We start from the raw sequence: 72,089 nt of genomic DNA on the forward strand, positions 1-72,089 counted from the left end.
CCATTAGCCATTTATGCACCTGTTCCAGGAGTGTATCAGTTTCCTCAGCCAGAGTTTATGGATGAGATCGTGGTAGATGGACCATTACCTTCTCGAGGTTCCAGCACTGATCTTCATGAGCATCATACCGTGACTTACCAGCGCTTTCAGGCAGAGAGGGAGGAGAGGATTAGATGGCAGAACCAGTGTAGAGAGATCCTTGGATTGTATGAGACACAGACGGATGGTCCTGTCAGAGCATTACGACCGGATTATATACTGAGAGAGAGACTACATCATATTCACCGGGTTAGTTCGCAGCAGCTTACTGATTTGAGACAGCAGGATCTTAGTGCGGAGACAGCATATCGCAGAGCATTGGGACTTACCGAGGCAGTGCTAGAGGCAGTGCAGGAGGAGTTGAGCCACGTATCACCAGGATTTTGAGACCAGCAGATCGATGAGTGTTGTATTATGTATATTTTGTAGATAGAGGCAGCATAGTATTGTATATTAGTTTGTATGAGTGTAGCTACTGACTCTGACTGATAGTAGTAGCAGTACGACTGTTATATCATAGGGTTTTGTATCAAGCATTGACACCTGTAGCTGGTGTTCTACCTATATATATATATGAGATAATCTTTTGCATGTTTTCTTTATTTTATTTCCAGTCATTTAAGCATTTACATTTATTTCAGTACCATTGCATACTGTTTTATCTATTCAGTTATTTAATAAGTTATTTTATTTTTTTGAATTAACTGTTTTAATATATGTTTAATATACTGTTATTAAATAAGGTCCACTATTTATTTACCAGAAAAATGGCACCTAAGAGAAAAGCGCAGCCCGACTCATCGAATGAAAACACCGATGGCCAAAACAATAATAGACAGATGGATCAGATGTTTAATCTCATGCAACAGCAGATGTTGATGATGCAACAACAAATGCAGCAGCAGCAACAGCAGTTCCAGCAACAGATGTTACAGCAAGCCGCTCATCCAGGACATCAAATACCACCAGCAGCACCTACGCCTACTTTCAAGCAATTTCAGTCGGTGAAGCCACCGGAATTTATGGGTTCCACAGATCCTACAAAAGCGAGAGCTTGGCTGAAAGAGATGGAAAAGGCTTTTTCGTTGGTAAAGGTTGAGGAGGAGCAGAAGACAGATTTCGCTAGCTATTTTCTAAAAGGCGAAGCTAATTACTGGTGGGAATCAAAGAAAGCTTTGGAAGAGGGTGTGGTGACCTGGAACAGATTCACTGATCTTTTCTTGGAAAAATATTTTCCTCGTTTTATGAAGAACCAGATGGAGATCAAGTTTCTGGAGCTGAAACAAGACAACTTATCGGTTGCGGATTATGAGACTAAGTTTACTGAATTGGCAAGGTTTGTTCCAGAGCAAGTGGATACGGACGAGAAGCGGGCCAAAAGATTTCAGCAAGGACTGAAACCATGGATTCGTAGCAGGGTAGCTGTGTTTGAACTGACAACTTATACGGCTGTTGTTCAGAAGGCTATGATTATTGAAGGAGAAAGCGAAGCAGCTCAGAAAGAGAAAGGACCAGGGAATTTTCAGAATCGTTTCAACAAAAGGCCGGGATTTCAAGCTCGGGGAAAAGTAAATTTCAAAAGGCCAGAGCAGAACAATCAGAGGATGGGAAATCGACTTCCAGCCCCAATTCAGCAGAGACTTATCCGACCACTTATACCTGATTGCAGAACGTGTGGTAAAAAGCATACAGGAGTTTGCAACAAGCTAAATGTTACGTGTTTCAAGTGCAAGCAAAGGGGACACTATTCTGGAGAATGTCCAATGGGAAAGGCAGAAGTTACTTGTTTCCAATGTGGGAGAAAAGGACATATCGCCAAAGACTGCAGAGGAATTGCAATGGCTGCCAGTATTCCAAGAATTTTAGCATTACCTCCACCTCCACTACCACAGCAAAATCAGCCCAGAGCAAGAACTTTCAACATGTCAATGAAGGAAGCGGTACAAAGTCCGAATGTGGTTGCAGGTACACTCCCTGTAAATTTCGTAAATGCTTTGGTATTGATTGATTCAGGAGCTACTAGATCTTTTATTTCTGAAGCTTTTATCTCTAAGATAGATTGTGAGACTCAGTGGTTGGATGAAGTGTTAGTCATAAAATTAGCGAATAATGATCAAGTTGCAGTAGATCGAGTATGTCCGAACTGTGATATTGAGATAGGGAGATGTCATTTTTCAGTTGATTTGATACCTTTTAGGTTAGGGGAGTTTGATATTATTTTAGGAATGGATTGGCTGTCTAGTAATAATGCTCAAATTGACTGTGCGAATAAGAGAGTGATATTGCAAACTGAAGAAAATGAAACGGTAATATTTAAAGGTGAGAAGCAAAAGCAGAAATTCCTATCAATAATGCAGACGAGAAGATTGCTACGTCAAGGATTTCAAGCTTATTTAGCCTATGTACGGGATGTTGATAAGGGAAATTTGAAGATTGAAGATATTCCTGTAGTTTGTGAATTTCTTGATGTTTTTCCGGACGAATTACCAGGACTTCCACCAGATCGAGAAATTGAGTTCACTATTGACTTGACGCCAGGGACTGAACCAATTTCGAAAACTCCATATCGAATGGCACCTGTTGAAATGAGGGAATTAGCAAAGCAGTTGCAAGAACTTCTTGACAAAGGAATTATAAGGCCAAGTGTATCCCCATGGGGTGCGCCAGTATTGTTCGTGAAAAAGAAGGATGGTAGTATGCGACTGTGTATCGATTATCGTGAGCTGAACAAGTTAACTATCAAGAATAAATATCCTTTACCTCGCATTGATGATTTATTTGATCAACTAAAAGGAGCAGCATGGTTTTCGAAAATCGACTTACGATCAGGCTATCATCAGTTAAAGATCAAGGCTGAAGATATTCCAAAGACAGCGTTTAGAACAAGGTACGGACACTATGAATTTCTTGTGATGGCTTTTGGATTGACGAATGCACCTGCAGCGTTTATGGATTTGATGAATCGAATATTCAAGAAGTATTTGGATAAGTTTATCATTATATTTATTGATGACATCTTGATCTATTCAAAGACGGAAGAAGAGCATGGAGAGCATTTAATAACAACATTGGAGATATTACGGAAGGAGCAGCTTTATGCAAAATTTTCCAAATGCGAATTTTGGTTGAAAGAAGTGCAGTTTCTAGGGCACATCATCAGCAGAGAAGGCATTCAAGTTGATCCAGCAAAGATTGAAGCCGTGTTGAATTGGGAAAGACCAAAGACGCCGACAGAGGTTCGAAGTTTCTTAGGTTTGGCAGGATATTATCGAAGATTTGTCAAAGATTTTGCGAAGATAGCTACACCGCTGACCAAGTTAACTCGACAAAGTGAAAAGTTCGAATGGAATAGTAAGTGTGAAGAAAGTTTTCAAGAGTTGAAGAATCGGTTGGTGACGGCACCAGTATTAGTACTGCCAGACGAGCAAGGAAATTTTGTTATTTACAGTGATGCTTCATATCGTGGTTTGGGATGTGTGTTGATGCAACATGGTAATGTCATTGCATATGCGTCGAGACAACTTAAACCTCATGAGCAGAAATATCCTACGCATGATCTCGAATTAGCAGCAATTGTATTTGCATTGAAGCTTTGGAGACATTATTTGTACGGTGAAAAATGTGAAATCTACACGGATCATAAAAGTCTGAAGTATATCTTCACGCAAAAGGAACTGAACATGCGACAACGTCGATGGCTGGAATTGATTAAAGATTACGATGTTACAATCAGTTATCATCCAGGAAAAGCAAATGTTGTAGCGGATGCGTTAAGTAGAAAAGAAAGATTGAATCGGTTAACTTCGTGCGAAGAATTGGCCAAGGAATTCGACAAATTGGAAATCGAAATTCGTATTCCCGATGAATCTGCAGGAACTATCTACGCTATGACTTTCCAACCAGAATTGCTGGAAAAAATTCGCCGTTGTCAAGAAGAAGTGATGAGTCAAGACGACAGCTTAACAGGAGAAGAGATTACAACTCAGAAAGATAATGAAGGAATTTTACGTTTTGCGTCAAGAATCTGGATCCCTAACGTGGCAGAATTAAAAGAAGAAATTATGCGAGATGCGCACAATTCGAAGTATTCCATTCATCCAGGAAGCACGAAAATGTATCGCGATTTAAAGGAAAATTTTTGGTGGCCGAATATGAAGAAGGAGATAGCAGAATGGGTGAGTAAATGCTACACATGCCAGCGAGTTAAAGCAGAACACCAACGTCCGAGTGGGTTATTGCAACCATTAGACATTCCAGAATGGAAATGGGAACATCTAGCGATGGATTTTGTGGTAGGACTACCGAGGACTAGGGCAAATCATGATGCGATATGGGTAATCATTGACAGACTTACGAAGTCGGCACATTTTCTACCAATTAATGAAAGATTTTCGCTCGACAAATTAGTGCACATGTATCTCAAAGAAATTGTGATGAGTCATGGAGTACCAGTATCAATTGTATCGGATCGAGATCCTCGTTTCAATTCAAGATTTTGGAGACAATTCCAAGAATGTCTAGGAACGAAGTTGAATATGAGTACAGCTTATCATCCGCAAACTGACGGCCAAAGTGAAAGGACAATTCAAACGATTGAAGACATGCTACGAGTTTGTGCGATCGATTTTGAAGGCAGTTGGGATGAACATTTACCCCTAGTGGAATTTTCTTATAATAATAGCTATCACGCCAGTATTGGAATGCCACCGTATGAAGCATTATATGGGAGGAAATGCAGATCACCCGTGCACTGGGATGAAGTTGGAGAACGCAAGATTTTGGGTCCAGAATTAATTCAGCAGACAAAAGAAAAGATTGATCTTATTCGAAAACGAATCGAGGCAGCACAAAACAGACAAAGCAGATATGCCAACCAAGCCAGGAAGGATATGGACTATCAGGAAGGAGAACACGTATTGCTCAAAATATCGCCATGGAAAGGATTGACCAGATTTGGCAATAAAGGGAAATTGAAGCCACGATATGTTGGACCATTTGAGATTTTGAAGAAAATTGGGAAGGTTGCGTACGAGTTAGCTCTACCACCCCATATGCAGCACATTCACAACGTGTTTCATGTATCTATGCTTAAGAGATATAATCCTGATACAAGGCATGTAATAGAGTATGAACCAGTAGAACTTCAGGCAGATTTATCATATGTAGAACAGCCAATAAGAATTCTAGATAGGCAAGAGAGGGTATTAAGAAATAAGTCTGTGTCATTAGTGAGAGTTTTATGGAGAAACCCAGTAGTTGAAGAATCAACCTGGGAGCTTGAGAGTGAAATGTTAGAAAAGTATCCTCAATTATTTGTATAATTAGATTCTGAGGACAGAATCTTGTTAAGGGGGGGAGAATGTAACGATCGAGGAATTACGTATGTATTATATTATACTAATGATAAATTATGTGTATTATTATGTGATTAAATGTGTTAAGTCATTAAACCCTAACTGCTATGTGTTACGTGTTGTTTGTTCTGATACAAACGTGTTGTGGATATTTATTGAGTGTTCTATCGTCAGTTATATATATTATATCAAAACCTGTACAGCTCAAAACTATGTTTTAAAAGCCCGTATTTCAAACAAAATCATTGGCCCTATTTTACCAAAAATGCCCTATACCGTATCGCTATTTTGAACCCCTAGACGTTTTACAAATTGACGTTTTTCGCGAAAAACGACTTTTCCGGACCCCTTCGGGTACCAAAAGCCCCACAAAAATCACATTTTTATTTTTATATGATCATGAAATTATCATATATCATTTTTCTTTGTATTTTTGTATTTTTCATAATTTTTGGGAATTTTTAGTATTTATTTTGTATTTATTGGATATTTAAAAATTCAATATTAATACCCAAAAATTATAAAAATTGGGGCCAAATATTTTTATTAGGAGTGTAATTAGCCCCTTAATTTTATTTAGGGGTATTATTTTCAGTACTATAAATAGCTGTTTTATTATTAATTAATTAGTTAATTATTATTAAAAATCCAGAAAAAAATCAAGAAATTAGTTTGTGGGTGAAGAACAACTGCAGAATTAATCTCTAGATTTGAAGGTGATTCTGTTGTCCAATTCAATCATGTGAGTAACCAAAACAAAGCTCTTGATCTGTACTTTCTATTCCTACCATCAATTTCATGTTTTGTTGTTTAGATTATCAATTTGTATTTTAGGGTTCTTGGACTGAAATTGGGGATTTTTGATTATGGGGTTCTGGGTTGAATTTGATGCTTGGTATAGTTTCATATACTTGTTTACAGTTGATTTGTGCTATTTAATTGAACAAACGATTGCTCTAGGTGTTAGTTATTATTCTAGGGTTTATGTAAGTTTTAATTAGTTCGTTTTTGTATTTGTATGAATCTGAGGTTATTGTGGTTATAGGGGTTTGATTGTTTATACCTTAAGCTTTATTTTGAGCTATGGATTGTAAATTTCTGTGTACGAATGAAGCAAAACGGAGTTTGGCCGGAATAGTTCTTGGTTTGGTCGGAGAATTCGTTACGAGGGTTATTAGATCATGATATTGATATGGTTGGATTGCTGATGAAATTTTGAATGAATTAGAGGCTTGAATCGAACCAAACGACGTTGTATCGACCCTGTTTCGTGCTCGCCGGAGAATTAACGCCGCCACTGTGTTCTTGAGCTTTCCGGCTAAGTTCTCGATGGAACGACGATGAAGAAGGAAAGGAAGTTGGCCTGTGAGTGTTAGCGAAGGAAACCCCAGAAGAATTGACCTGGAATCGCCGTGTTTTGGCCGGATTTATTCGTCAGAAAACTCACCGGCGTCGTTGCCGGTGGGCTGTTCTTGAAAACCCGATAACCCGAATTTCGACCCGTGAACCCGGTTTCCAACCCGAAAAATTACCCGGGTTTGATCCAATAAAACCCAATCTAATTTCCTGATTTATGTTTCTGAAATTTTAATTATTTATTTTATTTATATAAAAACATAAATCAGTTTTATTAATTCCATAAATCTAAGAAAAATTAGATTTAAATTCTGAAAATTATTATTAATAATTTCTAAATTATTTTATTAATTTAGAAATTCAAAATTAGTTATTTATTTAATTAGTTATTTAATTATTTATCTAATTATTTATTAGTTATCTAATTAATTAATAATTGGGTAATTAATAAATTAGGTAATTAATTAACAAATAAGAATTAGAAATAATGAAGTGATATGATTAATAATCTAATAATTAGTTAATAATGCGAATAGTAATTCGATAATTAGAATTAGTATTCGAGCGATAGTTATTCGAATAATATTGTAGTGATTATTTGTATCGTATAATTAAATACCGATAGTTAATTAATTAACGAATCGTATAAGTTTCAGTAATAATGTAATAGTTCGATAATTATGTGAGGATTACGAGTAGCTCGTATTTATACGAGTAATTAATCGTTGAGTTAGATTATAATTCGAGCACATAGTAGATATTCGATAAATAGCGTATCCGTTAATAGATCGATTGATTATTTGTAAATAATCGATCTGATCGAGTAAGTATTAATAATTAGTAAATTAGTGTAATAAATTGTAATTAATCCTAATAATTAGGGATTAATTATTTTAAAATGCAATAATTATTAAATAATTATCTAAAAATATAATTAAGGATTATTTAATTATAATTCATTATTTATAATTAGTTATTAATTAATTAAATCTTGTTTAATTCATAATAATTAAACCGTTAGTCCGATTTGAGCAAAACGAAGACCTCTAGACTCAGAAAAATGAGACGAATCCAATAAAAATGGTTGTAAGTTATAATTTCTTCCGGAAGAGAGTGATCTTGTGATAATTAATAGTTCATAGGCCTAATAGGGGTATAACTGAGTTGAATAAATCCCGAAAAATTATAATAAAATCAGATACGACTAGTAATGCAAGTATAAGCCCAGAATTGATTCTAAAAATAATTATAAATCTAGAAATTAATTATGTGCTTTACGTGCTACGTGCTTTATGTGATTATGTGAATAGATGTGCTGTATAAATGTATGTATATATATATATGCGAATCAGATAGAAACGCATGGGTAGACTGATAAGGTTGCGTGATATCAATTCAAGATACACGTATGTAGTAAATTATCTAAACACCTATCTTTCCATGATTTGTTCAGTGTTAGCAAGGCAGAACAAGCTAGGGTCAAAAGGCAGTGAGATAAACCAGGTTAAGTACGCGCAAGGCAAGTTTCTCCCCTATTCTAAATTCAGAATAGTGATTTATATTTCCTTTCTATCGTATCGAATCTCTTTGATAATCATTGTTCATATACACTGTTACCTACTTATTATCACTTGTTCCATTTCATTTCAATTCTTGATTTACCCAATTTATTGAATTCCCTGTTCATATTTCAATTCCTTTACCCTTGTTACATATAGTCTGGTATATCCTGGTGTTGGGATATATCAATAGCATTTCGATTATTCCGGATGCTAAGCCTTGGACTGGATGGTTACTTTACGGGCTGGGTTTTACCCAGACCATTATTTAATAGGCCATAGTTGCCTGAGTACTCCTAATGTTGGTTGGGTCTATGCAGTTGGGTATAGATCCGCACTATATTCTGACTGATCAGCAGGTTATAGTGCATATGTTGGTTCTTGTTCCAGTCTTGTTCATTTGGCACTCGCCAGTGTTGGCAAATTATTATCATATACAGATACAGATGGTTGTTCAAACCAACAGCTTATTGGTTCATTTATTTCTCTCTTTTTATAATATATATATATATATTGTTGCAGGCTTGTTGAGCAATTTTGGCTCATTTCTTTTATTGTCATTCATATTGTTTTACAGTTAAGGTAGAGAATGAAACCCATCAGGACCCGCATTGTCAAGAAGCGAGTCAAGCAGCGGGACCCTCTTATACCAAGAGTGTTCCTTCCTATTTCCGAAGAGAGTTTTGAATTGCCAGATCAGGTGTAGCAGGATAAGTAGTAATGTTGGGTTGAATAAAAGTTTTGTGTAGTCTGAATAAAAGATTGTGTAGTGAAATTGTAGATAGAATAAAGTTTTATAATAAAGAGAGTTCTTAAGACAGGTTTTATTTAGTTGGGTTTGTAATAAGTATAGTGCATGATTCTTGTTTTTCAAACTCAAACCTTAAAAGATCCTGAGTAGTGATAGTTCGGGGTAATTATTATATTTATATTCCGCTTGTGCAGGTATAGTTGGTAGTTGTTGTTAATAATGCCCCAAATCTATACCCCGGATTTGGAGGGTGTTATAATTCTGGTATTAGTAATGGTATCTGGATATGCCATGTACCTAGGGTGTACATGATGAAGGATTTAAGGATAACCTTAGAGGTTTTACAAGGAGAAAGGTAATATTCAAAATTCTCAAGAATAGAAACTTTGATAAAGGAAATATGACATAATTATAATAATACCAGGTGGGGCACATGTTAAACCATAAGAAGCTATAGATCGACCCAATGAAGGTCGAGATTGGCGAAAACGAGAAGGACCCAAGGTAAGAGACGTCCTAAGTATGATCGAGAGTCAGTCGTGACAATGTTCACTTCTAAAGACTAAGGCAATGACTTATGAAAAAAAAATGGTGATTTTTTTTCTCACCAGAGCTTAAGGAAGAGCATTTTCACACAAGCAGTATTTTGAAATGAGGTAGAAAATTTAGTTGAAGGTGGTTAAAATGACATTGATTATAAGGAACTGTTACTATTAGGAAAGGCCAATGAGGTGGCCGACACTTTGAGTGTAAGAAAGGAATTATAGGCGCTCGTGCCAGAGGAATACATTGATGATGGTTGAAGCCGTGAAGGTTGTATTATGGTTTGGAAGATTGACATTCCTTCTGATGACTGTGCAATACCCAACCGTAATAGTAGTTTGGTAAAGGTTTAATTCGTGTAATCGCCATGAGCGGGTTATCTATCTTAGAAGGTACTATCCTGAGAATAAGCCAGGACCATGTTTCAAAAGGAATAAACAAACCTTTGAGTTAAGTCTTCTATTGAAGGCATATGATTAAGAATGGTATTAACCTGCTATCGTTGCTTTCATTGAAACTCTTCTGCAATTTTATCTGCTTCATGTCATATGTACGTCATGTTCAGGAGTGTTCTTCATGTATCATGAACGGTGATCATGTTACCTCCTTAGAAGAATTCGATACGATATGTATGGACTCCATATGGTTAGCTATTAAGACTTCATGGAAAATGAATGACTACAGTAGGTCAACGGTGGACCATAGTAATGCAGGAATGATTCTACGAGTAATGAGCCGATTACTTACAACCGTGAGAGTTGTATTGGAATGGATGTTGAGATTGAGTACCACTAATCGAGTCATGGTAGTGTATAAGTTATCATTGATAGACTAATTAAGTCAATTATTTACCTATTGAATACTTATTCCTTCTTATCAATAGAGAGTCGTATTACTATACGAGGAAGGTTGCGGTGCAAGCATAGAATTCTAGTAACGATGATGTCTAGAATGAGATCCCAGATTCGATTTTCGATGTTGAGGAAGTTTCAAAGGTGATTGTGTATAAGCTCGTGCAAGAGCATGGGTCCATAGAATGATGGACGGAATAGCAAAAATATTTAGGCATACGAAATACGATGCGATAATGCTTAATATTGAGATATATACATATATATGTTTTGTTCTCCTATGATAAACCTCTATAGTTCAGGGGTAGACTCCAAGCCAAATGTTTTCAAGCAATTTTTTTTATATATAATTCTCTTAAATTCTTTCTTTTTCTCTTCTTTTCATTTTCGTGTAAACTGAGAAGAATAACCCTTCAGAAGGGGAGGTATTGCCGAATGACTATCTATCTGTGTGATAGAAGCCTAGTAGGATACCACATGTTGTTTAATTGCTTGTCAAGTACTAAAGGCTGGCCACCTTCTGTACTAACTATGCAATAGAACGAGTGTTCATGATCATAGTGATCTCTCAATAAATTCTTTTACTTATACACGAAGGACCAAGCTTTTGAAGATGGAGGTAGCTAGAAATGAAGTGGTACCTAGTATGGTGGTATTCCGATTCTAATGCGTTCGTGATACTAAAGTTGACGTGGTTATTAAAAGGTTATAGAACGCTAACGAGCAAAAGTGTAACCAGTATAGTATTATGTACAGAAGATAGTAATGACTACGAACAAGAAAAGAAGGAGTACTGAGAAGCAAAAGCTATAGTGCTAGAAGCTATTATGAGAGTCTGTGTAATAGACTTGAAAGAATTTGGAATGATCATTTATCGCGGATTGAGTTTTCTTACGATAATAGATCATATGTCATTATCGAGATGTCGCCTTATGAGATCCTTGAGGGAAGACAATGTTGATCTCCCTTATGTTAGGATGAAGTTATAGAGCGCAAGATGCTCGGACCAGCAGTAGTCCAAAGAACCAAGGATATAATAGATCTAATCAGGGGACGGCTGCTAGCAGCCCAAGACAGACAGAAGAAATATGCAGACCTAGCCCAAAAGGACAAGGAGTATGAAGTAGGGGACTTAGTACTGCTAAAAGTATCCCCTTGGAAGGGATTAATGAGGTTCGGAAAGAAAGGGAAACTAAGCCCAAGATACATTGGACCTTTTGAGATACTAATACGGGTTGGGAAGTTAGCTTACGAGCTAGCCTTACCCCCGAACCTACAACAAGTTTATAATGTGTTCCATGTGTCAATGCTAAGGAAGTATCATCGGGATGCCAGACACATAGTGGAGTACGAGCAGGTGGATATGCAACCAGATCTGACTAACGTGGAGAAACCAGTAAAGATTATAGATAAGAAGGAACAGGTGCTTCGGAACAAAGTGATCAAGCTAGTCAGAGTGCTATGGTAGAATCATAATGTGGGGGAATCAACTTGGGAACTAGAGAGCGCAATGCTAGAAAAGTACCCCCAATTGTTTTCTATCTGATTCCGGGACGGAATCCTTTTAAGGAGGAGAGATTGTAATAACCTCAAAAATTTTGAACTTTTTGTAACCCTTATGAATAGTGATTTTGCTGATTATGCTGAATAAGAAAACTTTTCATGCCACACTTTGTAGAGGTTCTTTTATTGTTATTCTGAGATCTTATTAGTACTCTATATGGTATATAAGTGTATGTAAAGATCGTCAGAATCCAAATTCGAACACTTTGATTTTTCCCGAAAATCCACCAGATACCGAAAGAATTGAGTATAAGGTAACATGATTAAAAGGATTTAAATTCAAGGATTATAAGAGAGGGTCATAAAAGGAATATAAAATATTGAGAAAGGTTTAGGGGAACCCAAGTAATAAGATCCCGGGTGTGATCCCTCAAACGATAAACGAGAACGAAAGTTAAGCGAACCGTATAACAGATCAGCGATCATTAGCCAAGTAATTAGGAGTTAATCAAAGGGGTTAGTGGAGGATGATATCATCACACCAACAAGAGGAGGACAAGTGTAACAAGATGACATAAGTAGATGACATAAGCATGACCAAATGGGAAGGGTTGGTTGGTTGATTGTGAGACACACAATTTTTACCATGGTAAAAGGTTAATTAACAAACAAAAAGGAAGCAACCAAGCAAACACATTCATTTCTCTTCCCCCCATCTCCTTGCTCACAGTTTTTTGAAGAAAAACAAGAAGAAAAATTTCCAAACCCAAGCTCCACTCAATCATAATTCAAGAGGTTTGTTTCTTTGGATCCTACATTTCATAACTAAGAAGAGCAAGTAGTTTGAGTGCTTGAATCAAAGGTTTTCTATCTCAAACAAATCATTTTAGTTTAGGGTGAATAGTAACTTTCAAGAACAAATTTTTGATTCTTGATTTTATTTGTAAGGTCAAGGTAGCTTAAGCATAGACAAAGGCTTCCATGGGCATTCCAAGGATCTTTCATGGATTAAAAGCTTCAAGGAAGGTATAAAACTTCAAACCCTAGTTTTACTTTGAATATTGAGGAGTGGTTTTGATTAATATAGTTCATGAGAAGCATGATGCTTGTGTGTTTAAAGTTTGGTTGGGTTTGTAGTGATTTGGATGATTGAATCTTGTTTATAGTCAATGAAACTTAAGTATAGTTAGTAATTCATGTTTGTGGTTGAATAAATTGGAAAATCTTGAGGATATGGACTGATATATTAAGGTTTGGATGAAGTTTTTTTGTATTGGTGGTTATGGGTTGAATTGTGGTTGATTTGTGGATGATTGGAGTAGTTAAACTTTGGTAATCACGTAAACATAGTCGTCGTAATGCCCGATTTACCTTAGACTACTTTTGTTCTTAACATCAGGACCTGTGAACTCACTATTATGTTTTGACCATTGCCATGTTTAGATAGTTCATGTTACGAGCTTCGTTTTGATGTGTGATTTGCTTGAATCTGATGTACGGTTTAGGAGAAACGACCGTTTTAAGTAACGTCATTTCGCGAACGAATCATTACCCCTCGCCTTACTTTGAAACCTTGGTTAAGGCCCTTAAATGACTAATTGGAGTATGAAACAATTATGTAAAGTGGATTAGGTAGTTGGTAGAATTCTCGCGAAAGAATCGCCTTAAAATTCTTAATTTTTAATTTATTAAAAATGGTGGAGCCGAGGGTACTCGAACGACTTATGTGATTCGCGAAGCGTAGGAGTGACCATAAGCGAACGTTAGGGTTCAATTGGTTAAAGTCTAGTTTCTTAAGCGACCTGGGTTTAATTCTGACTTATGTTATTGTTCATAGGTTATCGGACCCACTCTAAGCTTAAGTCTATCCGGGAACACTCAGGCAAGTTTTCTACCCGTTATACTGTTGTTGTGATGTAAATATATGTATATGCGTTATCTTGTGATAAGTGCATGATTGTTATTAGCAAATTTTGCGATATATTGGAGCATGCTGATATGGTATATATGCATGTCTGTTTTGTAATCTTGATATCTAATTGTTGATTCGATTGTTTATAAGTTGCATAATACCTATGCTAGAGATAAGCACTAGTTGCGTATACTCTTAGTATAGGGGACCCAAAGGTGAACATATTGCTAAACCGGGAGTCGATATTCCCGAGTTTAATATATATATATATATATATATATATAGTTTTCAAAACTATTAATCGAATAAGGTTTATTCGATAACTTTATTTTATTTAATGAATATTATTTTGAATATTCATTCGAGGACTCATGACTCCGTTTATTTTATTTAATGAATATTATTTTGAATATTCATTCGAGGACTTATGACTCCGTTTATTTTATTTAATGAATATTATTTTGAATATTGATTCGAGGACTTATAATTCCGTTTATTTTATTTAATGAATATTATTTTGAATATTCATTCGAGGACTTATGACTCCGTTTATTTTAGTTAATGAATATTATTTTGAATATTCATTCGAGGACTTATGACTCCGCTTATTCATTAAGTAATATTCTTTATTTTATTAAAGAATAATGTTCGATAATCAAACTTATTTTCGATTATTCAAATAAAGATCGTACTTTCGTATAAGTATATCTTTGGTTATTTATTATTCATTTCAAGTATGAGTTTTAAAACTTCTACTTCAATTATTTATATAGAGATTATCCTTTATGGGAATATTATATAAATAATAATATTCAGATATTTTCTAATATATCGGGACTGATTTATTTCATTAAATCAGCATTACTCCAAACATTCTTAAAAATGTTTTCGAGTCTTCAAAATGATTTTTAAAAGTTAGAGCGGATCCCAAAACTCATTTTTATATTTAAGATCTTCCTTTCAAGGGGATTTAAATACTCGCTCAAAACCTGAGGGATCCGGCTCTGTGGTGTATTATATATTCGCAACAAGGCTGTTGTTTTGAGAAAACATCTTGATTACTTGCCCAACATTCGGGAAGTAAGTCCATCTATTTGAGTCGGCATAAGCAACATGGGCTCAGTGGGCGTCCATGAAAGTGTAAGCGGCTCAGTGGGAGTCCATCAATGCGTAAGTGGCTGAGTGGCAGTCCAGCATAGGTCTTAATGCCGCCAGGGTAATGACCAGTGAGGAATTCGTCCATCTACTAGTAGAAAAGGTTACTTATTGGTATATTTGCCTGATCAGCAAGATATCAGGTTTATGCCAAGGTTTTCTCCTTTCCAAATTCATTGGATATTACAACTCTGTTTATAATTTTCATAACAGAGGTTTTCAAGGAGTGTATGAAATGTATATATATATAGGTGTATATATATATTGGGACTTAATGAAGTATCGCGTAAATTCATTATTTATAATGATATTTCAAATATTGAATCTATCCAAGTCTTTTCTTGTAGTCTCATCTATGTGATGAACTTTTGAAACTGATTGTACCTTAAACGGTGGTAGTTCAATTAGTATCGGAAAAGATATAGGTATATTGGAGTATCTTGTAACTTCATCTTTTCAACTTATAACTGGTTAATGATTATCTTATGCATGACAAAGATTTTCACAAAAATGTTGAGACAAGGTTAGATATATGAGATCACCTTGCAACGATATTTTTATACAGTTATAAACTGGAACTCTGTGTATATTATGCATGGAAGAGGACTTCCAAGATTTTGAAAAGTATATATACATATATACTGAATATTTTGCGACTTGGTCGCGATAAGATATCAAACTTGGTTCATTTTTACATGACCAAGACTTTCATGAGTACTATGAGGATGCTCAGATATTATAAATCATTATACATATTCTTTTGGTGGGCTTGTTGCTCACCCTTGCTTTCTTCTTTCATCACACAACAACAGATAGACAAGATGAACATGACCAAGCTCCCAATTCGTGACCGGATAGGAAACGTTCTGCAGTTTCCTGTAGGCGTTGATGCCATTGTAGCTGAGGTAGGAACTACCAATAGGCTAGGCTTTCAACTTTTGATTTACCAGACTTATGCATACTTATGAATTGTAATAATGGCAAAGAATATGTAAATTTATTCAGAAACCCTTTTAAGGTGTAATGGTTTATAATTGTGGAATAAAATGACTTGTGTTATTTTTTGTATTCATCTCTGAGACTATAACTTGTGGTGTGTGTGTATATTGTGGGGTCACAGTACGCAGTAGTTGGTCGTTTATAAAGATTGAGTGTTATTAAGAGAAATGAAACTCGTGATAACCCGGATCCCCGACCCCGGATTTGGGGGTGTTACAGATGTAATGAAGGTGGAGGAGATGGAGAGAATTAGGGTTTTGTAAATCTTTTTGGTTGGGGCAAAAATAGGGTCTATAATAGTATATTTATAGGCAAAATTTTCAGCTGAAATTGTTTCCATAAAATATTATTATTATTAACCCTTTATTATTCTCACTAATAATTAAAACACCTTTTAATTATTAATCCTTTTTCTAAACACTTTAGAAATGATTCTCTCACTTGATTTAATTTCCAAAAATTAAATTCTTAATTAATAATATTAAGAACTTTTTCTTAATTAATTTATAATCTATTAAATCTCATTTAATCAATTATTAAATTTGCCAATTAATTATTTATTTCATAAATGAATAATTATCAGCCATTATTAATTAATTTCTCCACCATTAAATCATTCTCTTTTATGGTGTGACCCTGTAGGTTCAATATAAAGCCGGTAGTAGAAATAAATAATAATAAAACTATTTTATCATTATTTATATAAATTCTCTAATTCATTCAATATGATTAATTAATTAATCATATTTATTCTACATCGTGAGGGATACTTCTCAGCATATCGCGACTATCCGAAAAATACGAATTCACTGCTTAGAATACCAAGAACCTATTCAGTGAGTAGTTACCGTACAATTAATTCCTTCTACCCTGCAATGTCACGATTAAATACAAGGCATGGAACTTGTGTCAAGCCTATCTTATTTAATCACTTGCTTTCCCATTCACTATGCTTAGTTCTATTTAATGTAAATTAGAAACTCCTTTCTAATTTCATTCACTCTGGCCAGAGATTCCTAAACTAACATAAGTGGATCAGCATTGAACATTCTCTTCCTACACTGGAAGGGGTAGATCCTTTATTGATCATACACTATCTTCGTGTACAAATTCCTATACCCAGTAGAGCCCTTATAATTGTCCCTTGAGACTAAGAACTAAACTAAAGCATAGTTCAGTGTACACAAGATGACTATGATGACCTCAAGTCTAAGGATACTTGTACAACTATCACTATGTGAACAACTGCTGACACGTGAGTGAACTCCATCAGTTGTTCAGCTGTGTGAGTCATGTTCAGTGAACTTATTCTATAATAAGCACCTACATACTAGCTATAGTGTCACCACACAAATGTCTATGAGAACAGACATCCTTCATAATGAAGCAAGCATAGAATGTACCGATCTTTGCGGATTATTAATTACCAGTTAGTAATCCTACAACCAGGAACTATTTAAGTTTAGAGTTATCATCTTTTAGGTCTCATTATTATGATCTCATCACAATCCATAAAAAGCTTTACTCTAAACTGTGGTATATCTTATTTAAACATTTAAATAGATAGAGCCCGCATTAAAAACAAAACAAGTCTTTTATTAATATCAATGAAATCAAAACAGATTACATAAAAGTTATTCCTAAATCCTCATACATGATTGGACTTAGGACATATCTCTTTCAAGTTGCACTAATCAAGCTTTAGTGGTTTCTGTTGGTAAGTAGTCTTGGCATGTTCAGAATCTTCCAAATTTTGCATCTTCAAAAGATCCTTAACTTACTTGTATTGCCATCATCCTTTTGGTTTACTTGTGCTCCTAAAAGAATTGTTCTTTTGGATTGCTTGAGCTCCTAAAAGAATTATCCTAATGGCTTGCTTGAAGTAATTCCAAAAAGAATTGTAACCTTTCCAACATGCTCCTCCATACCTACTCTGTAATTACTTAGCAAATAATATTGCACAAGTCTTTGTTAGTAGACCAACATATAACATTATCATTATATCACTGCACATATAAAACAATATGTTTGTGCCTAGTGATAAGAGAGTTGTTAATATGACGACTCTACTAGTTCACATTAAATTGTAACTTCAGTTAGAGTGTCATACCATGTCCTTAACGATTTCTTGAGTAGTATACTAGTTCATACCAACCTGAAGTGAGCTTGTGAAGAAGAGATATACAGAGTCCAATAGATCTGCAACTACAAAGTCCATAAAGTGTTGTGCATTGACTACTTCCTTTGACTCACCAACCAGTAGTGTACTTGTACACATCTACTAGAGTCTAATTCCAAGTGTAATGTGCATCAGGTGCCTGATATGTCGTAATATCCTCAAGTCTCATCATTGATGCTATCTGTTAGATACTGCTTCCTGATAATAACCTAGAATCCAGTTTGGCCTTGTCCCTCGTAATAATGCCATTGTCATCCAGTTTTGACTTTTGGTTATCCTTGTACCAGTTATAATATTGTCATTTGGTTTGGATACCAGCTTCCCTACAATCTGCTTGCTGACTGATTGAGTTTATCTTGCTTTGCAATCACCCAATCAATCTGGATCTACCAGAGCTTCTGTAACTTTCTTAGTTTCTTCTACAGATAGAAAAGTAGAGAAATAATTATTCATACTCAGTAGCCCTTCTAATCATTACTCCACCATCTGGATCACTTAAGAACTAGACTCTAGGAATAGACTTGACATCAAACCCTTTGTCTCCACAGATATGTTCTTGTTGTGTCCTCTGAATTTTCAATGTGGTGTTGTGTCTGACTAATTGATCCTTCTTTTGCTCCCCCTAAGCTATTACTGGGATTTCCTGAAAATCCTTACCCTTGCTGACTGGCTTCATTAAAATAATGAGTTGTGTTATACACTGCCATTCCATTTCTTGGACATGAATCATCAATACCATTAATTTCTCCTTTAACAGCTTGGAGCATGGAGTTGTTGAACTGTGCACTTAGACTTTCAATCATCTTCTGTTGATCAACCATAAATGCCATGTAGGTTATAGACTCCACTGAGTAGCCATGGAAAATATTCTAGCTGTAGAACATTCTCTCCAAACACTTTGAGGTTATCCAGTGTTTGCTTCTGTTGGCCATTAACTCATCAGTGGTCTTCATGTATACATCATGATCATGGCTTGATCTAACTTGTTGTAAACTATATTGACTACTTTAGCCCTTTTGGGGTTTCTTTGATGTTCACCCCGTCCCTCACTTATCTCACTACCCTTCACACTCCCCTCTTTAGTTTTAATAGATTTTGCAACTGGTTTCTTTTGAGAGAAACCAGAGGGGGTTTTCTTTATTTTGGATTTTGAAGTTTTTGTTTTGGTAGCTTGGGTAGGCATCTGTTGGGTCATTAACCCAGATGCCATAGCAACACTCAAAGGCAAAAAAATTTGTGAGGTTGGAATTGTAGAGACAGTGATGCTTACCTCACTAACCTGAGGGTCCTCCATTATTGAAAAATAAACCAAGGGCACCTCCTTGTGGTGATCAACTCTATTCAAGTCTGCAATTACCCTTCTTTCTTAAACCCAACAATCTAATTTGTTGGTTGGGTTCTCAATTACAAGATCTTCACAGATATGGTTAGCAATAATCATAAGGAATCTAGCATAATAGATATGTTTAGATCTCTTATTAACCTCTCCTAACTTGTATCTTAACTCAAATATAACAACATCACTGAAATTGAAGTACTTATCAGTAATAAGCATATAAAGCATGTTGATTATAGTAGTATTGACATAATCAAAGTTACTTATCTTACCAGAGAACACTTTGGTAACTACATCACACAAGAAACTCCACTCTTTCCTAAGACCTAGCCTCCTAATTTCACTTAATCTAGTAGTAGGAAGTGCATAGCCCATGGAGTTAAGAAAATTAACTATATCAGCATATGTGTGTGTATTAGTAGTGGTGTTATCTGGAATCTTAAAGCATGCTTTGATAATGTCACAGTTAATGCAGTGTTCCTTACCTTTGATGGAGAGAGTGATGGTTTTGTCATTGGCCTGATAGACAGCAGTTGTCCACATCTCCTCCACAACTTCGCAGTAGATTGTGGGTGATTCCATCATAGCATAATTAAGCTTGCATCCCTTCACAAAATCCATCATTTTGTGATAATCTCCAGATGTTGGAATCCCTTTGTTCACAAGTGCCACAAAATTGTTCTTCTCATAGATAAATCCTGACTGAGACATGATTTTGACTACTGGTGCCATTGTTAGAGTAAGATAACTTGCAGAAAGAGAGAGGATTTTGCTTTGAAGAAGAAGAGATTAGTTAATTGCAGTAGAGAAAGATAAAAGAAAAGAATGAAAGTGAATTTAGCTTTTATACTATCTCCGAAATAAAATGTCAAAAGTAATAAAGTGAAATAAAGTACCCAATCAAAATTGCCTAAAATAGCCGTTTAAAATAAAATAAACTGTCAAAATTATGTCAATTATCCGTCGTGATATACTTACAAAATGCAACTATATCCGATGGATAATGTTCAGTACTTTTAACGGCTAAGATGTAGACAATACGACGGATGAGGATAGAACAGTTATCCGCTAGGTATAAAATAATCCAGAAAAGTAATTGATTTTTATTAAGATATTCTATTCTGACAAATGATTAAACTCGATGGATAATAGCATCCGTCGAGATGTAAATTTTGACTTAGCCAAAATTTCATCTAAAATAGAAAAATCAATTAAGTTTCTGGCTGCATTTCAACTTGCAAAAATATCTGAAAAAGATTTAAGAATAATTAAGCATACCTAACTCACTTACCAACCTAGAGAAGGTGGGTTCATCAAGTGGCTTGGTAAAGATATCTGCAAGCTGCTTTTCACTTGGAACAAAATGAAGTTCCACAGTACCATTCATCACATGTTCCCTAATGAAGTTGTACTTGATGTCTATGTGCTTTGTTCTTGAATATTGTACTGGATTTTCAGTGATGGCAACTACACTTGTGTTATCACAGAAAATGGGAATTATGTCCACTTGTAGACCATAGTCCAACAATTGGTTTTTCATCCATAAAATTTGTGCACAGCAACTGCCAGCAGTAATATATTTAGCTTCAGCTGTAAAAGCAGAAACTGAATTTTGCTTTTTACTGAACCAAGATACAAGCTTATTTCCTAGAAATTGACGGGTTCATATTGTACTTTTTCTATCAATTTTACACCCTGCATAACCTGCATCTGAATAACCAGTTAGATCAAAACCAGAATCTCTAGGGTACCAAATGCCAAGTTTTGGTGTTCCCTTGAGATATCTGAAAATTCTCTTAATAGCTACTAAATGAGATTCTCTAGGATCAGCCTGAAATCTAGCACAAAGACAAGTAGTAAACATTATATCTGGCCTACTAGCTGTTAAGTACAGAAGTGAGCCAACCATGCCTCTATAGCTTGAAATATCCACAAACTTTTCAGTAGTGTTTAATTCAAGCTTAGTTGCACTAGCCATGGGAGTTTTTGCAGATGTGTAATCCATTAGATCAAACTTCTTTAAAATATCATAAATGTATTTGGTTTGACTAATAAATATTCCATCACTAACTTGCTTAACTTGTAAACCAAGAAAGTATGTTAGTTCTCCCATCATGCTCATTTCATACTTACTTAACATCAATTTGGCAAACTTTTTGCAAAGTTTTTCATCTGTAGAGCCAAATATAATATCATCTACATAAATTTGAACAAGTATACTAAAGCCATTAACATTTCTAAAGAATATAGTTTTGTCAACAGTACCTCTTGTGAAGTAATTTTCTAAGAGAAACTTTGACAAAGTATCAAACCGGGATCTAGGTGTTTGCTTCAATCCATAAAGTGCTTTCAAAAGATAGTGGACATATTCTGAAAAATTTGGATCTTCAAAACGAGGAGGCTGACTGGAATAGACTTCCTCCTCCAAATCTCCATTCAGAAAGGCACTTTTGACATCCATTTGATAGACTTTGAAATTGGCATGGGCTGCATAGGCTAAGAAAATTCTGATGGCTTCAAGTCTTGCAACAGGAGCAAAAGTTTCATCCAAATCTATTCCTTTTTGCTGAAACTAGCCCTTAGCAACCAATCTAGCTTTTTACTGACAACTATGCCATTTTCATCCATCTTGTTTCTGAATACCCACTTGGTGTCAATAGGATTATTTCCCTTAGGCTTGGGTACCAGCTTACATACCTTGTTCCTTTTAAATTGGTTTAGCTCTTCCTACATAGCCAATACCCAATTAGGATCCAACAGAGCTTCTTCTACCTTCTTTGGTTCTTCCTTAGAAAGAAAGCTGCTATACAGACATTCTTCTTGAGTTGCTTTCCTTGTTTGAACTCTAGAAGATGCATCACCAATAATGAGTTCAAAAGGGTGATCTCTAGTCCATTTTCTCTGTTATGGTAGATTAGCTCTGGATGAAGAGGCCTCATTGTTGTCTTGATGTGTGACTGAGTTTTGATTATAAGAAACTCCCCCTGAGTTTGTTGATCTCTGACTTAAAGATGGGGATCTTTCTGTAAGTGATCTGTTTTGACTCTCAGCTTCTTTTATTGTTCCGACGGATGATGCACTTTATATCTCGACGGATGAAGCTGATTGTCTACCGACGGATGAAGCTGATTGTAACTCGATGGATGTTGAGTTATGTGCTTCATTAGTGGTAGATTTTTCTGTATTGTCCTTAGCCACTATTTCTTGATCACTTTCATCATCACTGTCATCACTAACCATCTCAATATTATCGAATTTGAGGCTCTCATGGAAATCTCCATCTTGCAGTCCTTCAATCTATTTATCATCAAACACAACATGTACTGATTTCATAACAATATTGGTTCTTAGATTGTAGACTCTTTATGCTTTTCCAATAGCATATCCAACAAAGATTCCTTCATCTGCTTTGGCATCAAAATTTCCATGTTGATCAGTTTAATTTCTTAGAATGTAGCATTTACAGCCAAAGACATGTAGGAAATTTAGAGTTGGCTTCTTATTCTTGAACAATTGGTAGGGTGTCATGCATTTTTCTTGATTAACCAAAGAAATATTACGAGTGTAGCATGCAGTATTCACAGCTTCAGCCCAAAAGTATGTTGGTAACTTTGATTCTTCAAGCATTGTCCTTGTAGCTTCAATAAGAGATCTATTTTTCCTTTTCACCACTTTATTTTATTGTGGAGTTCTAGTTCTCTTCACAAAATGATCTCATCACAGAATTCTTGAACTCAGTTCCATTGCCACTCCTGATTCTTCTTACTTTAAAGTCAGGATGATTATTGACTTGCCTTATGTGATTGATGATGATTTCACTAGCTTCATCTTTGGACTTTAGAAAATATGTCCAAGAGAACTTTGAGAAATCATCTACAATTACTAGGTAATATCTTTTCCTTGAGATGGACAACACATTGACTGGTCCAAACAAATCCATGTGCAACAGTTGCAAAGGTTCTTCAATTGTTGACTCAAGTTTCTTTTTGAATGATGCTTTAAACTGCTTTCCATTCTGACAAGCATCACACAATGCATCCTTAGTAAACTCCACTTGAGGGATACCTCTGACCAACTCTTTCTTGACTAGCTCATTCATGGTCTTGAAGTTTAGATGGGACAGCTTCTTGTACCATAGACAACTTTCATCTTGACTTGCTTTACTGAGAAGACAAGTTACTGATTCTGCATTTGATGAGTTGAAATCAGCTAGGTACACATTCCCTTTTCTCACTCCAGTGAGAACCACTTTGTTGCTCTTTTTATTGGTCACAGCACAGGCTTCTGAATTCAAAGTGACTGAGTTACCCCTATCACAAAGTTGGCTGATACTCAACAAATTATGCTTGAGTCCATCGACTAGGGCAACCTCTTCAATGATGACATTATCCATTAATATCAAGCCATATCCCACAGTATATCCCTTGTTGTCATCTCCAAAAGTGATACTTGAGCCACCTCTTTCCTTGAACTCAATGAGCAGGGTAGAATCTCCAGTCATGTGCCTTGAGCAACCACTATCTAGATACCAAAGATTCTTTATGTTTCCCTATACACATCAAAATCAAATCAAGTTGATTTTGGTTTCTTAGGTTTGATCTCATTTGACTTGGGGATCTCAGATTCATCCTTAGTCATTTGAGTTGGACCTTTGAAACCAGTTATTGAAACAGAATTATCATGCACATTTTGGTTTACATGAAAAGGCATGTTATTTGCAAACATGTTATTCCAGTAAGAAATGCTAAATGGCATTTGTGGCATACTAAATACAGCATAATAGGGATTAGGTGCAAATGGCATATTAGCAAAATGTGCATTCATATTCTGAGCGGGCATGGCATTTATAGACATCACATACATAGCAATCATGTTGGAAAAAGAAGAAGGTGCAGTTATAGGAGTAGGCATAGAAATCTTGCAATTAACAGACAAGTGATTAACACCACCACACTTAACACAGATTTTTCTTGGTTCATATTTATCAGGTGTGTAGTTGTTATGTTTATTAATCCCTACCTTCCTAATTCTATTGTTTTTCTTTTTAGCTTCTGTTTTAACCTCAATCTTGTCCAGCCTGTCATTCAATTGCTTGATAGACATATGATCAACATTAATTCTCTTTTCTTTTCTAACTTGACTTGATTCTCCTGGAACAAAGTTTTTAGAAACTGATCCATATTTCTCATTCAATTTAACTAACTTAGCTTTGCTAACTGGTTTACTCACAGCCGACAGATGTGGCTCCTTGTCTCTCGACGGATAATCTTTTGATTATCCGACGGATGATTTTCATCATCAGTAGAGTCCACATCTGTAAAGAGTCCTTCAACCAGATTGGAGTCAAGCTTCTCTTTGCTCTTTTTATAGGCTGCATCACAAAAGGATTCTATACCTTGAATTTTAGTAATTTGAGAATGAACATATCTAGATGATTTCCATACTTTAATTACTTCTTGTTCTCTCTCAAGCTGTTTCCTTAAAATCTCTTCTTTCTTCAAGGACTTAGTTAATTCATCCTTAACAATTTTACACTCAATTCTCAATTTTTCAAATTCAATAAATTGAGAATCTAGCACATTATTCCTCACACTTAAAAATAAATTATTTTCTTTAATTTTAGCATTTTCCTTATTGAGGTACTTAAGTGTAACACGCAGGTGATATAATTCTGTAGATATGTCATTTATTGCATCATTACACTCGGCTTTATATAAATGTGCTAGGTTAGTGATGATTACCTGATTGCTTGGATAACTGGTCTCTGTTTCATCTGATTTATCCATTAGGGCTAGATTGACATAGCTTGTTTCTTCATCTTCATCCAATCCATCTACAGCCCAGTCATTCTCCTGTGTGATGAAAGCCCTTTCCTTTTGTTTGAGCAACTCAAAATATTTCTATTTATAATCAATAGGCTCAAACTTCTTTTCACTGAAATTAGACTTTCTACACTCACTAGTAAAATGACCTGCCAAACCATATTTGAAACATTTGAATTTTGACTTATCAACCATGTTTTTATTTGTCTTGGTTGCTCCAAAATTCTTCTTGAATTTAAGCTAGGCAAATCTCCTGGATAAAAATGCTAGATGCTCATCCATGTCATCTTGGCTCAACTGATCTTCATTCTCAGCTACCAGCCCTTTACCCTTGCTTTCACAGACCTTTGAAGTAGATTCAACAGCTTCTACCTTTACCTCTTTCTCCTTCTCTAACTCAGCAACAAGTGCTATGAATCCTCCTTTCTTCATTCCTTTCTCCATCCTTTCATCTTGCTCTATTTCAAGCTAATAGCTTTTCAGGATGCCATAAAGTCTCTCCAAGGTGAACTCCTTGTAATCTTGTGAGTTTCTCAATGAGATTGTCATTGGCTTCCACTCCTTTGGGAGAGATCTAAGGAACTTGAGGTTAGAGTCTTTTGTTTGATAGACTCTTCCATGCATCTTCAGAGCATTTAGTAGTTTTTAAAATCTATTAAATATATCAATGAGTGACTCACTTTCTTCACATAGAAATGCTCATATTGCTGAATCAGGAGTTGTATCTTGTTCTCTCTCACTTGCTCAGTACCATCATAAATAATCTGTATTGTGTCCCAAACCTCTTAGGCTATTTTACAGTTAATGATGTCATCAAACATATCACCATCAACACCATTGAACAATATGTTCATGGCCTTCTTATCCTTCTTGACTTGCTCAATGTCAGGATCTGACCATTCATGCCTAGGTTTTGGAACAGATGGTTCATTACCAGTTGCGTCTCTCATAGGTACATGAGGACCTCTCTCTATGCAGTTCATATAGGCCTCATCTTGGGAAAGAAGATGTAGGTGCATCTTTACCTTCCAGTGGTGATAGTTGTCTTTTTCCAGAATTAGAATTTTAACTCCAACATCCTTCTTGTTCATCTTGTTATTTGTTATGATCTTTATACTTTTTGTTCTTCAAGAGCTTGCTCTGATACCAATTGTTATTCCCTAACAATACAACAAGAATTACAGAAGGGGGGTTAAATGTAATTCTGGCTTCTTTTTGAGATTTTAAAAACCGTTCTAACTTAATATATATAATAGTGTTCGATTTGCAAAAATGCGGAATAGAAGAATAGTAGAAATAAAACCACTAAGCAATAAAACACAAGCTTTAAAACTTTCTGGTGGATTTGAAAGTATCCACCAGATATGTATATATATATATATATCAGATTGAGAACTCCGTGAAGCTTTGAATTGCTCACAGCTGCTTTACAAGTTGAACAAACAAAACTACAGAGAAATCTTACAGAATACAGCTTGATATGTTTCTATGAAAAATAAGCTTGCTTGGTTATTTGTTCTACTTGCTACACAGTTTATATATCACCAAGTTTACATAACAGTAAGACAAGATAATAAAACAAAACCATATCTAGTCTAACTCCATGCTTCTTCATTACTTTATTCCAGCATCTTTGAACATCTTCTTAGTTGCATGAAAATGGTAATGCCTCTTTATTCTCCAAATCCTGCTTAACAGACTGCCACATTCCTTTTGCAAACACCGGACGCATGTGACTTTGTTGTCACTATCAACAGCTATTTTCAATAAGATCATTCATCGAGATTATGTTGATCATCCGTCGGGAATATGCTGATCATCCGTCGGGAGCCTTGTAGATCATCCATTGGGAGTCTATCTGTCACTTGACTCTATGTCATTTATACAGAATTACAAGACATCTCATATTTACAATTAGCCAACCTATTATGCATATCAATCTAGTAGTCAACATGACTTACAGAACCCTACACAATCTACTAGACTAAAATATGTTGTTTGCAGAAATGTGCTACAGTTCTTATTTGTTATATAAGCTACACTCTCGATGGATGTCAAATTATCATCCATTGGGACTATGTTAGATCATCCGTCGAGAGCTACAATTTTCAATAAGTCAAATCTACTAAGGTATTTTGTTTAACTTATCATCAAGTTCACAACATATTTCTAACAATCTCCCCCAATTTATGTCTACTGGAATTGTAGCCATAAATTAAGAGAAACTTGATGATAACAAAACACCCTAAATATACAGATAAAAAGATAGTAGATAAAACTGACAAGTGCTACAATTTATTGAAAATTGAAAAAAGCAAAGTGTACAAAGAGTTCTCACAATCATTATCAAGGTGCTCCTCTAGTCTGAGCAGATGATTTCTATTTTCTTGATTGGCTGGATTTTGAAAGAGATATGTCCTAAGTCCAATCATGTATGAGGATTTAGGAATAACTTTTACGTAATATGTTTTGATTTCATTGATATTAATAAAAGACTTGTTTTGTTTTTATTGCGGGCTCTATCTATTTAAATGTTTAAATAAGATATACCACAGTTTAGAGTAAAGCTTTTTATGGATTGTGATGAGATCATAATAATGAGACTTAAAAGATGATAACTCTAAACTTAAATAGTTCCTGGTCGTAGGATTACTAGCTGGTAATTAATAATCCGCAAAGATCGGTACATACTATGCTTGCTTCATTATGAAGGATGTCTGTTCTCATAGACATTTGTGTGGTGACACTATAGCTAGTATGTAGGTGCTTATTATAGAATAAGTTCACTGAACATGACTCACACAGCTGAACAACTGATGGAGTTCAGTCACGTGTCAGCAGTTGTTCACATAGCGATAGTTGTACAAGTATCCTTAGACTTGAGGTCATCATAGTCATCTCGTGTACACTGAACTATGCTTTGGTTTAGTTCTTAGTCTCAAGGGACAATTATAAGGGCTCTACTGGGTATAGGAATTTGTACACGAAGATAGTGTATGATCAATAAAGGATCTACACCTTCTAGTGAAGGAAGAGAATGTTCAATGCTGATCCACTTATGCTAGTTCAGGAATCTCTGGCTAGAGTGAATGAAATTAGAAATGAGTTTCTAATTTATATTAAATAGAACTAAGCATAGTGAATGGGAAAGCAAGTGATTAAATAAGATAGGCTTGACACAAGTTCCATGCCTTGTATTTAATCATGACATTGCAGGGTAGAAGGAATTGATTGTACGGTAACTACTCACTGAATAGGTTCTTGGTATTCTAAGCAGTGAATTCGTATTATCCGGATAGTCGCGATATGCTGAGAAGTATCCCTCACGATGTAGAATAAATATGATTAATTAATTAATCATATTTAATGAATTAGAGAATTTATATAAATAACGATAAAATAGTTTTATTATTATTTATTTCTACTACCGGCTTAATATTGAACCTACAAGGTCACACCATAAAAGAGAATGATTTAATGGTGGAGGAATTAATTAATAATAGATGATAATTATTTATTTATGAAATAAATAATAAATTGGCAAATTTAATAATTGATTAAATGAGATTTAATTGATTATAAATTAATTAAGAAAAGGTTCTTAATATTATTAATTAAGAATTTAATTTTTGGAAATTAAATCAAGTGAGAGAATTATTTCTAAAGAGTATAGAAAAAAGGATTAATAATTAAAAAGTGTTTTAATTATTAGTGAGAATAATAAAGGGTTAATAATAATAATATTATATGGGAAAATTTTCAGCTGAAAATTTTGCCTATAAATATACTATTATAGACCCTATTTTTGCCTCAACCAAAAAGATTTACAAAACCCTAATTCTCTCCTTCTCCTCCTCCTTCATTACATCGTTTTCTTGGTGGATACGGGTGGAGTGCTTCACACTTGAGGAGCAGCTGCTAAGGATCTCCGTTCATCGTTTTTGGATCGCCATTAAAGACCTCCATCTTTCCATTAACGTAAAGCTTCTTAAGGTAAACATACTGAACTACGAATTAAATATTATTTTTCGCATGGATCTTGTAGAGGGTTTCGGTTTTTTTTAAGATTTAAATTTACGTTTTCGCTGCGTTTATGTGCTAAAAACCCTTCAGATTTCTTCAGAGCTACTTGCGAAAAGTTTTTAATTCGTTAATGTGTTTAACTGTTTTCGATATATGAGCATGTACGTGATTCGCCATGATTTGATGTTGATATAATATGCTTATATATGTATGGTTTTGAATATATGATATTCATGTGAGTTGTATAATCATAAGATGATTATGTAATCTGTATATATACTGATATATACATAATTTATGTTTGTTCTAATTATGAGAATCATATTAGATACGGATTCTGAATTGGCTGCTGCAGATTTGCTGAAATCTGGGTCTGGTGTCCGATTTACGCAAATGAATACCCTATTCCATAGGTAAACGAGCGTCTGAACAAAACTGATAGCTAAATCTATTAATGACTCGTCTGTAAGGCGTTTGACGTCGTTTACTGCCCGTAAACAGTGATTCTTGTTTTTCTGATTTGATTCTGATTTTTCTGATTTTTGTCATATTTTCTTTTTATGATTAGATCATGGATAATATGATATGTTAAGATCAGATTATGTGTTTTAACATGATTTTATGTGTTGTATGAGCATGGTGGATGGTTATGGCCTTTCGACCTTAGTGTAATGGTTTTGGTTTTGGTTTTAAATACGACTTGCATGTCGTCAATCTTTGTAATCATAAATCTCGAATGTAACTCGAGTTATTCTTGTAAGTTCATTAGATTAGTTTTACTTTCAATCATGTAATGTAATTGAAGACTCAAGAAGGCTATCCAATGGAGGTGATACAAAGAAGAAGACGAGGCATACAAGAAGTCTAAACAAAGAAGAAGACTTATGTAATAAGTAGTTGTATTTATTTCCATCACCATATTAGATTGACCTTGATCTTTATCATGAGCTTGATAAAGATCACATAGGATGGGGCCATAACCAAACACATTTACTTTATTGCACTTTATATTTACTTGTTTATTTAATTTTATATATGAGATATATGCCTATGTTTACCATGCGATGATAGATTTCGGTGAACTTAAATCAATATAAGGCGTGCTCTAGAAAATCTAGAATAAGAATCATTTCTTGCCTTAACAATAAATATTATGAATACGATCATGAGATTCTTGTGTTTATGAAACACGTAATTGAATATGAATTTTCAATATTGAGAGAAAGGATGATTCTGTCAACAACAGATTTCTATCTGTAAGAAAGGGTTATTAAGTGACGCCTCTTGACAATGCTCCACCCGATCTGGGAATCATCTGATTATCGATTATTGATTTGAAATATTTAATTTAAAAGGAAGAATCTCTTTATAATATGATTATGATTGTAACGTAATATAATCCCTCTAAAATTAAATAATATCAACTAGTAATTAGCCAATGACACAACGGGCTTGTGTCGGTCATAGCCTTCCAACATGGTAGAAAGTGGTTCTTATTTTTAAATCATTGTCGTTTCGTGCTACAGCCGAGGGCTTTGATTTTGAAATAAAAAATACTTGTCTATTACATAGAGATGTGTACATTGAATTAGAATCTAAAGGTCGGTACGTGCTACAGCCGTGGGCCGTTGGAGACTGATTCAATTGTACAAAATGTCGGGTTAGACTTGACTTAAAATATTGAGTTTGTCGTGCCACAGCCGTTACTCAATTATTCAAGAGGCTAAACTTATATTAGGGAATTACATAAGATGTAATTGACAAGAGTTGTCTGCCTATTGAACATCACATGACGTTTCGTGCCACAGCCGAGGTTGTGTGATGGAATGTAGGATCCCTATTCCCACTAGCATTATGAATGCTTAATTTTCACTTAGGGGTTGAAAAAATTAGATAAACTAGTGGGAGATACTTATGAATAAAGACCCGATTCATATAGTGTTTTGAAATGAAATTGAATATTTACTAAATGTTGTTATGTATTTATCATTTACAGATTTACTATATTCGTCATGTCTTCTGCACTATCACTCCGGAGCATACTAGATGCTCATAAGTTGACTGGTCCTAATTTAGCTGTTTGTTTTCACTGTAACAAGTTGGGGCACTGGAAGAGGAACTGCAAGGTTTACTTTGCAGAATTGAAGAAGAAGGGTAGTGAGACTACCGCTTCTGATTCAGGCATGTTCATGATCGAAGTTAATATGTCACTAGGTCAAATTTCTACTTGGGTATTAGATACCGCCTGTGGTTCTCATATTTGCAATTCGTTGCAAGGACTAAAGGGAAGTAGGACTCTTGAAAAAGATGAGGTGATTCTACGTATGGGCAATGGAGCAAGGGTTGCGGCCATATCTGTAGGATCATTTAGTTTACATATGCCTACGGGTAAGACTATTATTTTGAATAATTGTTATTACATTCCCTCTATTGTGAGGAATATTGTTTCTATTCCTATGTTGGATGTGGATGGTTTTTCATTTATTATTGAGAATAATGAATGTTCTATCCTTAGAGATAATGTTCTTTTTTGGACGTGGCATTTTAAATAATGGTCTGTATGTATGTGACGTAGAGCATGATTTACTTCAGATTGAACAAACTAATAAAAGAAAACGAGATGATGAAAATCTGACCTATTTATGGCACTGTAGGCTAGGTCATATTAGTGAAAATAGACTGCGGACATTGCATAAGGAAGGGTTACTTGACCCCTTTGATTTTGAATCATATCCTACATGCGAGTCTTGTCTATTGGGTAAAATGACCAAATCTCCATTTAGTGGACATGGAGAGAGGGCTGCAGATTTGCTAGGATTGGTACACACAGATGTATGTGGACCAATGTCTACGCAAGCCATGGGTGGATTTTCGTACTTCATTACTTTCATAGATGATAGATCTAGATTCGGATATGTGTATTTGATGAAACACAAGTCTGAAGCCTTTGAAAAGTTCAAAGAATATAAACATGAAGTGGAGAAACAAACCAAACATATTATTATAACTCTTCGATCAGATCGAGGTGGTGAATACTTGAATGGAGAGTTTCTAGATTATCTCAAAGAAAATGGTATAGTCTCCCAGTGGACTCCTCCATATACTCCACAGTTAAATGGGGTATCTGAAAGGAGAAATCGAACTTTGTTAGACATGGTTCGGTCCATGATGAGCTATACCAATCTTCCAGTATTCCTATGGGGTTATGCATTGGAAACCTCAGCATATTTACTGAATAAGGTGCCTTCCAAATCTGTTCCTCAAACACCATATGAGATATGGAAAGAAAGGAAACCGAGTCTTAAACACGTTAAGATTTGGGGATGTCCAGCTTATGTCAAGAAAGTTGACCCGGATAAGCTGGAATCTCGATCCGTAAAATGTAATTTTGTGGGATATCCTAAAGAGACTTTGGGGTATTACTTTTACACCGATCATCGGGTGTTTGTCTCCAGACATGCTACCTTCTTGGAAAAGGAGTTTATCCTTGAAGGAAACAGTGGGAGCAAAATTGAACTTGATGAAGTTCAAGAAGCACAAACTACTATGGATCAAGTGGAAACACCTGTTCAGACTGAACAACCTTCTGTGGAACAGCTCTTTCGTAGGACAGGGAGAGTGTCTCGCCAACCTGAGAGGTATTATGGCCTTGTCATTAAGAATGACAATGAGTTGTCAATCATTGATGATGACGACCCTGTGACCTATAATGAGGCTATGAGTAGTGTTGACTCAAAGAAATGGCATAGTGCCATGAAATCCAAAATGGAATCTATGTATACCAACCAAGTATGGACTCTAGTTGAGGCGCCTGAAGGTGTTAAGCCTATTGGGTGCAAGTGGGTATACAAAAGAAAGATTGGAGCAGATGGCCAGGTGGAGACCTATAAGGCCAGGCTCATGGCAAAAGGATTTAAACAAAGGCAAGGGATTGACTTTGATGAAACTTTTTCGCCTGTAGCCCTGTTAAAATCTATTCGGATTTTGCTTGCGATTGCTGCTTACTACGACTATGAGATCTGGCAAATGGACGTGAAAACGGCCTTCCTCAATGGGGAACTTGAGGAGGAAGTGTATATGACACAGCCAGAGGGTTTTCTTTCCAAGGGAAATGAACACCTAGTGTGTAAGCTGCTGCGAACCATATATGGTTTAAGGCAAGCTTCTCGTAGATGGAACATCCGTTTTGATGAGACAATCAAAGAGTTTGGTTTTATCATAAACATAGATGAACCATGTATCTACAAGAAGGTTAGTGGGAGCGCGGTAACATTTCTTGTATTGTATGTGGATGACATACTTCTTATAGGAAATGATATACCGATGCTACAATCAGTCAAAGTATGGCTATCAAAGAACTTCACCATGAAGGACTTGGGAGAAGCATCCTACATTCTCGGTATGAAGATCTATAGAGATAGATCTAGAAGAATGATAAGTCTTATCCAGGGTACATACATCCAGAAAGTGCTTAAAAGGTTTAGCATGGAAAACTCCAAAAGAGGTCTCATACCGATGAGCCATGGAGTGTCCCTTTCCGAAAAAAAATGTCTCCTAAGACACCTGAGGAAAGAGAGCGTATGAGTAAGATTCCTTATGCTTCAGCAATAGGATCTATCATGTACGCGATGTTGTGTACAAGGCCTGATGTTGCTTATTCAATTAGTGTAACGAGCAGATATCAGTCCAATCCAGGTGAAGACCACTAGAAAGCAGTGAAAAACATCCTTAAGTACTTGCGAAGGACTCAAGACATTTTTCTTGTTTTTGGTGGTGAATCTGAGTTGAAAATAGAGGAGATGTCAACGTCGAGAGAGTTGACACACATAACAACGTAGCAGACCCACTCACAAAGCCACTTTCTCAGAGTCACTTTGATCGTCATAAAGACAAGATGGGTATTAGATACCAGAGTGATTGGTTTTGGTACAAGTGGGAGATTGAAAGAGATATGTCCTAAGTCCAATCATGTATGAGGATTTAGGTATAACTTTTATGTAATCTGTTTTGATTTCATTGATATTAATAAAAGACTTGTTTTGTTTTTATTGCGGGCTCTATCTATTTAAATGTTTAAATAAGATATACCACAGTTTAGAGTAAAGCTTTTTATGGATTGTGATGAGATCATAATAATGAGACCTAAAAGATGATAACTCTAAACTTAAATAGTTCCTGGTCATAGGATTACTAACTGGTAATTAATAATCCGCAAAGATCGGTACGTACTATGATTGCTTCATTATGAAGGATGTCTGTTCTCATAGACATTTGTGTGGTGACACTATAGCTAGTATGTAGGTGCCAATTATAGAATAAGTTCACTGAACATGACTCACAGAGCTGAACAACTGATGGAGTTAACTCACGTGTCAGCAGTTATTCACATAGTGATAGTTGTACAAGTATCCTTAGACTTGAGGTCATCATAGTCATCTTGTGTACACTGAACTATGCTTTGGTTTAGTTCTTAGTCTCAAGGGACAATTATAAGGGCTCTACTGGGTATAGGAATTTGTACACGAAGATAGTGTATGATCAATAAAGGATCTACCCCTTCCAGTGAAGGAAGAGAATGTTAAATGTTGATCCACTTATGCTAGTTCAGGAATCTCTGGCCAGAGTGAATGAAATTAGAAAGGTGTTTCTAATTTACATTAAATAGAACTAAGTATAGTGAATGTGAAAGCAAGTGATTAAATAAGATAGGCTTGACACAAGTTCCATGCCTTGTATTTAATCATGACATTGCAGGGTAGAAGGAATTGATTATACGGTAACTACTCACTGAATAGGTTCTTGGTATTCTAAGCAGTGAATTCGTATTATCCGGATAGTGGCGATATGCTGAGAAGTATCCCTCACGATGTAGAATAAATATGATTAATTAATTAATCATATTTAATGAATTAGAGAATTTATATAAATAACGATAAAATAGTTTTATTATTATTTATTTCTACTATTGGCTTAATATTGAACCTACAGGGTCACACCATAAAAGAGAATGATTTAATGGTGGAGGAATTAATTAATAATGGCTGATAATTATTTATTTATGAAATAAATAATTAATTGGCAAATTTAATAATTGATTAAATGAGATTTAATTGATTATAAATTAATTAAGAAAAGGTTCTTAATATTATTAATTAAGAATTTAATTTTTGGAAATTAAATCAAGTGAGAGAATTATATCTAAAGAGTTTAGAAAAAAGGATTAATAATTAAAAGGTGTTTTAATTATTAGTGAGAATAATAAAGGGTTAATAATAATAATATTTTATGGGAAAATTTTCAGCTGAAAATTTTGCCTATAAATATACTATTATAGACCCTATTTTTGCCTCAACCAAAAAGATTTACAAAACCCTAATTCTCTCCATCTCCTCCCCCTTCATTACATCGTTTTCTTGGTGGATACCGGTGGAGTGCTTCACAGTTGAGGAGCAGCTGCTAAGGATCTCCGTTCATCGTTTTTGGATCGTCATTAAAGACCTCCATCTTTCCATTAATGTAAAGCTTCTTAAGGTAAACATACTAAACTACGAATTAAATATTATTTTTCGCATGGATCCTGCGGAGGGTTTCGGTTTTTTTTAAGATTTAAATTTACGTTTTCGCTGCGTTTATGTGCTAAAAACCCTTCAGATTTCTTCCCAAGCATTCTGTTATTCTCTTCTATTTGATTTTGGAGTTGTCTGTGAAATTCTAGTTCATCAGCTTCAGATAGATCCAGCATTTCTTGCATTTCTAATAGAGTCTCATTGCTTGAGATACGCAATTGGTTATCCAGTCTGAAGAATCTTCTAACACCCTTGTTGTCCATGAATTCCATCAGCCAATAAGGCCTTAAATGCACTCTATTTCCTGTGAAGGGAATTGATAGAGTTTTTGAGAGTGCATCTTTGGCTTTATTACTCATTAGATCTTCTATCTTTTTTAGGACCAATTTCTTTGCAGTTACATTAAAACCAAAGTTTTTCTTGAAAGATGAGAAGATCTTTATCAGTACAGATTGGCTTTCTTGAAGAATCCTATGAAGAGGCCATGTGATCTCTTTCCCTCCCTTGTACTTAAACACTAGTCTTTCAGGAAGATGTCTGTGAGCATCAATCCCTCTTACTTCCTCCAATTCATCCAAATAGAGGTTTAAATCTGAAAACTCCTTGATGTCACAGATATATAAAAGATCTCCCTTGTTGACTGTAGGTTGAGATTTGGTTAGGTTCTTTGTTATGAGAGTCACAGGCTTGACCTTCTTAGTTGCTCTTATCTTTATTTTCTTTGGCTTGTTGAAGATAGGTAAATTGAACTCAGGATTTGGAAAACTTTCCCAATCTATTGGCTCATCCTTGGGAATTATAGATTCATCATGAAAATTTTTTGTTGGATCTACCTTGAATTCCTTATGTGCCACTGAGGGCTTGGATGTTTGAGTTGAAGTTGCAGACTGTTTGGGAATGTAGTCTTCCATTTCCTCATCACTGAAGTCCAATTTCTTTTTGGAGTGAAGTTTGTATCTGAATTTTTTTTTCTGTGGAGGTTCATTTTGTATTTGCTGATCCTGAGCTTCAGTAATCACAGGTTGTTTTTCAGAGATTATAGTTGTAGCTTTCATAGCTTGAAACTTGACTACTATAGCAGCTTGCTCTTTCTTCTGTTTGAGCTTCTTAGCATCTAAAGCAGCTTACCTTTTTTCTTGCTTAATTCTTTCTTTTTCTTCCCTTTTTGCTGCTGCAAACTGAGGGTGTCCAGCCACCATACAGATCTATTTTCCATTCCTATAAATTTTGGCAATTCTCTTCTTTTGTGCTGAATCAGATGGATCTTTGTAAAATGCTATGGACCTTGCCAACAGCTTCTTTTCTTCTGGCTTTGGAGTCTCAAAAATGAGATCCAAGGGATTCTTGTCTGATGATTTTGGATAGTTCCTTTTAGGATTCAGAATTAGATTTGCTTTTGGAGATTTGATGCATGAGCTTTGGCCTTTTTCCAAGTTAAACTCATTTCATTCACTGAGATTTGCTTGACTTGAGAATGGTGATGAAAGATCTTGTCTAGTTTCTGTATCTGGCCAAATTTCTTTTGAATATCTGCATCAATCTTCTTCCATTTATCATCTATTTCTTTCTCAGCTGTTGCTACATCAATCTTTGTCAGTTTATCATTTGATTCCATTTTTGCTGCTGCTAGATTGATAAGATCAATGTTATCCATAGCTGGTGGCTTAGTGAAAGCAATTGTTGGCACAATTACTTTGCTGACTTGGATGTTGAGCACTTTCTCCCCTTCACTTGATGAGTCCCCTTGACTAACTGGAATGAGTGAATATTTCTCCCCCTTTTGTTAGCATCAAGTTGATGAGAAGGAGGGAGTTGTGCACCCACTAACTGTTGGAGCAAAGCAGTCTGAGCTTCCTGATTGGAAAGTATTTTGATCACGGACTTTTCCACATTTTTCAGTCTAGAGTCCATGGCCTCAACTTTCCTGTTCAAATCAGCTTCTTTTTTTAATTTCTGAGCTATCTCAGTCATGGTGGTTCCAGGAAGTCTAGCATCCAACATGGCTACTAAATCCTGTTTAAAATCTAAAATTTCTTGCTTAAGTTCATCCACATTCTGACTGTGTTGGACAGCCTGAATTTTGTGCAGTTGTAGAGCTTCAAGATGTATTGTGAGTAACCTTCTTGTGTTGACACTTGTAGATGCTTGAATGGTTGTTTGGGTGTCATGAATAAGCTTGAATAAAGTGGATTGAAGATGTAAATATGAACATTCTTTGGTTAGCATCCAGGAAGGAAGCTCTGCATCCTCCCTATGTTTATGCTATCTTCCCCATTATCCTCACCATCATCCCTAAAAGAGTCTTCAGCCAATTCAAACTCACTACCAGTTGTAGATGGCATAGTAGTGATGGCATCCTTTGCTCTTTGCATTGAGGCAGTTGTATGTACCAGATTCAGCATTCTCTCAGCATCCTCATTGCCCTGTCCAGCTAGAGTTTGATAAGCTGGAACAGGATGAGTAAATGTCTCAGCATCCAAAGAGATAGAATCTATAATAGCTTGATATTCTTGTTGAAATAGTCTCTCTTTTTCTGCTTCACTAACATTCATTGACTCACTAGCAATGGTTTCCACCCTTATAACTCATGTACCTGCATTTCTCTCAATTTCTCTCTTGTGTTGCATCAAGGGCTCCCCTTGGCCCACCATCCTCATACCCTCGCTTTCACCTTCTAAGGTGGAACTCTTCTCACTCTATTTTGCCAAGCCGGAAGAAATAGCCTGCATGAGTTCACTCCTTTCCTCTCCTTTTTCCTGGGAGCAACCCAGCCTCTCACTCATTTCACTCCCTTCCCCCAGTCCTAAGAGTGATTGTACAACTACTAACTCATCTACACTTGTAATAATTATTGAAATTTTAGAGTGTGTACTCAGTACCAACGGATGAGGAACATCCATCGGGATAGTAGTTAGGTTAGCCGACGGATGATTGCTGTTAGGCACATCCGTCGGGACACAATCACTGACCGACGGATGAATAATATCCACCGGAATAGAAGAAATGAATGAATTTGGAGTGGAGACTATTGTAGACTCTGTGCAGATTGATGAAAATTTGGGCACAGATGTCTCAATAGATCCTGAAAGAATTGGCAAGTGAGCCAACAAATCATCCAAAAGATGATGCTCACTTGCACTAGATTTTGGCTTCCCCAACAGAGTTAAAGAAGGGGAATCGGGAATTGATGTGTTGATCATATCCACATCCAGAGAATTTGTAAGAGAGTTTGGTGTTTGTGGTGCTTCTATTACTAAAGATTTTGGTTGTGACTCCACATTTATTGGAGCCACATCAAATTGACTTTGAGATGGTGCAGTGACTGAGTCTTTAGCTTCAGTTTGTACTGTGTGTGTTCCCTGTACATCCCCAATGGTTTTAGATCTCTTCTTTCTGGCATAAGTTTGGGGTGAGCTTGTGTCCCTTCCCCTCTTGGCCTGTGCTCCTGGTTGGGAGCTTGTTTCAATAGTGACATCCGTTTGGGAGGATAAAACTAGAAGTGAGATGATTTCCTTATTAATCACCACAGTTTGTTGAGAAACTGTGGTGTGGCTAGGTTTAGGTACACTTACCTCTCCATCCTTATCCTTAGGGTTTCTTTGATATTCACCCCGTCCTTCACCTATATCACTGCCCTTCACACTCCCCTCTTTAGTTTTGGTAGATTTTGCAACTGATTTCTTTTGAGAGAAACCAGAGGGGGTTTTCTTTGTTTTGGATTTTGAAGCTTTTCTTTTGGTAGCTTGGATAGGCATCTGTTGGGTCATTGACACAGATGCCATAGCAACACTCAAATGCAAAGAAATTTGTAAGGTTGGAATTGTAGAGACAGTGGTGCTTACCTCACTTACCTGAGGGCCCTCCATGATTGGAAAATAAACCAAGTGCACCTCCTTGTGGTGATCAGCTCTATTCAAGTATGCAATTACCCTTCTTTCTTGAACCCAACAATCTAATTTGTTGGTTGGGTTCTCAATTACAAGATCTTCACAGATATGGTTAGCAATAATCATAAGGAATCTAGCATAATAGATATGTTTAGATCTCTTATTAACCTATCCTAACTTGTATCTTAACTCAAACATAACAGCATCACTGAAATTGAAGTACTTATCAGTAAGAAGCATATAAAGCATGTTAATTATAGTAGTATTGACAGAATCAAACTTACTTATCTTACCAGAGGACACTTTGGTAACTACATCACACAAGAAACTCCACTCTTTCCTAAGACCTAGCCTCCTAATTTCACTTAATTTAGTAGTAGGAAGTGCATAGCCCATGGAGTTAAGCAAATTAACTATATCACCATCTGTGTGTGGATTAGTAGGGGTGTTATCTGGAATCTTAAAGCATGCTTTGATAATGTCACAGTTAATGCAGTGTTCCTTACCTTTGATGGAGAGAGTAATGGTTTTGTCATTGGCCTGATAGACAGCAGTTGTCCACATCTTCTCCACAACTTCGCAGTAGATTGTGGGTGATTCCATCATAGCATAATTAAGCTTGGATCCCTTCACAAAATCCATCATTTTGTGATAATCTCCAGATGCTGGAATCCCTTTGTTCACAAGTGCCACAAAATTGTTCTTCTCATAGATAAATCCTGATTGAGACATGATTTTAACTATTGGTGCCATTGTTAGAGTAAGATAACTTGTAGAAAGAGAGAGGGTTTTGCTTTGAAGAAGAAGAGATTAGTTAATTGTAGTAGAGAAAGATAAAAGAAAAGAATGAAAGTGAATTTAGTTTTATACTATCTCAGAAATAAACTGTCAAAAGTAAAGAAGTGAAATAAAGTAACCAATCAAAATTACCTAAAATAGCCGTTTAAAATAAAATAAACTGTCAAAATTCTGTCAATTATCCGTCGTGATATACTTACAGACTGCAAGTATATCCGATGGATAATGTTCAGTACTTTTAACGGCTAAGATGTAGACAATGCGACGGATGAGGATAAAAAAGTTATCCGTCGGGTATAAAATAATCCAGAAAAGTAATTGATTTTTATCCGTCGAGATGTAAATTTTGACTTAGCCAAAATTACATCTAAAACAGAAAAATCAATTAAGTTTCTGGCTGTGTTTCAACTTGCAAAAATATCTGAAAAATATTTAAGAATAATTAAGCATAACTAACTCACTTACCAACCTAGAGAAGGTGGATTCATCAAGTGGCTTGGTAAAGATATCTGCAAGCTAGTTTTCACTTGGAACAAAATGAAGTTCCACAGTACCATTCATCACATGTTCCCTAATGAAGTGGTACTTGATGTCTATGTGTTTTGTTCTTGAATGTTGTACTGGATTTTCAGTGATGGCAACTACACTTGTGTTATCACAGAAAATGGGAATTATGTCCACTTGTAGACCATAGTCCAACAATTGGTTTTTCATCCATAAAATTTGTGCACAGCAACTTTCAGCAGTAGTATATTCAGCTTCAGATATAGAAGTAGAAACTGAATTTTGCTTTTTATTGAACCAGGATACAAGCTTGTTTCCTAGAAATTGATAGGTTCCTGTTGTACTTTTTCTATCAATTTTACACCCTGCATAACCTGCATCTGAATAACCAGTTAGATCAAAACCAGCATCTCTAGGGTACCAAATGCCAAGTTCTGTGTTCCCTTGAGATATCTGAAAATTCTTTTAATAGCTACTAAATGAGATTCTCTAGGATCAGCCTGAAATCTAGCACAAAGATAAGTAGCAAACATTATATCTGGCCTACTAGCTGTTAAGTACAGAAGTGAGCCAACCATGCCTCTATAGCTTGAAATATCCACAGACTTTTCAGTAGTGTTTAATTCAACCTTAGTTGCAGTAGCCATGGAAGTTTTTGCAGATGTGTAATCCATTAGATCAAACATCTTTAAAAGATCATAAATGTATTTGGTTTGACTAATGAATATTCCATCACTAACTTGCTTAACTTGTAAACTAAGAAAGTATGTTAGTTCTCCCATCATGCTCATTTCATACTTAGCATCAATTTGGCAAACTTTTTGCAAAGTTTTTCATCTGTAGAGCCAAATATAATATCATCTACATAAATTTGAACAAGTATACTAAAGCCATTAACATTTCTAAAGAATAGAGTTTTGTCAACAGTACCTCTTGTGAAGTGATTTTCTAAGAGAAACTTTGACAATTATCAAACCAGGCTCTAGGTGTTTGCTTCAATCCATAAAGTGCTTTCAAAAGATAGTGGACATATTGGAAAATTTGGATCTTCAAAACCAGGAGGCTGACTGGCATAGACTTCCTCCTCAAAAACTCCATTCAGAAAGGCACTTTTGACATCCATTTGATAGACTTTGAAATTGGCATGGGCTGCATAGGCTAAGAAAATTCTGATGGATTCAAGTCTTGTAACAGGAGCAAAAGTTTCATCAAAATCTATTCCTTCTTGCTGACAGTAGCCCTTAGCAACCAATCTAGCTTTGTTACTGACAACTATTCCATTTCCATCCATCTTGTTTCTGAATACCCACTTGGTGTCAATTGGATTCTTTCCCTTAGGCTTGGGTACCAGCTTACATACCTTGTTCCTTTTAAATTGGTTTAGCTCTTCCTGCATAGCCAATACCCAATCAGGATCCAACAGAGCTTCTTCTACCTTCTTTGGTTCTTCCTTAGAAAGAAAGCTGCTATACAGACATTCTTCTTAAGTTGCTTTCCTTGTTTGAACTCTAGAAGATGCATCACCAATAATGAGTTCAAAAGGGTGATCTCTAGTCCATTTTCTCTGTTATGGTAGATTAGCTCTAGATGAAGAGGCCCCATTGTTGTCTTGATGTGTGACTAAGTTTTGATTATAAGAAACTCCCCCTGAGTTTGTGGATCTTTGACTTAAAGAATGGGTTCTTTCTGTAAGTGATCTGTTTTGACTCTCAGCTTCTCTTATTGTTCCGACGGATGATGCACTTTGTATCTCGACGGATGAAGCTGATTGTCTATCGACGAATGAAGCTGATTGTAACTTGACGGATGTTGAGTTATGTGCTTCAATAGTTGTAGATTTTTCTGTATTATCCTTAGCCACTATTTCTTGATCACTTTCATCATCACTGTCATCACTAACCATCTCAACATTATCGAATTTTAGGCTCTCATGGAAATCTCCATCTTGTAGTCCTTCAATCTTTTTATCATCAAACACAATATGTACTGATTTCATAACAATGTTGGTTCTTAGATTGTAGACTCTATATGCTTTTCCAACAGCATATCCAACAAAGATTCCTTCATCTGCTTTGGCATCAAACTATCCATGTTGATCAGTTTGATTTCTTAGAATGTAGCATTTACAGCCAAAGACATGTAGGAAATTTAGAGTTGGCTTCCTATTCTTGAACAATTAGTAGGGTGTCATGCATTTTTCTTGATTAACCAAAGAAATATTATGAGTGTAGCATGCAGTATTCACAGCTTCAGCCTAAAAATATGTTGGTAACTTTGATTCTTCAAGCATTGTCCTTGCAGCTTCAATAAGAGATCTGTTTTTCCTTTCCACCACTCCATTTTGTTGTGGAGTTCTAGCTGCAGAAAACTCAGCATAATCCCTTTCTCTTCATAAAATGATCTCATCACAGAATTCTTGAACTCAGTTTCATTGTCACTCCTGATTCTTCTTACTTTAAAGTCAGGATGATTATTGACTTGCCTTATGTGATTGATGATGATTTCACTAGCTTCATCTTTGGACTTTAGAAAATATGTCCAAGAGAACTTTGCGAAATCATCTACAATTACTAGGTAATATCTTTTCCTCTAGATAGACAACACATTGACTGATCCAAACATATCCATGTGCAACAGTTGCAAAGGTTCTTCAATTGTTGAATCAAGTTTCTTTCTGAATGATGCTTTAAACTGCTTTCCATTCTGACAAGCATCACACAATACATCCTTAGTAAACTCCACTTGAGGGATACCTCTGACCAACTCTTTCTTGACTAGCTCATTCTTGGTCTTGAAGTTTAGATGGGACAGCTTCTTGTGCCATAGATAACTTTCATCTTGACTTGCTTTACTGAGAAGATAAGTTACTGATTCTGCATTTGATGAGTTGAAATCAGCTAGGTACACATTCCCTTTTCTCACTCCAGTGAGAACCACTTTGTTGCTCTTTTTATTGGTCACAGCACAGGCTTCTGAATTCAAAGTGACTGAGTTACCCCTATCACAAAGTTGGCTGATACTCAACAAATTATGCTTGAGTCCATCGACTAGGGCAACCTCTTCAATGATGACATTATCCATTGATATCAAGCCATATCCCACAGTATAACCCTTGTTGTCATCTCCAAAAGTGATACTTGGGCCAGCTCTTTCCTCGAACTCAATCAGCAGGGTAGAATCTCCAGTCATGTGCCTTGAGCAACCACTGTCTAGATACCAAAGATTCTTTCTGTTTCCCTACACACATCAAAATCAAATCAAGTTGATTTTGGTACTCAAGTTTCCTTGGGTCCTGCCTTGTTAGCCTTTTTCTTTGGTTTCTTAGGTTTGATCTCATTTGACTTGGGGATCTCAGATTCATCCTTAGTCATTTGAGTTGGACCTTTGAAACCAGTCATTGAAATAGAATTATCATGCACATTTTGGTTTACATGAAAAGGCATGCTATTTGCAAACATGTTATTCCAGTAATGTGGCATACTAAATACTGCATAATAGGGATTAGGTGCAAATGGCATATTAGCAAATTGTGCATTCATATTCTGAGCGGGCATGGCATTCATAGACATTGCAGACATAGCAATCATGTTGGAAAAAGAAGAAGGTGCAGTTATATGAGTAGGCATAGCAATCTTGCAATTAACAGACAAGTGATTAACAACACCACACTTAACAGAGATTTTTCTTGGTGCATATTTATCAGGTGTGTAGTTGTTATGTTTATTAATCCCTACCTTCCTAATTCTATTTTTTTTTTCTTTTTAGCTTCTATTTTAACCTCAATCTTTTCCAGCCTTTCATTCAATTGCTTGATAGACATATGATCAACATTAATTCTCTTTTCTTTTCTAACTTGACTTGATTCTCCTGGAACAAAGTTTTTAGAAACTGATCCATATTTCTCATTCAATTTAACTAACTTAGCTTTGCTAACTGGTTTACTCACAGCCGACAGATGTGGCTCCTTGTCTCTCGACGGATAATCTTTTGATTATCCGACGGATGACATCTGTAAAGAGTCCTTCAACCAGATTGGAGTCAAGCTTCTCTTTGCTCTTTTTCCAGGCTGCATCACAAAAGGATTCTATACCTTGAACTTTAGTAATTTGAGAATGAACATCTCTAGATGATTTCCATGCTTTAATTACTTCTTGTTCTCTCTCAAGCTGTTTCCTTAAAATCTCTTCTTTCTTCAAGGACTTAGTTAATTCATCCTTAGCAATTTTACACTCAATTCTCAATTTTTCAAATTCAATAAATTGAGACTCTAGCACATTATTCCTTTCACTTAAAAACAATTTGTTTTCTTTAATTTTAGCATTTTCCTTATTGAGGGACTTAAGTGTAACACGCAGGTGATATAATTCTGTAGACATATCATTTATTGCATCATTACACTCAGCTTTAGATAAATATGTTAGGTTAGTGATGATTACCTGATTGCTTGATGAACTGGTCTATGTTTCATCTGATTTGGCCATTAGGGCTAGATTGACATAGCTTGTTTCTTCATCTTTATCCAATCCATCTGTAGCCCAGTCATTCTCCTGTGTGATGAAAGCCCTTTCCTTTTGTTTGAGCAACTCAAAATATTTCTGTTTATAATCAATAGGCTCAAACTTCTTTTTGCTGGAATCAGGCTTTCTACACTCACTAGCAAAATGACCTGCCAAGCCACATTTGAAATATTTGAATTTTGACTTATCAACCATGTTTCTATTTGGCTTGGCTGCTCCAAAATTCTTCTTGAATTTGAGCTTGGCAAATCTCCTGGATAAAAATTGTAATGTTTGGGAAATTACGTCTGTATTATATCATATTTATAATAAATTATGTGTGTTAATGTGTCATTTATGTGGAATTAACTGTTAAACCCTAATTGCTATGTGTTACGTGCATTCTGTGTCGTCCTAGTATTTTTAAGATATTTTATTTTTCATTTATAGCTTTCATTTCAAAAGTTTTACGACCCGAATCATGATTTTAAAGCAGGTATTTCAAATAAAAACAATGGGGCTTATTATTCATCAAACGGCTTTTACCATCGCATTATTCTGAACATCTAGACATTTTATAAATTTTCTCGTTTTGCGAAAAATGACTTTTCTGGGCCCCATTGGGTGTTAAAACCCCCACAAAAATCATATTTTTATTTTTATAAAATTATATGACTTTCATTATACCATTTCTTTGTATTTTTGCATTATTCACAATTTTTGGGAAATTTTGGCATATATATTGCATATATAAAATATTTAAGAATTAAATTTTAATACTCAAAAATTATAAAATTAGGGGCTTATTAATTTTAAAAGGTGTAGAATTAGGGCCTTAATTTTAATTAAGAGTATTAATTTCACAACTATAAATAGCCTAATTTTTATTTAATTATTATTAATTATTAATCAAAAATCATAAAATAATTAAAATTCTCTGCAAACCGGGTCGGGTAGAACAGTTTCGGGTCGAAGAATCAATCAAGGATTTCTCACTGATTACAGCATCAAATCGTGTGATTCGAGTACTCAAATCAAAGGTTTTCATCTGTTCTTTCTGTTTTTTATATCAATTTCATGTTTTAATGCATTGTTTTTTATTTTCAATTTCTAGGGTTTATGTTCGAAATAGGACTTTTTGATTCTAGGGTTATTATGATGTTTTGATGATTGATATAGCTTTGTTAGATGATTTACAGTCGATTCATGGTGTTTAATTAAACAAACAATTCCTGGATAGTGATTCACGATTATTAGGGTTTATACTCAATTTTCAAAACATAGCTTCGTGATTTCTGTGAATATATGGTTCTTGTGATGTTAGGTCTTTGATTGTACATGTTCTTATCTTTGATTTGCACTATAAATCATCGAGTTTCATGTACAGATGAGTGATTTCGTATTTTGGCCGGAGTTCATGTCATTTTTGGCCGGAGAAGTGGTTACAGGGATGTTTTTCGTCGAGTTTGGCCTGAAACAGATTGGTGAAGTAATCTGGGATTGAAACCCTGTGAAAAACACATCAAACAGTTGTGTTTCTGGCCTGATTTTGACTCGCCGGTTCTGGAAAAAATCTGGTCATGTTCTTCATGACCCGGATTGTGACCCGTTTGACCCGTCTAGCTGACATGTGTTTGATCTGAAATTGTCAGAGTTTATTTTCTGACAAATGTTTCTGGATTTTTATTTTATTTTATTTTTATTAATTTTAAAAATCAGTTTTATTTATTTTATAAATTGATTAATTAATTATTTAATTAATTTATTTATATTATAAATAATTCTGAAATATTTTCTAAAAATCAGATTTAATTATTTTCTTAATTATTTATTATTTATTTATTTATTATTTATTAATTATTTATTAATTATTTAAAAATGATTAATTATTTTGATAATTAATCAAATAATGTTCAATAAATCATAATAAATTCATTTTAATTCCAAAAATTATAGAAAATTCATTTTTAATTCTAATTTTTCTTAAATAATTATTTGAAAATTATTTTTAGGGTTTAAAAATTAGTAATAATTATTTATATTTAATAATAAATTGAATTTTCCGTGTTTAATTGATATTAAATAGACCGTTAGTCCGATTCGAGCGAAACGAAAGCCCTCTGACTCAGAAAAATGAATTTTTTTCATTAAAAATAATATTAAAACCTAATTTCTTCTAGAAATTAATTGATTTTGTTATTTGTTTAATTATAAGTCAAATCGCGTGTCGAGATGAGTCCGAAAAATTGATTAACCACATAATACACATAAGACAATAGTAATGATGTGAAGTCGGTTCAAGACGCAATTGAAGTACGAAATGACTAAACCAGTCTATTTCTCTAACAGAAGTTAAGCCAGCAAGGCAGGTTAAGCCGGTGAAAGACGAAGGTGATATAATTGAAGTGAGTCGCGCAGAAGACAAGTTTTTCCCCTATCCTACTTTCAGAATAGTGATATTTCTTCAGATTCTTATCACGCTTGCACTCTTTTGATTCTTGTTCATAATTCATTTCAATTCTTGATTTCTCCTTTTCCTTGAATTTCTTATTCATATTCCAATTGTTACTCACATATATTGATATATTCTGTTGATTAGAATATATCAAAGCATACCGATTGTTTCGGTTGCTACTTCATGGACTGGATAGTGATTACTTTTGGGGATTAAGTTAACTTAATCCTAAGGAACGGGATATAACCGGATCCTTGAGATGGGCCGTAGTGCATGGGTGCCCGATTGGATCTATATAGTGGGATATAGATCTGCATTGTATCTTGGATGATCAGCAGGGTATAGATGCGAACTTGTGTCCGGTTTAGTTCGTTTATACTCACCAGCAGAGGCCTTCTTTCTATTCTTGTGGGGTTATATCTTTGCAGATATACCCAGGTTACCGATTCAGTTAAACTGTTTTAACACTGTTTATATTTTGTGGACTTGTTGAGCAATTTTTGGCTCACCCCTTTTTGTTGTTATTCACCTTATTATTTTCTGTTAAGAATGAATATGAAACCCATCAGGACTCGAGTGGTAAAGAAGCGGGTCAAGCCTCGGGATCCTCTCATACCCAAGGTGTTAATCCCAATCCAGGAAGAAAGCTTTGAGTTTCCCGAATTGGTGGAGTGTAGATTATTAGTATGTGTGTTTGAATAAAAGATGAAATTAGTTTAAAACTGATTAGACAATGGTTTGTAATAAAGAGAGTTTGTAAGATTTTGAATTTGGCTTGTAATAAAGTAGTTAGTGGTTCTTGATTTCATACTTCAACCTAAAAAGATCCTGGTTAGTGTTAAAGGGGTTCAGATACATTTCTTTATTATTTGTTAATCAGATTGTACAGGTTTGGGGATTAGCTAGTAACCCCCAAACTTATACCCCGGGTCTAGAGGGCGTTACAAAAATGCTAGATGCTCATCAATATCATCCATGTCATCTTGGCTCAACTGATCCTCATTCTCAGCTACCAGCCCTTTACCATTGCTTTCACAGACCTTTGAAGTAGATTCAACAGCTTCCACCTTTACCTCTTTCTCCTTCTCTAACTTAGCAACAAGTGCTATGGATCCTCCTTTCTTCCTTCCTTTCTCCATCCTTTCATCTTGCTTTATTTCAAGCTCATAGCTTTTCAGGATGCCATAAAGTCTCTCCAAGGTGAACTCCTTGTAATCTTGTGAGTTTCTGAATTAGACTGTCATTGGCTTCCACTCCTTTGGAGAGGTCTAAGGAACTTGAGGTTAGAGTCTTTTGTTTGATAGACTCTTCCATGCAGCTTCAGAGCATTTAGTAGTTTTTAAAATCTACTAAATATATCAGTGAGTGACTCACTTTCTTCACAGTAGAAATGCTCATATTGCTGAATCAGGAGCTACATCTTGTTCTCTCTCACTTGCTCAGTACCATCACAAATAATCTGTATTGTGTCCCAAACCTCTTTGGCTATTTTACAGTTAATGATGTCATCAAACATATCACCATCAACACCATTGAACAATATGTTCATGGCCTTCTTATCCTTCCTGACTTGCTTAATATCAGGATATGACCATTCATGCCTAGGTTTTGGAACAGATGCTTCATTTCCAGTTGTAGCGCTCATAGGTACATGAGGACCTCTCTCTATGCAGTTCACATAGGCCTCATCTTGGGAAAGAAAATGTAGGTGTATCTTCACCTTCCGGTGGTTATAGTTGTCTGTGTCCAGAAATGGAATTTTAACTCCAACATCCTTCTTGTTTATCTTGTTATTTGTTATGATCTTTATACTCTTTGTTCTTCAAGAGCTTGCTCTGATACCAATTGTTATTACCTAGCAATACAACAAGAATTACAGAAGGGGGTTGAATGTAATTCTGGCTTCTTTTTGAGATTTTAAAAACTGTTCTAACTTAATATATATATATATATAATAGTGTTTGATTTACAAAAATGCGGAATAGAAGAATAGTATAAATAAAAGCACTACGCAATAAAACACAAGCTTTAAAACTTTCTGGTGGATTTAAAAGTATCCCGCAGATATATATATATATATATATATATATATATATATATATATATATATATATCAGATTGAGAACTCTGTGAAGCTTTGAATAGCTCATAGCTGCTTTACAAGTTGAACAAACAAAACTACAGAGAAATTCTTACAGAATACAGCTTAATATGTTTTTATGAAAAATAAGCTTACTTGGTTATTTGTTCTACTTGCTACACTTGGTTTATATATCACCAAGTTTACATAACAGTAAGACAAGATAATAAAACAAAACTATTATCTAGTCTAACTCCATGCTTCTTTGTTACTTTATTCCAGCATCTTTGAACATCTTCTTAGTTGCATGAAAATGGTATTGCCTCTTTGTTCTCAAAATCCTGCTTAACAGGATGCCAAATTCCTTTTACAAACACCCAACGCATATGACTGTATTGTCACTATCAACCGCTATTTTGAATAAGATCATCCGTCGGGATTATATTGAACATCCTTTGGGAATATGCTGATCATCCGTCGGGAGCCTTGTAGATCATCCGTTGGGAGTCTATTTGTCACTTGACTTTATGTCATTTATCCAGAATTACAAGACATCTCATATTTACAATTAGCCAACCTATTCTGCATATCAATCTGGTAGTCAACATGACTTAGAGAACCCTACACAATCTACTAGACTAAAACATGTTGTTTGCAGAAATGTGCTACAGTTCTTATTTGTTACATAAGCTACACTCTCGATGGATGTCAAATTATCATCTGTCGGGACTATAAAGTTCATCCGTCGGGACTATATTAGATCATCCGTCGAGAGCTACAATTTTCACTAAGTCAAATCTACTAAGGTGTTTTGTTTAACTTATCATCAAGTTCACAACATATTTCTAACACAGTGCAATATTTTGCTCTTAATATTCAATGCATGTTAAGATCTTAGTGTTTAAATATTTAACACTCACACAAGTATGATAGCATCACACAAAGATAATGTTGAACGAGTTCACTAGAATATTTTTCTGGTAACTAGGATTGATGTTTAACTTGTGCATGTTACTTTAGATGATCTTAAATATGTATTTAAATATTTGTTGAACATGATTTATTGCTTTAGTGAGATATATGTTTTCCAGCACTTATGCTTATTTTTTGTATTCTATCACAATGTGATTTATTCATTTGATCCGAATTGTTTGTTAAGATGTATTAGTTTATAATTGGATTGAGAGAGCTAGATGAGATACATCTATATGATTGGACTAGATAGAATTAGAGATTTATTTGTTAATTCTGTTTATTCCATATCATGTCCTTCTTGCTTAATTCTTATGTGTAATATTTCTGAATGAATGCCATGTTTTTTTAAAAGCAATGCTTGCTTATCTAGATGCCATGAATGCATCTCTAGTACTTGCATTAATTGTAGAAAAAGCATGTTTAGGATTACAATAGGGCAAAGACTACTAGTCCTCCTTAAGTGAGGTTGAAATCTTTTCTTCTAGCCTAGAGACAATTTTGTCAAGGGTATAAAATGGAGAAAATGGCCAGTCAAAGATGAGAATTAGCATGTTAAGGTTGAAGCTGTTTTTATCCCTATTAATAGCAAAATATCTAATCTATCTGGACCCAAACTGATAAGTTGGGTATCAAGAACTGTTAATCCATTTGTGAGTGCTAACATAACGGGTTAATTTATTCATATGTATTCTTGGTAATTGACACTCAAGAAATATGATCAAGAAAGAGCCTCACAATAAAATGTGATTGACAAAAGCTATTTCGTCAATAATCTTTTAAGATGACAGCAAAGGTTTTCATTACGGGACAAAGCTATGCAAAAAAAGGAAAGTCATCATGGATTCAACAATTGGTATACTGATAAAAACTAGTCATTGGTGTCACTGATAACAATTGAAAGCATCTTTCTTGATGAAGAATTAAGGCACAAATCTTCTTATCAGACAGTTCTGCATCAAAGGACAAAATATCAATTCAATGAAGGATTAGTGTCTCATCTCAAGCAGGAAGATTGAGAAGCTTTCTCTTGTAAGAGTAAGGAAAAGATATGTTTATGGCTAGACTGGAATCTCAAGAGAAGTGAAGTCCAAGGTTTCTACTGTAAAGTTTCATCTGACAAAAGTTTAGCTAAGGCATTAAAAGCTCTCACTCTTGAACATCAACACAAGGAACTCTCTTGTAAAAGGGATTCGTAAGAGGACTGCCTCATCTGGAATTCAGAAGGATGAAAAATGTGAGGCATGTCAGAAAGAGGAGTTAAAGACAACATCACATCAAAGTAAAGATATACCTTAGTGATGGTGGATGACTACTCTTAATAAACAAAGTTATTATTCGTGCGTTCTCAAGACAAGATGTCACAGATGGTGACTGATCATATCTAAGAGTGTTAGGTCCTGAATTATCGTAGAAGGGGGGTTGAATACGATAATCACTAAATTAAAAATTCTTTCGAATCTTTAGCGGATAAAAGATTTAGTGCTCGGTTAGTGGTTCTGTGTTCTTGAGATAAATTGTATTTGGGAATATAAAACGAGGAACATAAGATATTCTGGGAAGTATATATTCATATATAAATCCGCGAGGGGTGATGCTACACTCTGGTAAATAAATTAATCGGCTACAATCTAAGAATAACAAAGTTTCTAGCTTCTACAAAGATTTACAAATCAAATCCTATACAATGATCTAGATTTTGTTTGTTTAAGGATTTAATTACCGAGTAATGATTATAAAGCCCCTATGAATATACAAGAATTAAATCGGGCATTATAATGTTACTCCGGTGAGAAGCTAATCGGCCATTATATCTTTGCTGCCATTTCACTACTCTCTTGGGAGAGAAGATGAACAGAAATTAATCCAAAAATGAACGGCTGAATCTTTCTGCTACAAATTGTGTAGACTTTATATCCAATAAAATTGTGTGGCTGAGGAGAGAAGCACTTTTGTGGCGACCAAGAGTACAGAGGATTTACTTTACACTCTATGGCGACCAGGGTAGGTAGAGGAGGGAGATTAGTTGATTTGTGTGGCGACTCAGTACATTTTGTAAACAAAACAAAAAACAAACTAAAACATAACTTAACTAAACCATCTGTGACAACCGGGGGGGAGATCCTGTGGCGACCCCATTTACTAAAACAACAAGTACATGTAAATGTACTTAATCAAACAAAACATTGTACATGTTGGTTTATTTGTTTATTTTGTTTTTCTTTTTTTCCTTTTTCCTTTTTGTTTTGTTTTCTTTTTGTTTTGTTTTCTTGTGTTTTTCTTTTCTCTTTTTCTTTTTGTATTTTCTTTTTCTTTTTTTTTGTTTTTATTTTTCTCTTTTTTTTGTTTTTTTTCATTTTAAGTTTAAATTGGAACTAAATTAATTTATAAAAAAAAATTAAATATAACTTATATAAATAAACTAATTTAGATTTATAAAATAAACTTATTTAAAGTTTATAAGATAAATCATTTTAAGTTTATTAAATAAATTATATTAAAGTCCACTAAATAAATTTATTTAATTTACCAATTAAATTTTGAGCTTCGCGAGTCCCCTGAGCTGTTTAGCTGTATACCCCGCGCTCCTCTTTTCGTACTTTAATAGATAAACGTTCAATCCAAGTACGTTCCTCAACTTAACAATTCTTATATAAATAATACCCAGATTCCTTTCACGAGCTGTTGACGCCTAGTGCAACTGGTCTGGTTCACAGACGACTAACCCCGATTCAGGTCTTCGTATTATAGCCTTGATTAAATTGTTAAACTTGTAACAACGTTATCGCTTTGGACATTGACTGTCAATAAACAACTGTACTTTCATTGGAATCCTTTATGGTACTTTAGACGTCTTCATTAACCTCTGTCTATACCCTGTCTTCAATTCTTCAGATTCCTATGCTTCGAACACTGTCTATCTTCAATCAATGCCAATACACTGAAATCTTCCGGTAGCACTTGTATACTGAATCTTCAACATTTCTGAAACCCTGAAAGTCTTTAACCTTTGTTCTTCACTGAGGCATGATTATATTAATGAACTTCTTTCAGTGACCTGTAGACAGACTTCAGGCCTTCTTCTAATCTTTAGATTCTTTGTATTTGCCTTGTCTTCATTCTTCATGATTTCTTGTGTAGTCGTAGTATTATTAACCTGTCTTATTCTAGTGTTGTTATCGTGTTGAGTTATCTCGTAACTGTTCATACAGCTACGCAGTCTCGCCAACAAAGAGGATCAAGCTGGAAGCAACTGTAAAAGAAATGACCATATGGTCAGATAATGGGACTAAATTTAAGAAGAAGTCCTAATTAATATCTGCAACAACAAGAATATTTTGAGACATATTCAGCACTTGGAACTCCGTGTCAAAATGGAGTGTACAAGAGAAGAACCAGAACTTGATTAAAGCAACAAGGACAATGTCAAGCTAATCAAGACTTTCTAAATACTAAAAGGCTGAAGCAGTTAATACAATTTGCTACAAGTAAGATCAGGCCTTGATTGGGATGTATACATGAAGACCACTAATGAGTTAATGGCCAATAGAAGCAAACACTAAATAACTTAAGTGTTTGGAGAGAATATTCTATAGAAGCAAATAATGAAATGTTTTCAATTGTTTGAAGATCTTGGCATTTGCAGCTAAGAGTCTTAAGTATGTTTTCCATGGCTACTCAGTGGAGTCTACAACCTACAGGGTATTTGTGGTTGATCAATAGAAGGTGATAGATAGTCTTAGTGCACTGTTCAACAACTCCATGATCCAAGTTGTTGCAAGAGAAATTAATGATATTGATGATTCATATCCAAGCAGTAAAATGGCTATGTATAACATAACTCATTATTTCAATGAAGCTAGTCAGCAAGGGTAAGGAATTACAGAAAATCCCAGTAACAGCTTAGGGGGAGCAAAAGGAGGATCAACTAGTCAGACTCAACACCACATTAATTTAACATTAATTACTACTACTAAAGTACTATGTTAATGCTAATGACCAATTTAATTAAAATTAATTAACGCTCCTGATATTAATGACTTAATTTTTCTAGTTAACAAAAGTATTAAAGCATGTCAAATTTACTAGCCAACTTAATAAATGTAACTAACACTTCGAACAAAGTCAATTAATAAATAATAATTGATGCTACTAATTTAACAAAGAAACATGAAGTAGGAATTTAAATGGGCCTAAAATTATATATGTAAGCTAGCTAATTAACATGAAAATTTATCTAATTTATATTATCTATACTATACTATAATAATCGGAATGGGGTATATTTGGTATACTTTTTTTGTTAGTTTGTTTATCCCCATTTATAATCATCGGATCTTTTTAATCAAGTGATCAGGATCGTTAGATTCAAATACTAAAATAATACACACTACTCTAACTCTCAGATTCGAAACTCGCCAACAACAAAAATTTATATTATTATTGATACACTACTAAAGCTTCCATGTTCGAACCCCATCAAAAACAAATATTTATATTATTATTTATACGCTACCCAAGATTCAGGTTCGAATCCCGCCAAAAATAAATATTTATATTTTTATTTATAAATATACTAATAAGGTAATGATCTAAAAAAAATTATTATTATTTTAAATAATATGGAAATATTAATGAAGACCTGTGCATCACCCAGGTTGTAAAGCTAGTACCCGTAATGGGCCATTCATTGTTATGGAGGCAATAATCAATAACGAAACCAAAAAAACAATAAAAGGAAAGTACAATTAACCAAGCTAAAAATGCAGATCAGGTGATGAGAGATGGCCAGTTATTTATCGTACAAAGTAAAGAAAAAAACAAGACATAACACGAACACTAAGGCACGATATCAAATTAAACTACTATATATATCAGCTCGAAATAAAGTGTTAGATATATTTGAGATGTCATGTCTAATATGTTTCATGTTTAGTTTTCAGATCTTAACAAACAGGAAATATCAGTACTTACTGGAATTAGTACTTACTGGAAGTCAGAACTTAAGGATAACAGGACTTAGACTATCAGAAGATGGATATCAGAACTTAAGTACTGGAGGACTAATAGTTAAGGAAGGAAGCTGATTTACAAGAAAGAAGATCGAGACTAATACAAAAAGAAGATATGCATGGAAAGAGTTAGAGGACTGAAAGAATTGTATAAGATATCTGATTGATATATTTTAGGAGACAGAATTATATTCCATTTCAATTAGAAGTTATCTTGTAACTATGTAATATATAAATACAGACATAGGTTTACACTATATGTGTTATCATTATCGAGAAGATCATACATTGTAACCTAGCAGCTCTCGTGATATTTGGTCATAACTGAGAGAGAACAGTTCCATTATAACAGAGTTTATTATATCGAATATATCTTTTTACTTTTACTTGTGTTCAAAATCGATTTGATTGTATTCTACACTGTATTCAACCCCCTTCTACAGTGTTGTGTGACCTAACAAGTGGTATCAGAGCCTATATGTTAACACATATACAGTAAAGATCCAAAACAATCATGTCTGAAGAAGCAGAAAATCCAACCAAGCCCGCCAAAACTGAAGAAACTCAAAAGACTCAAATCTATAGTCGATATGAGACTATAAGGGTGCCCATACTAAGACCTTCTGAGTACTCCATATGGAAAGTGAAGATGGCTATCTTTCTGGAAGCTATAGATCCAGAATACCTTGAAAGAATTAATGAAGGATTGTATAAGCCAACCAAGCTCTCTGTTGTAGTTGCAGATCAGCCAGCAAAGACCATACCAAAGGAGAAAAGTGAGTACACAGCTGAAGATATCTCATACATTGCAAAGGATGTAAAGGTAAGGCATTTGCTGCATAGTGCCATTGATAATGTCATGTCAAACAGGGTAATTCACTGCAAGACTGCGAAGGAGATATGGGATGCTTTGGAGATAAGATTCCAGGGAACTGATGCAATCAAGAAGAACAGGAGGACTATACTCACTCAAGAGTATGAGCACTTTGACTCAAAAAGTGATGAGTCATTAATTGACTTATATGACAGGTTTGTCAAACTCTTGAATGATCTGTCACTGGTGGACAAGGAATATGATCTTGAAGATTTAAATCTAAAATTCCTTTTAGCTCTTCCTGAAAGTTGGGATTTGAAGGATGCTATTATAAGAGACAACTATGCTTTTGATGAAACTAATTTTCATGAAATTTATGGTATGCTCAAGACTTATGAACTTGAGATGGATCAAAGAAGCAAGAGACAAGGGAGAAAGTCAAGGACGGTTGCTCTTAAGGCTGAGGAGGAATTCCCCAAAGTGGTTGTCTCAAAGAAAGGAAAAGGAAAAGCTCTCATCATAAAGTCTGATTCAGAATCATCAAGTTCTGATGATGATGATTCAGAAACTGAAAGTTTACCTGAAGTAGATGCTGATGAAGAGATGATGAAATTGTGTGCTCTTATGGTGAAGGGTATCACAAAGATAGCCTACAGGAAATTCAGAAGGGGAAAGAAGTTTTTCAAGAAAGGTGGAAGTACTGATAAGAAGGGTTTCAGAAAATCTGAAGGCAGAGGAGGAAAGTCTGACAGAGGATATTACTCAAATGTCAAATGCTACAATTGTGGTGAGAAATGCCACATATCTCCTGACTGCAAGAAAGGAAAGAGTGACAAAGGCAAGGCACTTGTCACAAAGAAGAAAAGCTGGACAGACTCTTCAGATTCTGAAGATGAGGTGAACTATGCCTTGATGGCAAATGCTGATAGCAGTCCTGAAACTGCTGAGTTCAAGGTACCTCAAACAACTTATGCCTTTCATACTGATGATATTACTGAGTTGAGATTGTATCTTAAAACCATGTTTATTAGCTACAAAGATCAAACTTTAACATGTGAAAGATTAACTTCTGAAAATCTTGCTTTTAAGAAAAGGAATGATTATTTAGAAAAGGAGTTAGTTATGTTCCATCAAACTCAGAAAGAAAGAGATGATGTTTTTTATGTTAGAGATGAATTGCTTAAATTGAATAAATCTCTCAAAACTGAGTTAGAAAAAGAAAAAGAGATTATCAGGGCTTGGAATAACTCTGGCAGAACAACTCAGAATTTATTAAGTAGTGGAAACTGGAAAGAGGGCTTAGTTATGGAGATGACAAAAGTGAAAAAGGAACTGAACAAATTGAGCCAATTGTTGTTAAATAAACTGTTAAGCCAAAGGTAAATCCTGTTAAGTTTGTAGCTAAAACTGTAAAGTCTGATTCTGAAAAGATGTAAGAGTCTGTGACAGAAGTTAAGGAGAAGTCAACTTCTGACAAATTAGAACAGGATAAACCAGCTGAAGTCAACATAGGCTTAATGATAAAGAAGCAGCTTAAGCATAAGCTGAAAGAAATAAGGAATGTCAACAAGGTTAAGGCAACTAGGAAAAATAGGAATGGAAAGGAAGGTGTGAATAAAAGCAATAATTATATGCCTATTCCTAATGCTCCTAGAAATAAATGTTATAACAGTGGAAACTCTAACCATCTTACTTCTTTTTGCAGGAAGAATAAGAATATAAACTTTTTACCTCCTAAGTCAGGAGTTCAGAGTCAGTCTGTTAGGTTTAAGCCACAAAACCCTTATTTTCATTGTGGTAGTTTATGGCATTCCATTTATACTTGTAAGGAATATCATAGTTTATACCATGTTTATTTTCAAATAAAACCTTCTTTGAAGAAAGTTGCTTTAATTCCTTCTAGTGTAAAGTCTGATGCAAAGTCTGATATAAGTTCTGATAAACAGCATGTTAGCATAAACTTTGATATTAAATCTGCTGCAAATGCTAAGAAACTTAAAAAGGCCAAAGGATCCAAGCAAGTCTGGATCCTTAAAACTAACCATTAGTGGTCTTTGTGATTGCAGGGCAACAGGAGAAACATCATAGTACTGGATAGTGGATGTTCAGGACATATGACTGGAAATAAAGCCCTACTCTCAGACTTTGTAGAGAAAGCTGGCCCAGAAGTTTCTTATGGAGATGGCAACATGGGAAAAACTCTGGGATATGGCAATATTAATCTTGGGAATGTCATCATTGAAAAAGTAGCTCTTGTCTCAGGACTTAAACACAATCTGCTGAGTGTGGGTCAAATCTGTGACAGAGGTTATCATGTGGATTTTTTTGAAGAACACTGTGAAGTTGTAAGCAATTCTACAGGCAAAGTGGTTCTGAAAGGTTACAGGCATGGTAACATTTATGAAGCCAGACTTTCAACAAGTACTGATGGTTCTGCAATCTGTCTGTTGAGTAGAGCATCAATTGAAGAAAGCTGGAATTGGCACAAAAGAATCTCTCATTTAAACTTCAATAACATAAATGAGCTTGTAAAGAAAGATCTTGTGAGAGGATTGCCAAAATCAGTATTTGCTCCTGATGGCCTTTGTGATTCATGTCAAAAGGCAAAAAAAAAGAAAATCTTCTTTCAAGAGCAAAACTGAGTCATCAATTCTTGAGCCTTATCACCTATTGTATGTTGATCTAGGTCCAGTCAATGTCATGTCTATTGCAAAGAAGAAATATGCTATGGTTATAGTGGATGAGTTCACAAGGTACACTTGGGTGTACTTCTTGCACAAGAAGAATGAAACTGTATTTACTCTAACTGATCATGTCAGACAGCTGGATAAGTTGGTCAAAGATTCTGTTAAAATTATAAGAAGTGATAATGGCACTGAGTTCAAGAATTCAATCATGGAAGAGTTCTGTAAAGAGAATGGAATTAAACAGAAATTTTCTGCACCTGGAACTCCACAGCAAAATGGAGTTGTAGAAAGAAATAACAGGACTCTCATTAAAGCTGCACGAACTATGCTTGATGAAGTAAAGCTGCCAACCTACTTTTGGGCTGAAGCTGTGCAGACTGCTTGTTTTACACAGAATGCAACACTCATAAACAAGCATGGAAAAACACCATATGAGATGGTGAAGAAAAAGAAGCCAAATCTGAAATACTTTCATGTATTTGGATGTAAGTGTTTTGTTCCTAAGACTCATCCAGAACAGCTGTCAAAATTTGATCTAAAAGCTGATGAAGGAATTTTTGTTGGATATCCACTTTTCACAAAAGCCTTTAGAGTCTACAATTTAAGAATAAGAGTTGTCATAAATCTATCAATGTATCTTTTGATGACAAGAAGATTACTGGACTTGAAGATTTCAATGATCACGATCAGCTGAGATTTGAAAATGAAGACTTAAATTCTGATTCTGTAAATTCTGATGACTTAAACTCTGAACCTGTAAGTACTGATGTCATTGGATCAGTGGTAACAACTCCAAAGGAAAATACACCTGTCTAGGGGGAGCAAGCTGAAGATCCTACCACATCTCAAGACTCTAAAGAAGCATCAGAACCTGATACTAGCTCTTCAAACTCTGATTCATCTGGTTCTAATGAGTTAAATTCTGATAATTTTGGAAGCTCTGATACTTCAAATCCTGAAGGATCCAAGTCAAATCCTGAAGTCTCAGAGAGCATAACTACAGGGGGAGCATCATAAAATGCTGATGGAGACAGTATGGATCATGGGGGAGGATCCAGTTCTAGAAGTTAACTTCAATTTGCAAGGAAGTGGACCAAATCATATACACCTGACTTAATTATTGGAGATCCTGAAGCAGGTATCAGAACTAGAATTGCAACATCAAATGAATGTCTCTATCATTCTTTTCTATCTCAGACTGAACCAAAGAAAGTGGAAGAAGCTTTTCAAGATGCTGATTGGGTGCAAGCAATGCAGGAAGAGTTAAATGAATTTGAAAGAAATAAAGTCTGGACCCTAGTGCCAAGACCAAAGAATAGATCAGTTGTTGGCACAAAATGGGTGTTCAGAAACAAAACTGATAGTGATGGCATAATTACAAGGAATAAAGCAAGGCTGGTTGCTAAAGGCTACTCTCAACAGGAGGGTATTGATTATGATGAAACATTTGCACCAGTTGCTAGATTAGAAGCCATAAGGATCTTTTTGGCTTATGCTGCTCACAAAAAGTTTAAAGTCTTTCAAATGGATGTGAAAAGTGCTTTTCTTAATGGAGAATTGGAAGAAGAGGTCTATGTTGAACAACCTCCGGGCTTTGTAGATTCAAAATTTCCAAATCATGTCTACAGGCTTGACAAAGCACTTTATGGCCTTAAGCAAGCTCCTAGAGCATGGTATGAGATTTTAGCTCAATTCCTTCTGGAAAGTGGATTTCATAGAGGTACAATTGATAAAACATTGTTCTACCTCAACCATGCAAAGGACTTACTTTTGGTACAAATATATGTTGATGATATCATATTTGGTTCTACAAATGCCAAACTTTGTGAGAGGTTTGCAAAGCTGATGGAGTCAATATATCAAATGAGTATGATGGGAGAACTCAGCTATTTTCTGGGACTTCAAGTCAAGAAAAATGAAGAAGGTACTTTTATCTGTCAATCCAAGTACACCAGAAACTTACTGAAGAAGTTTGGAATGCAAGATTGTTCAACAACATCCACTCACATGGCCACTGTAACCAAGTTAGATAAAGATAATAGTTCATCAGTAGATATTACTAACTATAGAGGTATGATTGACTCTTTACTCTATTTAACTGCAAGTAGACCTGATATCATGTATGCTACCTGTCTTTATGCAAGATTTCAGGCTGATCCAAGAGAACCTCACTTAATAGCTGTGAAAAAAAATTTCAAGTACCTTAAGGGTACAGCTGATCTGGGATTGTGGTATCCTAGAGAATCAGATTTTAAGCTAATAGGTTACTCAGATGCAGATTTTACACGATGCAAAATAGACAGGAAAAGAACTAGTGGAAGCTGCCAATTTCTTGAAGGCAGATTGGTTTCTTGGTTTAGTAAGAAACAGAAGTTAATTTCCACATCAACTGCAGAAGCATAATATATTGTTACAGGAAGCTGTTGTGCACAGATTCTTTGGATGAAGAATCAGTTACTGGATTATGGGTTAAAATTTTCTAAAATCCCTATTTACTGTGATAATCAAAATGCTATTGCTATGATAGGTAATCCAGTTCAACACTCAATGACAAAGCACGTCGGCATTAGGTACCATTTCATAAGGGAACATGTGATGGAAGGTACAGTGGAATTGCACTTTATTCCAACATATCAACAACTAGCAGATATCTTCACAAAACCACTATGCGAAGCTACCTTTACAAGACTGGTAAATGAACTTGGAATGGTTTCAGGTTCTTTCTCTAAATGTGCTTAGTTTTTGTTCTCATGCATCAGACTTTATGATCAGTGTTTACAGATTGTTTTATTTTCATATAATCTGTGCTTAAAATTGAAATTCATTAAATGCTGATTGTTATCTGATGTGGATTTTTAAACTCTGATAGTGTTTTGAATGTTCTGTGACTATTCAATCCAATGAGGATAACTGTGCTAGATGCTGACCTAATAGTCTTTAACATACTAGAAATCCCATGTTTGAATTAGTTGTTTATATGGAAACTCATTAACACAAGCAAATTCTGATTTTGAGCTTAGTCAAGTTTACTTTGTGTATCTTATTACTAAGTCACAAACTAGATTATTGCTTCTTATCTGTTAGATTCTGATGTCAGTCAATCTTAAGGATGAACTAAATGCTGATAAGCCTCACTTATCAAAAGAAAAGAAAAGTACAGAAAATAAAAGTCAGGTACTCCTTTGAGATTTAGAGTAAATATGTGGAAGGGAAGACCCAAGTGCATTGCTGGTATTATGTAATATGCATTAGAAAAGCAAATAAATTTTCTTGGTGACTTTTCACATTCTCTGATTATTGGAGAAATACTCTAACAACATCATAAATTCTGATAAGCAGTCGTGACTCACTTACACTGAGAAGCCACTGTAAAAAGGAATTTCAAAAGATGCATAAAATGAGCACAAACAGTTGAGGTGGACTCTTGCATAAATTTTTTCTATGGTAGACTTCATGATTGATGACGGATTTTAAGCACTTTTTTGAGTTATGCCTTATATTTAAGATGTATTGAAGTTTATCAAACTTTAATCTTTATATGATATTTTGCTAATTGCACACACTTTCACTCCATATGAATGATGAAAATTACTGTGGTGATTAAGTTGTTTTTGACAAACAGTTAAGTGTCATTTGCATAAATTCTGAGGACAAGTTCTGATGGAAGTTCTGATGATTAAACTCTGAAGAAAACAAGTCAATATTTGTATGAAGAATCATAGAAAAAGATATTCACTTTTTGAGTTCAGAAGCCATATTCTGATGACTGGTAAAATCTGATATAAGTTAAGTTCTGATATTAAATCCTGATGGAATCCTTGATGCTTACGTGGCATTTTTCTTTACTTGACTTATTTGTGGTAAAATATGAAACAGTCATATTTAAATCAGAATATATTTAGGTAAAATAAAAACAATCATAATCATTATGGGTTAGTGGTAAACGTGTTTGTCCTGAAATACTGCATGTGCACGGTAATTATTGCTTATTTTACGTGCCCATTAACTCCTGCTTTCCTTGTTTACTGACTGTTCACACATTGCCAGGTGTAAAGTGTATCCCATGTTTCAAAATTATAACTGTTGAGTGGAGAGAGTATAAATATAGGGGTTAAAAGATTTTCTAATCTTTTACTTATTTTTCTATTCTAAATCTCTTTTATTCTCTCTCTCTAATATTCTCTAAAGCGTTCTCATACAGGCATTCTCACAAACACCTTTCGCGCAACATTTTTTCTCACTTAATTTCTTACAGAGATGGCACCAAAAGACGTGATTTTCAATGGAGCTAAGTTTGTTCCCAACAACTACTCGTCTATTCTTAGCAAGACTGAAGCTCCATCGGAACTTCACTTTATTCAGGACTTTTTTGCTAATTCTGATATTGGGTACGCTCTGACCCAACCTGATGCAGTCTCTGGAATCCAAGTACTGGATTTTTGGAGAAGTGGAATATATGATGATGGAGGTGCTCAAGGGTCTCCAAGTATAATCTTTATAATAGGGGAGGATGAGCATGTAGTGACTCTGGCTACGGTTCGTCAAGCACTGCAGCTGCCTGAGAACTGTGTTTATACAACTATTGAGGAGCCAGTTCTTCAAAATATGATGGCCAGTCTGGGGTATGAAAAGACATTGGCTAAGCTAGATCAATTAAAGAGATCAAACATAAGGAGGGAATGGAGTTTCTTCTTTGACTGCATTACAAAGACCTTCGCCAACAAATGTTTGAATTTTGATGCAATTCCCATACTCAGTCAACAAATCGGGTATGCTCTCATTAATCAAACTGATTTTGATTATGCAAGTGATGTTTTAGGCTTTATTAGGGATAGGATGACAGAAGATAGGAATACTGTCTATTTTGCTAGATTCTGTAAGCTTATTTATAGTGTTTGCTGTAATGATAAGCCCCAGTCCGCTAGTGAATTAATTCCATCATTTAGACTAGCAAAAAGTGCTTTTAATGACTTATTATCTACTGATAATAAGAAGGTTGTGTTAAGACCCCTCTGAATTCCTTTATCTGTCAAACAGGCCTTAATAACCTATGATTCAGTTACATACACTGCATTATATTCTGATGTCCAACCATCCGAACCTCAACCATCAGCACCTACCACCACTACCCAAACACCTCAAACTTCACAACCACAACCAAAATCTACTATCAGGACATCTGTTAAACCATCAACTCAATCATCTCAACCTGTATCATCAGCACATACCATCAGATCTTCATCTTCCAGGCCAAAGAGGACAATGTCTGTTCCTCAACCTCCACAAAAGATAAGGAAGATGATTCTCAGAGATGAATCTGATAGTGATGAGGAAATAATTGAAGCACGGGTTCATACATCAGAACCTGTGATAGTTGAAGCTGAGAATGTTACTTCGCAGAAAGAAACTGCAGCTCAAAGTTCTGATACTTTGAAGAAGAAATTTGTAAGTTCTGAAGCTGCTAAAGCAACTTCTCCATTGGCAAGGAGATTGAAGAAAATGAAGGCTAGGAGGTATTTGGCTAAGGCTCCATCAGAAGATACTGAAGAAGCTGAGGAAGGGGATCAAGAATCTCTGATATCACAAGAACCAATTGTTATTGAAGCCCTTCCAGCTCAAGCTAAAGACACTGCTACTAATACAGTTTTAACCCCTCATGTCTCACTTATTAAAGCTACAGATGATGTTGAAGAACACACTAAAAATTCTGAAATAGATATTCATAATTTGAATATACCAAATGTTCTTTATCTGGAAGCTCCATCTACAGAAGCTCAATTTCCAACTCAATTTCCAATTTTAAATGCTGAGATACCATCTACATCAACCACACCAGCTCTGGAGATAAATTCTAATGTTCAGAATTTAAATGAAGTTGTTCCTGAATCTCTAGTTGCTTCACACACTGTTTTGTTGTCAGAACAAAATGAGTCTTCCTCAAGTTCTGAAAACAGTGATTCTGCTGAGACTCCAGTTCCTATACTAGGAAAGAAAGAATTGGTGAAGAAATTTGTTGAAAAGGAAGCACCTATTCCTTGGGAGGATACTCACAGAGGTGTGGAGTGGACCAAGAAGTGGAATGACACTAATTTCATTTCAAGTTCTAACATTCTGACAGAGCATATTTCTAAAGCTGATGAGTTGCTCACAAATGCTTATTTAAAGACACAACTCAAGATCACTGCTCTATCTACCAAACATCTTCAAGGTTTGCATTCTTCTACTCTTGAGAAGGTTGATACACTAAAGGAACATGTTGATAAGCTAGATCTACAACTTAAGCTTGACAAGAACATATATATCAGACCTACTCTTGAGAAAATTGAAGGCATTGAGAAGATTCAAGAGAAGCAACAGGCCCAAATTGATGTGGTCCTGGCTAACCAAGTTTCTCAGAAAGCTCAATTGGAAGAAATCCAATCTTCAGTTAAACTTCTTTTTTCTCTCTTACCTCCCTGATGATGCCAAAAAGGGGGAGAAGGTAGTTAAGTCCAAATGCTCACCTACTGAAATACTGAAGAAAAAGGATGATAAAAGTGATGACCAGGGAAACTCTGATAAGAGTACAGGTCAAAGAAAAGTTCAAGGAAAATCTTCTACACAGAACAAGTCAAGTTCTGATGATGTGAATGCTAAAAGTATGAAGTCAAGTTCTAATAAGCAAAGTCTGATGTCAAGTTCTGATATTCTGATTCAGTCAGGATCTAAAGACTCTCAGAAGTTTTTACAAACTCTAAAGCTAAAGGGGAAGCAGACTATTGTTTATTATAAAAATCCTAAAATCCAGACACTTGATGAGGACATAGCTAGAAGATTATTTCTGAAACAAAATCCAGGAATTGATTTGGAAACTCTCGAGGAAGAAGCTAGATTTGCTGTTGAGAAGACAAATCTTAAGTCTAAAGCTTCTGATGCAAAAAAAATCTCCAAGGCCTAAGGAAAAAGGCATTGTGATCAGGGAAAAGTCAAAATCTGAGATTTCAAAGTCCAAGACTAGATCACAAATTGAGATAGATCCCAAGTCAAAAGGAAAAGAAAAGGTTAGTGAATCTTTAAAGATTGAGAAAAAGATAAGTTCTTCCATTCCAGTCTATCAAACTACAATGCATGATGATGATTTGATAGAAGATGAAACTGTTCAAATTATGAAGAAAATAAAGGTAATTGAAGAATATAAAACAACCTCTGACACTGCTCAAGTTGTTCAGGATGAAGAACAGCAAGCTACAGAAGAAACAACAAATTCTGATCAAGTTAATTTGGAAAAGATGACAATTGCTGATAAGAAGAAGCTGTTATGGAAGAAAGCTACTCTAGTTGAACCAAAATCCAATCTCTTGATGAATTAACTTGCAACATTTAGATTGAGATCCAAGCAACCTAGAGATAAAGTTGGATTAGGTTCTGATGAAGAGAAAATAAAAATAGGAGTAGAAGTTACTCTAAAAGATCCTTTCATGTTGACAGACAAACCATATATACAAATCAAACAAAAACACCTTGACAAGGTGTTGTCTGCTCAAATCATAATAGATGCTCATGATAAGGAAAATCTAAAGGAGAAATTAATTTTATTTCTCTATGATGGATTAACTTACAGACTAGCTGATACTGATGTGCTAAAGAAGTTTGTTAGAGAACTTCAACATATTCACTATCTTCTGGAAGTAAAATCTGATGTTACAAGGATATGCTCAGAATACATTTTGAAGGCTATAAGAGATCTATTCAGAATCTCTGGTACAAAGACTTCTCAGTATATACCAATGATTACTGAAGATGATGAAAGAGAAATTTCTATGCTGAAGAATTCTGCTAAGATGGAAGTTATTCTGAAAGGAAAATGCTTATGTTATAATGAAAACTCTTCACATCCTAGAGTTATCAGACTTGGTGATGGACTTGAACGAGCTCTCAGAACATCCATTTATCATATTGGTGATAGTAAAGATGAAGAACTGATGCAGGTCAAAGCACAGTTAGTTGAAATTCTGAGAAAAGCTGAAGACAAGCTGGTAAGAGATTTTGTTAAGAATCATTATGGATTCATATTGATCCAGTGAAGTTGGTAAAGCTGAAAGTACTGTAAGTTGTAGTTAATAGTCTTATTAAACTCTTATTTCATTTGAACTTAAATGTTTTTGACATAATCAAATTTATTAACTTGTATATTTTACACAATTTACAAGTTGGGGGAGATTGTTAGATATATTTGAGATGTCATGTCTAATATGTTTCATGTTTAGCTTTCAGATCTTAACAAACAGGAAATATCAGTACTTACTGAAATCAGTACTTACTGGAATCAGTACTTACTGGAATCAGTACTTACTGGAAGTCGGAACTTAAGGATATCAGGACTTAGACTATCAGAAGATAATATCAGAAGATGGATATCAGAACTTAAGTACTGGAGGACTAACAGATAAGGAAGTTGATCTACAGGAAAGAAGATCGAGACTAATACATAAAGAAGATATGCATGGAAAGAGTTAGAGGACTGAAAGAATTATATAAGATATCTGATTGATATATTTTAGGAGACAGAATTATATTCCATATCAATTAGAAGTTATCTTGTAACTGTGTAATATATAAACACAGACATAGGTTTACACTATATGTGTTATCATTATCGAGAAGATCATACATTGTATCCTAGCAGCTCTCGTGATATTTGTTCATCACTGAGAGAGAACAGTTCCATTGTAACAGAGTTTATTATATTGAATATATCTGTTTACTGTTACTTGTGTTCGAAATCAATTTGATTGTATTCTACACTGTATTCAACCCCCTTCTACAATGTTGTGTGATCTAACATAAAGAATGGGAAGGAGGACCCGGACACAAAACAAGTTTGTACCGGAATGAACACTTCAACGGAAAATGTAAATCTCACTACAAAAATCCAAGAACAAGGACATGGATTTATTAAATTAAAGAGAATTTTAGAGGGCTTCTTTCATTTCCCCAAATATAAAATTTGTTAGATTTTAAAAGGTATCATAACCCAAGTAAAATTAACAAGATTTAACAAATATAAAGATGTAATAAAAAGATTTCAATAACATTAATTTCAAATAGTGTTTCTATAACAACTTGTATATATTCTTTTATTTTTAATATTTTTAAAGTGTAATAAAGGTTTAAATAATTAAATAAATGTGTGTATTAATTTTGGCAGAAATTATTGATTATTATTTACTTATCTCTGATTTGTTGATATGTGGGATTGAATTGTGTGCTTTATTATGGAGCTATACGATTTTATTTCGCTTGTAAAGGTGATTTTATTACAGTTTTAATTCCATAAATACTTGGATTGTTTCTAAAATTGGTTTTATAATTTTATAATTTCAATAATTAATTTTAGGACTTTATAAAATTGAGAAATCCATATTTCACTAATTATTTATTTTTAAATGATTTTCTGATTGCATTTATTTGTAAAATCCATATTTAATTCAGTAAATTTTCAAAAATCATGAAACTCATATTTTATTAAGTTCGTATTATTCTGAGAATTTTAAGATTATTTTGGAAATTTTCGGGATTTGTTTCACCCGTGCGTCGTTTCGTTATTTGTTAAAACACGGGTATAAAGTGCGCCCTAAAAATTGTTTTAAAAATTTTGAAATTTATGTTTTCGTAAACTTCAGGATTTTTATAAAATTTTATAATTATTTTAATAACATTTTGATTAAAATTGTTCGCGAGTTATGCCGTTAGTAATGTATTAAAAACGAGATTATGGCCTTGCAGTCGGTCAGGATAAAAATAAAGCGACACGTGTCCATTTATTCAGAACATGTGCCGTGCAGTTAAAAAACAGGGGAGTATTGTTTTGTTCACATCACTCATCTCTCTCACTCTCTTCCAATCTCTCTCTCTCTCTCGATTCTTCTTCCCGATTTCTTTTTTCTTTCTTCTCGGTTTCATTTCTTCTACTTCTCGGTGGTTGCCGCCGTTTGGGCTTGGTTCTTCAGTTTGTTACAGTCGCTGCCTTTTTCTTCCTTTTTGCTTTTTCGGCTTCCGTTCTCGTTTCTCCGGCTTAATTCCTCTAGTGAGCCGCCGCTTATTTGGCTTGGCTGGTTCAATTTATATATGTATATGCATGTAAATATGTATATGATTATGTGTGTGTGTGTGTTTTATTGTGTGTGTGTGCTCGATTGTGTGTGTGAGTGTGTGTGTTGTGTTGTGTGTGTACGTCTGTGTTGTGTGTGTGTATTTGCCGTGATGGTGGTGCTGTGTTTCCCTGTTCCATTGGTCTGTGCTGTTGGGCTCCTTGTGGTTTAGGCTTGCAGTTTGGGCCGGTTATGTTGGGCTCTCCTGTTGGGCCGAGATTATGCAGTTGGGCTTGATATTTTTATAAAATTGATATTTTCCTCTTTTTCTGCAAGAAAATAAATGAATAATATTCGTGGTATAAAAATTTTCGTTGCGGGAAAAATTATTTTAATCGGCGTAATTTATTTGGAAACCCGTAAGATAACGGGCACCAATAAATTATACCGCCGTTGACGATGAACTTCGGTGAGTCAACGGTGGACGGTGATGACGTTGTTCTGAGTCCTAAGTTTTATAAATAAATAAAATGATTTATATAAAATATTTCGAAAATGAATCGTATATCGGAATTGTACGTAAATGGATACATGAATGTGGAGTTGGTGTTGGGATGAAATTTGTGGATTATTGTGATTGTTGACGTCGATTGTAATCGACGGGTAGGCTTATAAACAGAGGAGTTGCTGCCCAAATTTTCTAAAAATATATTTTTAAAATGTATGTATTTATGTTATACGTGTTACCCCTATTTGTGTTCAGATTACGTGATTACGTGATTATGTGTATAATAACTATACGAGTCGGGTTATCGGATTGGGTTATTAGGATTGAGGATATCAAGCATGTCAGTATAACTGATTAGGGTACTCTGTATTTGTAGATCTCAATCAAGTTTCCTCAGGACCGAAGTCAGCGTGAAAGCTACTTAGGGTTTTGTAAAGCGTTGTAAGGCAAGTACCCCTGACCATTCTTTTATGGTTCAGTACGTATGAATAGCTAAATGTTTTATTCTCGTAATGGAACAGAAACATTTTAAGTTACGTATCCCCTGTAGTTATAAATCATTGTTTTCAACTTGTTTTGGGGAAAAGTAACTTCGAAAGGTACCTATCTCGTATGAAATAATTTGTTAAATGGATTTTATATATGTGCTGGAAAAATGAATGATTTTGAAAATGAGATGGGTACAAGTGTTTTGAAAACTGGATAAAACGATCAGATATTTGATACATAGGGGCCATAGTAGGCCTATTGAGGTGGCGTAAGAGGCTAATTCGGTTGCGCGCAATATATAACCGATTAGTCCAGTAGGTCAGAGACCTAGCTAGTCTCTAAGTTCTGGAATAGGTAAATGGGATGGCAGTTAGAGCCGTCTGGTATTGATAGCCTGATCAGCTGTCTTCACATATCCGTTACGTATTTGATTTGGATTTGTGATTCCCGTAAGGGTATAAGTAGTTGATACAGTGGTTTTATAAATGTGAATAACATGCTAAAATTGGAATCTGGTATTTACACAACACACTACTACGTTGTTTTGATTAAGCATGCTAGCTAGTCAGTGATATCCAGTTATCTCAGATTTTCATTATATAATGTTATTGACAGGATTATAGCTCTGTTTCTATTATTGTTTACATTACTGTTTTTATTCTGTTATTCATATGTTGGTACTGCTGAGTGATTATGCTCACCCTTGCAAACTGTTATATATATATCACAGCTGCCTAGAAGACCAGTCAGACATACCCGTGTTCCCGCCCCTTCAGGACCCGACTCCTCTGAGGTAGTTTGTGTCAGACCATGAGGTCTGACGAGTTGCTGAATAAAGTTAGAATTTGCTAGATATTGAATAATGGTTTGTAATAACGTGAACCTGAATCATACTTGAACCTGGATCGGATCTTGGTTTGGGGTCAGGTTAGTATATATTAATAATAATCTTGTTTATATTCTAGTAATTGTGTTTGGTGACGTCAACTCCTGACCCCGGGGTTGAGGCCATCACAGTTGGTATCAGAGCTACAGGTTCAAGTCCCTAATCCAGGTTAGGGATTGTGTCGAATATGTGATAAAGTGAGTCTTAAGGTGTGAGTCAGCAACTCATATAGAGGAGCAAACCTTTAGAGTCAGTCGAGGGTTCCGACGGCGTTACCCTGGCATCTATTAAATGTTTTGATAGAATTGCCTTGACCTGGTTGTGTCTTCCCTGTATATTTATTATGTTGACAGTGGCCTATTGCGATTTCGAGTTATCCATCTTGGTAGAATCCCTTTGACCTGGATAGCTCAGATTCTGAGAGGACCCTGGATGTTGTTGCTGAGGAGACCCCTATGCCTCCTCCACCAGTCCCTTCTTTTG

The sequence above is a fragment of the Apium graveolens genome, chromosome 5 (assembly GCF_009905375.1).
Source record: "Apium graveolens cultivar Ventura chromosome 5, ASM990537v1, whole genome shotgun sequence".
Taxonomy (NCBI): domain Eukaryota; kingdom Viridiplantae; phylum Streptophyta; class Magnoliopsida; order Apiales; family Apiaceae; genus Apium; species Apium graveolens.